Here is a 72,089-nt window from a genome sequence, read left to right as displayed (position 1 = left end):
ACCATTCTATGTGATCAGAAAGGCCTAGTCTGGCAGCAATATGTTTATGATTCTTAATCATCAACCCTCAAGCTTTGGTTGTTTTAGTTTTGTTTATGTATCTTCTGTCTTTTGTCTTACTCCAGAAAGTGACTTTAGGCAGCTTCCTTTCTTTCTAACTATCCTTGATTTCCGTTCATTTTATATTTTAGAATTGTCTCTAAAATAGACTCAGGTCTTCACATCTGCTTCAAAATCTTTTCAATTTGTCCTCTGTGTTACTCATGTTTACTGTGAATTTGACTTCCACTTGTCCCCGCTATTCATAAAGACCAAGGAAATGTTAGCACCTGACATTTACTGAATTCCTACTATCAAGAAGATCTTTCTACTCTGTCTCAAAATGAATCCACAAAGAAGTAAAACAGTTTAAATTCAGCGCTTGTGTACTTATCCAAACTAGCTTGTGGCTATCTCTCTACATACACAGCAGCATTTACTGGGACATATGTCTATGCCATTCAAAACTGTATCAGGGAAATAAAATGGCTTCGCTGAGATGCAGAATATAATTAAGAAACATGACTTTATCAGTCATGGCAAGCACTATCTTAAAATGAGAAAAAAAAGAAAAGGAGTTCCCATTGTGGCTCAGTGGTTAATGAATCCGACTAGCAACCATGAGGTTGCAGGTTCGATCCCTGGCCTTGCTCAGTAGGTTAAGGATCCGGCGTTGCCATGAGCTGTGGTGTAGGTTGCAGACGTGGCTTGGATCCCATGTTGCTGTGGCTCTGGCCATAGGCTGGCAGCTACAGCTCTGATTTGACCCCTAGCCGTATTCAACTTCCATATGCTGCCAGTGTGGCCCAAGAAATGGCAAAAAAGACAAAACAAACAAACAAACAAACAAAAACCAAACAAACAAAAAACAAGAGGGAAGTCATCAACTGTGATAAAAATAGATGATTTCAGATATAAGGAGTGCTATTTAGAAATAACAGTTGATACAGAAAGCAGATGTCAAACACTTAAAGAGATCTGTCTCCATTTATAATCCAATGGGATACTAATTTACATATCATAATGTTGGCAAAATTTGTAAGCTACCAAGGATAAATCCAAGGGACTTTTTAATAGATTTAACATAGCCATAAGAATCAGTTTAAGCTGCAGTTTCCTTCAGAAATTTCCAATAGCAAACTGGGTAAAAAATCTTTAAATGGCCCTAGTCTTGTTTAAAAAATCAGAGTTGTAGAGTTCTCTCATGGTGCAGCCAGTTAAGGATCTGGCACTGTCACTGCAGTGGCTCAGGTTGCTGCTGTGGCACAGGTTTGATCCCTGGCCTGGGAACTCCCACATATCACAGATGTGGCAAAAAACAAACAAGCAAACAAACAAAAAAAAACAGAGTTATGTTAGTATATGTGAAGAGAATTCAGTAATAATTTTAAGAAAACATAACTGGCAGCCAGACTTGTTAACTTTTGTATGGCATCAAAGATGTCTTTCTAAATTTTGTTTTTTGAAATCATTCTCAAAGATGTGACCTTGGAAATTGAGACTATGTCAGTGGACATGGTTTATTTTCATAAAATATATTGCTATTTTGACTTTTAAAATTCAAACTCTTTTACAAATTAGCAATCCAAGAGAAAAAAAATGGAAAAAGGGTTTAAAATGGCAATTCAAAAAGAAATCTGAAGCATAAAACGAGAGGCAAACTTCACCAGTAATACAATTTAAATCAACACTGAAATACCACTTTACACCCATCACTTTGTTAAATAATTTTTTTAAATTATTGCCAAGGTTTTAGAAAACAACTCTCTTAGAATACTAGAAGGAGTGTAAATAGGTATATCTCATTGGAAAGAATTAGGAAAAATCCAGTGATATGAAAAAGATAAAAATCCTATGACCCAGCAGCAATTATCTGCCTAGGTTTAAGGGGTTTATTAAAAATAAGGTCAAAATATTCAATGCAGAAATGTTTGTACTAGTAAAAAAAAAGGAAAATATTGTATATATTCTCTGTATGTATATTTACAATAAAATGCTGCACAGCAGCCAAAATGAATGAGCAAGAACTCCGATTATATTAACATTGTTAAATATCAAACATTGAATGAAAAAAAGCAAGGTACAGAAAAATATATAATGCTTTTTTTTTTTTTTTTTTTTCTTTTTACAGTCCTACTTGCAGTATATGGAACTACCCAGTCTAGGGGTCGAATCAGAGCTGTAGCTGCTGGCCTACATCATAGCCATGGCAATGGCAGATCTGAGCCACACCTGTGACCTACACCGTAGCCCATGGCAATGCTGGATCCTTAACCCACTGAGCAAGGCCAGAGATTGACTGTGCGTCCTCACAGAGACAACATTGGATTCTTAACCCGCTGAGCCCCAGTGGGAACTCCTCTAATGCCATTTATATAAATTTTAAAGTGTAAGAAGAAATGCATTGATTAGTGAACCTATATGATAATAAAGTCATCCTTAAAAGTAATAAACGTTAAATATAGAGTAAGGATTACCTTGGAGTCGGGGGTAGAGAACCTGTAATGGGGGAGGGTGCACAGAGGGTTAAAACTGTTTTTTAAGTGGCTCGTCACATTACTCTCAGTACTTTTTTATGTACATATATAAAATAAACCATAAAGAATGTTCAATCCAGTGTTTGATTACACTTGTGTTAGGATTAGCTTAATAGAGCTGAATAAAAATGTCACATCGGTTTCCATATTTCCATTAAGATACAAATTCTGTCACCATATGTCACTTGATACTGGTTGATGTTTTGCTTTTTCTTTTCCTACAGATGAATGCCTAAGTGGAGATTAATCCAAATGTCAGAAAATAAAATAAAAGGAATAATTGAGAAGAGCTTAAGCAAAGCATGAGCATCCTTCAGCAAATCTCTCAATACTAATTTAAGATGTGCAAATATCCATCTCAACCGTCAACCTCTTCTCTCTGTAAAATGATAGTCTTTGGCTCAGGGTTGAGTCAACGTCTTAGTGGTGGCTCTGTATCATCTTGTTTCACCTTCAGCATATTTCTTTTATGCTCTGTGCTTGTAAAGATCACACACAGCTACTGCATTTTCTAAGTCTCAATATAAATGTTTAATAGCTTTTTATCCTACATGAAAGTCAACCTGTGCCCTTGTTGCTTGTTCCTCGCTTGTACTTCTGTCTTTGTACAGATACAAAGGCACAAGACAAAAGATATCCAGCACAAGAGAGCTGCAAATTCAGATGTCACATAGGCTAGAAAAATAACTTAAATAAATGATGCAGGCCAGAGGAAAAGGGGAAAAAATGTCCCTTCTTTTAGGGACAGATACTAGCCAGGTCTAAAATGCTTTGGGGAAGTAAAAACACAGGTTCCGTATTACCAGATCCTCCAATTGTTAAAAATATACAAAAAACAAAAACAAACAAACAAAACTAGATACGTATGTTAAATCTCTTGAAATTTAAAAGCTGGCAATTAATTTAACATGTAATTTTAACTGTTTGGGTTAAACCAAACAGATCTTTAGCCATAATTACCCCCTGGGCTGCCAGTTGGAGACTTCTGCTCTATACGCTATGGAAACTGCTGATGAAGAGAAAGTAACTTATCATGGGGATGGAAAAAATAGCAAAAAATCATCTCAACAATTAAAATAGTTTGTTTTCCTAAAACAGTAGGCAGAATTCAGTAGTTCCTCAGAAGTACACATGTGGAAGAGTGTTTACCAATGTCATTTTAGAACACAGGTCCTGGAAGCCACCAGATCCTTTACTTTAGGGCTGTGTCCTGGACTTGATCCTTGTCACTCACTGGAATCAGAGGTGGGATGACCCTAGACCAAAGGGCCACAGAGGTAGTCCTAGGTGAGTGGCTGCCCTAGGTGACCCTTCCACCTCTGTTGTTAAATGCATATTTTTTTTGTTTTTAAATATTTTTACCTTTTTATTATTTATTTATTTATTTTTGTCATTTTAGATCTGCACCTGTGGCATATAGAGGTTCGCAGGCTAGGGCTGAATTGGTGTTGTACCTGCTGGCCTGAACCACAACCACAGCAATGCCAGATCCGAGCCTCATCTGTGACCTACACCACAGCCCACAGCACACTGGATCCTTAACCCACTGAGCAAGGCCAGGGATCGAACCTGCATCCTCATGGATACTAGTCAGATTCGTTTCCACTGAGTCATAATGGGAACTCCTTAAATATTTTTATTTTTAAAAATTCTTGAGCATTTAGAAATATTTATCACAATCCCTAAAACAACTTATTTGGAAACAATTTATCTAAAAGTAGGAAAATAGGTAAGTAAATTGTTGCATACATCAAATGGAATTGATACAGGTATTAAATCAATCTTTAGAAAATCTATACTCAAGGTGGAAAGTATTAAGAGTGTTAAAAGAAAAGAAGTAGAGTATTTATATTATGATTACAACTATGTAAACTGTATAAAACATCATCTCATTATTATCATAATTGTTTTAAAGTAGTGGGATTAATGGTCATTTTTTTCTCTCCTAAATTCTCCACTATGTAGTAGTATTACTTACATAACTAAAATTATTTTTAAATCAAAGTTTAAAATTAAATCCTTTTTTTCCAGAACTATGTTTATAACCAGAAGGATTATTACTTTCCTCCCCTTTGCCCCCCAAACCCATGGATGTTATAGTAAATCTCTCCGCAGTAGAAGACAGAAGAGTTTGCAATTATCTGTATTTCTGTATTCTCACATCACAGTTCACCAGAAATTTATCAAGGAAGGTTTCATGGTTGAGAGTTCCCTAGAAGAATTTCTGTAATGTTATGGTTTCAGATCCCTTCTCTGTTTTCATCCAAACTTTCTTTGGAGTCGGATAATCCATACTTGCATCAAACACCAACGTTGTGCATTGGAGTTGGGGGGTGGGCGGTGGAAGACTGGCTTGCTTTAATACTTTTGTGAGTTTCCTTGCTTTCTGTTTCTAAGTGAAAGAAGCAAAATTGGTGGCAATTGTGAGTTGCTGTGTTCCTGAGACAACTTAATCCCAATAGACACAAGACCCAAAGGGAGCTCAACAAAGTAAGTTCCTTATTTGTGATCTTTGCTTCACCTGCTTCAAACACTAAAATTCACCCTTTTTATCAACAAAAGGATTCTCTAAAATAAAAGCTAAATGATTTGCTAGCCTTCTGTTACTCACAACACTGGTTTGAAGAAAAATTCACATGCATAGGGAAGGCAAAGTTAGATGAATACATTATTTTGAAGTATAAATGTTTCCATGTGGTATTTGAATTAGTTGAATAAAGTCTAGGATGTATTCTGAGTATTGGTTCTAAATTAAGTAGTATTCATGGAAAATAATTGGAAGGGAGAGGAGCGAATTCTTATTGTGTATCTGCTGTGTCCTAAGATCTTTACATATTACTTCCTCCAGAATTTAGAACAGTGCCACTTAGAACAGTTAGACCATCACCTTAATTTTACAAAAGAGGACATAAGATCAGGGAAGTCAAATAACCTGCCCAAAGACAAATAGCAAATGGAAGGCATAAACAAGATACGATCCCAGGTCCATCTGATTAAAAAACCCATACGTGTTTCATTCTATTAGGCTCTTTGACTGCGATCTATTGAAAATCTGTTGTAACTTAAGAAACCTTTGTTCAGAGCTACATGTAGGATCAATTTCTGAAGCCTTTTTCGCATGTATAACATGAATATTTTGGAAAGGATAGCATGCTGGGTTGTTTTTCCTTAAGTGCTGTGCTTTGGTGAATAGACAATAAAAATGGAATGCCTCCTCATCTACTGCTTTAAGTAGTAGTTTCCCAAACGAATGTTCTCAAAGTGCTCTTGGTATAGGGCAGGAAAAACTTCCTCTGTCCTCTGAGGTTCTGCGGCTGGGCCTCAGAATTAACCTGACATTTTCCCATTTTATGTTCTTGCCTCCTTTGTCAAAGATTAATTGACCATATGTGTCTGGGTTTATTTCTGGGTTCTCTATTCTGTATGTCTGTTTTGGTACCAGTACCACACTGTCTTGACGACTGTGGCTTTGTAATATTGCCTGAAGTCTGGGAGAGTTATGCTTCCTGCTTGGTTTTTGTTCCTCAGAATTGCTGTGGCAATTCTGGGTCTTTTATGGTTCCATAAAAATTTTTGGATTATTTGTTCTAGTTCTGTGAAAAATGTCATGGGAAATTTGATAGGGATTGCATTGAATCTGTAGATTGCTTTGGGTAGTATGGCCTTTTTTACAATATTAATTTTTCCAACCCAGGAGCATGGAATATCTTTTCATTTCTTTACATCTTCTTTAATTTCCTTGATTAATGTTTTATAGTTCTCAGCATATAAGTCCTTTACCTCCTTGGTCAGGTGTATTACAAGGTATTTGATTTTTTGGGGTGCAATTTTAAAAGGTATTGAATTTTTGTATTCCTTTTCTAATATTTCATTTTTAGTGTACAGTAATGTGACTGATTTCTGAATGGTAATCTTATATCTTGCTACTTTGCTGAATTTGCTGATCAGTTCAATAATTTTTGGGTTGAGTCCTTAGGGTTTTCTAGATATAGTATCATGTCATCTGCAAACAGTGAGTTTTACCTCTTCTCTTTCAATTTGGATACCTTTTATTTCTTATGTTTGTCTGATTGCTGTGGCTAGGACTTCCAATACTATGTTGAATAACAGTGGTGAGAGTAGGCATCCCTGTCTTATTCCAGATTTTAGTGGGAAGGCTTTCAGCTTTTCTCAATTGAGTATTATATTTGCTATGGGATTGTCATAAATGGCCTTAATTACATTAAGGAATGTTCCCTCTATACCACTTTGGTAAGAGTTTTTATCATGAAGGGATGTTGGACTCTGTCAAATGCTTTTTCTGCATCTATTGAGATGATAATGTGGTTTTTGACATTTCTTTTGTTAATGTGGTATATGAAGTTGGTTGATTTGCATATGTTGAACCATCCTTGTGAACCTGGGATGAGTCTTACCTGGTTGTGGTGTACGATCTTTTTTGATATGCTGTTGGATTTGGTTAGCTAAAATTTTGTTGAGAATTTTTGCATCTATATTCATCAAAGATATTGGCATAAAATGGGAAAAAGACAGTCTTTTCAGCAGGAATTGCTGGGAAACCTGGACAGTTGCATGCAAATCAGTGAAACTAGGACACACCCTCACACCATGCATGAAAATAAACTTAAAATGGCTGAAAGATTAAATATAGGACAAGACACTATCAAACTCCCAGAAGAGAACAAACGCAAAACATTCTCTGACATCAACCTTACAAATGTTTTCTCAGGTCAGTCTCCTAAAATGGCAGAAATAAAAGCAAAATAAACCAACGGGAACTAATCGAACTGAAAAGCTTTTGCACAAAAAGCAAAGGAAACCAAAAAGAAAACAAAAAGACAACTTACAGAATGGGAGAAAATAATTTCAAATGATGCAGTGGACAAGGGTTTAATCTCTAGAATATACAAGCAACTTATACAACTCAACAGCAAAAAAGACAACAACCCAATTGAAAAATGGGCAAAAGACCTGAATAGACATTTTCCAAGGAAGATGTACAGATGGCCAGCAAGCACATGAAAAAATGCTCCACATCCCTGATTATTAGAGAAATGTAAATCAAAACTACCACAAGATACCACCTCACACCAGTCAGAATGGCCAGCATTAATAAATCCACAAATAACAAACGCTGGAGGGGGTGTGGAGAGACGGGAACCCTCTTCCACTGTTGGTGGGAATGTAAACTGGTACAGCCACTATGGAGAACAGTTTGGAGACACCTTAGAAATCTATGCATAGAACTTCCATATGACCCCGCAATCCCACTCTTGGGCGTATATCTGGACAAAACTTTCCTTACAAAAGACACATGCACCCGCATGTTCATTCACAATAGCCAAGACATGGAAACAACCCAAATGTCCATCGAGAGATGATTGGATTAGGAAGACGTGGTAGATATACACAATGGAATACTACTCATCCATAAAAAAGAACAAAATAATGACATTTGTAGTAACATGAATGGAACTAGAGACTCTCATCCTGAGTGAAGTAAGTCAGAAAGAGACAGACAAATACCATGTGATATCACTTATATCTGGAATCTAATAAATGGCACAAATGAACCTTTCCACAGAAAAGAAAATCATGAACTTGGAGAAGAGACTTGTGGTTGCCAAGGGGGAAGGGGAGGGAGTGGGGTGGTTGGGGAGCTTGGGGTTAATGGATGCAAACTATTGCCTTTGGAATGGATTAGCAATGAGATCCTGCTGTGTAGCACTGGGAACTATGTCTAGTCACTTATGATGGAGCATGATAATGTGAGAAAATGGGATGTATACATGTATGTGTAACTGAGTCACCATGCTGTACCGTAGAAAAAAAAATGTATTGGGGAAATAATTTTTAAAAAAAGAATTAAACTGACATAAAACAATGAACAGAAAAGAGGCAAACACATTTATCTGATGTTTTTATGTGTGTACAAGAGTCCTCGGAAAGAAAATGAAGACCTGAAGAAATCACAATGTTCAAAAGCACATATACATACTTTTTACACAGATAATGATACATTGTGCAATTGTAACAAGACAAAGGGACTTGGGTGAGGGCATATAACTAGGAAGTATATGAAGAAACTAATATAAAATAAGGATATTTTAGTAGATTTGTTTGGACAGGTCCATTTCAGTCAACTCCCAGGCTTTGGTGATAAAAATGTTCTTTGCTTTCTGGTACAGGGAGAACTCTTTTTTCATGGGAAATTTTAGGACCAACCTTCTAAAAGGTAAAAACTTCAAAGGTAAAAAGGGGGAGGTCAGAGAGCCCTTCCTGCGTCTATTAAGTGTCTCCAGCTCAAAATAATATGCCAAAGCAGCATATTTTGGAATGGCTTCTTTGGATCTCCTTCACTGACTTTTTGTTTTGCTTTTTTTGAGGCTGTGCTAGCAGGAAACAATAGTTTGGCCATTTGTATTTGATTGCAAACCAAGTAAGATGATGTTCAACTCAGGGTTTCAGAAGAGTATTTTAAAAGCCAAGCAAATAGAGGAAGCTAGTCTCTTAGCTTTGCCTGATGTTTTTCCTTTCTTTTTTTTTTTATTTTTTGTGTTTTTACAAGAAGTTAATATGGTAATACCCCTGGAAGAATAGACAAAATCCCTACGATTGAAATCTATGCTCAAAATCATTATGAAACACAGATGTGATCATATTTCCCAGAGCCTGGTTCTGGTTGAAATGCTCTACTCCCCTACAGAGAGGTCTCAGAAAAATGCATATCTGGCCAAACCAAAAATTTCTCCCAAGTTATCTTGAGTAGTTATACACTATAGCAGCCTTTTAAAAATCTAAAAAAAAAAAAAACTGCTAGAATATACAGAAATGATATAGTTTTAGGCACATATGTGGATAGATATAGAGATACAGATACTAAGGCAAGTGTAGAGTTAGACAGACATACACACACACACACAGAAAGAGAGAGAGAGAGATAGAGATGGGTCCAACAATTTAGAACTTATCTCTTGTTTTCAAAGACAACAATGCTTGTGTATCTAAAGTAGCCAAGGTGTGCACCTGCTTTAAGATGGTAAAGGGTGATTCCGTAATGGTCTATAAAAATGACCTCTGGATCACATATGGGATGGAATGGTGCCAGCATAAGGATCTTTGACCTCAGCAAGATAATGAGTCCAACAAATGTTACCTATATGCCAATTACTTTGTTGACAAATACAGTGATGATAGTGTACAACTAAGTATTTGACAATTGTTTTTCATCCAGTAACTGAGAAATCAATCGTCCTGTTCCCACAATTGGCAGATTGCCAGTGCTGGTGGTTTCCAGCACCTTGCTAGATAAACATGTAATAGCAGGCACGTAACGCTGAAAAAAAACTTTACCTAAATAGCTATAAAAGCTGGTCATCAGTAAGAAGAATGAAAGATTACTTGTTGACCATATCTAGGACCTGACTTCATCCAACATAGGATGAAAACAGACTCCACCCAGCCCCAGCATCTTGGACAAGCATTGTATCATTGCAATTTTTTCTCATTATGTAGATTAACAGATTTTCCAATATTAAACATTGTAAAGCAGTTTTTACCTTTCAATTATGTGAAGGCTTGTGAGCTCTGTCTGTGATCATCCCTGTGGTCCTCAGAATCCTGTCTGCAGCCTTGGGACAGGGTTCCTGAGATATCCTCAAAAGGTACATACGGTTCAGATTATCACACCATGAACCATAGCAAATCATGGTTCAAGGAGTATTTCTGGCAATCATTACAAAATTCTTTAAGAATAATTTTCACAGTTTAGTGAAAATTCTGGAGTTGAGACTCCTAAATAAACGATATCTTATTGAAATAGGTTATTGGACATCTGATATTTTTAAATGCAAGGAAATCATAAGCATTTGAATCTTGCTTCCCCAGCTCTTGGGATTTATAGCTCTCTGAACATGCCTTAAAGCCTAAATCAAGGCTCATTTTTTACTGGTTATTTCAACCTGCATGGACTTTGTAATTGTCTTAATCCCACAGCAATTACCATTAGTGTCGTTTCTTTAGATAACTTAATCATGGACTGCTTTCTGTGAACACTTTACAAGTATGATTTAAGTTTTCCTAAGATTGCAATTTCCTTGAGGTCAGCTCCCATGACTTATACTCTTTTATACTAGTTTGTCACCAAACACAATCATACTTTCACAGTATATGCTTGGTAAATAGCTATAAAAAAGCTATTTGGGGTGGGAAAAAGACAAATGCTAAATCCTAACTTCTCTTCTAGTCACTTGGGATAACAGAAAAAAAAAATGTGTAGCAATGTGTGTTCAGAGGAGCTTTTCCTATTGCTTTGAAGTTAGCTCTAGAGCAGGGACTAGGAAACTTTCTGTAAATGGCCACCTAGATAATATTTTAGGCTTTGTTATTGATTTTTTTTCACAACTCCTTAAAAACTGTTCTTGGCTCACAAACCATACAAAAACAAATCACAAACCATATTCATACAATGGCCATAGTTTGTGCTTTCTCTAAAGCACACCAAGAAAACAACATGTGCTCAGTCCCCTCATCAAAAGTGTCACCAACAATGCGGCTCAGACTAATTAACTTATCTATTTATCTATTATCTATAAACAGATCATCTATCTCTGCAGCACTTATCTATCATTTATCATCTATAACAGAGCAAAACTCAATTATTTCAGAGATTAATTTATACCTTCTCTGAAGCCTGAGTGGTGCCTAGGCATGGAGAATCCAAGAGAATCTCTCACAGTAACTGGAAGATGCCTTCACGAAGGGACCTTGCCTCTGATTTTACACTTAGGTATCTGCTTAGGCAGTGAATTTGCTGTCCTACCATGAGCTTATGTGAACAGTAAAGGAGAATTAGGAATATTAAAAAAGGATAAAATTCTCATGGGTGGGGTTGAGCTGGTATGAGCCAGAACTCTACCTGGGATCTAGGGGCAAAATCTGTGAAGTGTAATTCTGGGGGCAGGAAACGAAGTAGAAAAGCAGGTAGCAGTAAATCCAGCTTTCCCATGGAGAGCTATGCAGTTGGAAGCCTTGCAATGACCTCCAAGGGACTCACTCTTGTGCCATGAAAGCCAGCGTGACCTGCTGATGCCATGTTCCTAATACCTGGTTGGGGTTAGTAGGAGAAGAGTAGCTACCAACAGAATGAGGACCCCCAATAAGAGTGCGATAAGTTTGGAAACACTCACTATTTTCTCTCATGCTCCTCCCAAGAGCATCAATACAAAGAAAGTCTAAACTTTGTAGAAGAGGTTGGAAGACATAGTTTAGAAACATCCCTGGGCACAAACACTTACACTCCCCAAGCAGTCATCTCCCAGTTAAAGCCTGCTCTAAAGGTAGGGGAAGAGAAGCATTTTAAATCAAGCTTGAGATTCATTTTTCAACTAGACTGACCATTGATAACTGTCCAAGAAGTTATTAAGGAAAAAGGAAACGGATTTGACAGAGCACAGATGAAAGCAGCAAATGGAAAAAAAAAAATGATGATTCATGTCTGTACCCCACAGAGTAGAACTACACACATTTTCTTTCTTTCTCTTCCTTCTTTCTTTCCTTCCTCCCTTTTTTTTTCTTATCTTCTGATAGGTGTGTTTATAAACATTCAACTTTAAGTTTTTTCATGAAAGCTATTTGTCATTGCTAAGACCTGAAATCTGTTAGAGGAAGCAGAAGACAGATTATCTCAGATTGGCTCCTCAGAGGCAAACCTGAGAGAATGATTCCAGCTTAAGTGAATTATTAACAAAGTGTTTCCAGAGGAAGCCAGTCTGGGAGCAGGAAAAGAGTGGGGAAAGCAGGAAGAAAGAGGAGAAGCCAAGCAAGGAAGTGATCTTAGGCAAAGTCTTCCAGAGGCTACCTTCATCTTGATCCTACAGAAAACTGTAGACTGTAATGCAATAATATATGAAATACCTAGCAAAACTGCAGGGCATAATAGGTGTCAGTTCCCTGTCCTTTTATTGGATACACAAATACTCTTCTTTTTTTTTTTTTTGGACTTTTTAGGGCCTCACCCATGGCATGTGGAGGTTCCCAGGCTAGGGGTCTAATTGAAGATGTAGCTGCCGGCCTAACCCACAGCCACGGCAACGCCAGATCCAAGCTGCATCCGTGACCTACACCACAGTCATGGCAATGCCAGATCTTTAGCCCACTGAGCGAGGCCAGGGATCGAACCCTCAACCTCATGGTTCCTAGTCGCATTTGTTTCTGCTGCGCCACAATGATAGCTCTATAAATACTATTCTTACATGAAGGAAAGTGGTTGTACAACCTCAGTGTGAATGCCTTCAGATTCACCCTTTCATTCAATCTCTTTTGCATACATACAAAGAGAAGCCTATTTAGTCTATGACTTTGAGGAGATGACAATAGAGACTCTTCCATCTCCATTACGTTTCAGTGTTAGAATGTGCTCCCTTAAATTAAACTGAAATTTCCATTCATCTCATTTCAACCCTATTTGCTCCTGGAGCAATATGAACTTGAACTATTCTTGAGTTAATTCAGTTGGCCAATAGAACTGAAAACTTTCCCTTAAATTAAAACCATACTACCAGAGACTAAGTGCTCATGGGTTCAGTAACACAGTAGGTGGAATATTTCCTGTGCCTTGACTAAAGCAAGGCTTTGATGCAAAGGAAACCAAAGTATTCACAAAGCATTCCAAACTGTTATGTTCTTTTCAGCTTCTGGCTGGTTGATCCCCAGACCTCATTTGTTGGTGTTCCAAACAGAGTTTGGATTTCATTAACTTGATTGAGTTGAGGTTGGGTTGGACAATCACATAGTCCTTTCAAAAAAATTGTTTAACCTGGGGGGAAGGTTGTTGCTTAGAGTATGGACATAAATTAAGTCATTTTTAAAACTCTCGATTGCATTAAGAGCTTAGAACAAATCATTACACAGGGAGAAAGTTCAGGGTGTCTCTATTTGAATTGCACCAGCAGCTCCATGAAAAGAGGTTGCCATATGTCATGTTAACAGCTTTGAGCAATGGCGTGACAGGCAGGAGAGTGAAGGTATGCTCCCTGGTTCACTCCTAGCATCCGGAAGACCCACATTCACTGTAGCACTATTCCTAACAACCAACATGTGGAAACAAGTTGATGTTATCAAAAAAAAAAAAAAAAAAAAAAAGTTCCCATTGTGGCTCAGCGAAAATGAATCTGACTACATCCATGAAGATGCAGGTTTGATCCTGGCCTCTCTCATCGGGTTAAGGATCTGGCTTTGCCATGAGCTGTGGTGTAGGTCACAGATGCAGCTCAGATCTGGCATTGCTGTGACTGTGGCATAGGCCAGTGGCTACAGCTCCAATTTGACACCTAGCCTGGGAACCTCCATATACCACAGGTGCAGCCCTAAAAAGATTTTAAAAAAATGGACAAAGAAAATGTGTTATATACATATATTTATCCAGCCTTAAAAAAGAAGGAAATCTTGTAGTATGGAACAACACTGATATGAGGTATCTAAAATAGATAACACATAGAGCAAACAAAGGCAACAAAAGAAAAAGCAGACAACAGAATTACATCAAACTAAAAAGACTCAATAGCAAAGGAGACCATCAGTGAAATGAAAAGGCAGCTGATGAAATGGTAGAAGATATTTACAAACCACATATCTGATAAAATTAAATCCAAAATATACAAGGAACTCAGATAATTCAATAGCACCGCCCCAAATAACTCAATTTAAAAATGGGCAAAGGACCTGAACAGACATTTTTCCAAAAAAGATATATAAATGTCCATCAGGTACATGAAAATGTGCTCAACATCACTAAGCAACAGGAAAATGCAAACCCAAATCCCAATGAGATATCAACTCACACCTGTTAGGGTGGCTGTTATCAAAAAAGAGAAGAGGTAACAAGTGTCAATGAGGATATTGATAAAATATCCTCTTGTGCACCCTTGGTGGGAATGTAAACTGGTGCAGCCACTAAGGAAACAGTACGAGGTGCCTCAAACAATTAAAGTAGAACTACCATACGATCCAACAATCCCACTCCTGGGTGTATGTCCAAAGGAAACAAAACCATGATCTCAAAAAGGTATCTGTACTCCCATGTTCGCAGCAGCATTATTCACAATAATGAAGGCATGGAAACAAGCTAAGTGTTTGTTGACAGAAAAATGGATAAAGAAAGTGTCACATGTATATACAATGGGATATTATTCAACCTTGAAAAAGAAGGAAATCCTGTCATTTGCAACAACATGGATGAATCTGGAGGGCATTATGCTAAGGGAAATAAGCCAGATCAAGGAAAATAAATAATACATGGTATCATTTATATGTAGAATCTTAAAAAAAAAAGTTTAACTCATGAAAACAGAGTAGAGAAGTGGTTGCCAGTGGATGCAAATAGATGAAATAGAGAGAGGTTGGTAAAAGGGGACAAACTTTTAGTTATAAGGTGAATAAAGAATGTGCACTTTATGTAAACATGGTGGCTAGAGTTGATAACACCACTGCATAACTGAAATTTGCTAAAAGACTAGAACTTAAACATCCCCACTGCAAAAAATATATATAAAAAAGTACATGTGTGAGACGATGGATGTGTTAATTAATTTGATGAGGGGAATCCTTTACAATGTATAGCTATGTAAATCATCACATTGTATACTTTGATATCTAACAATTTGATTTTTCAGTTACAGGTCAGTAAAGCTGAAAAATACAAGAGGGAGGATAGAAGGAGGGGTGATTTTCAAAGAGAATAGTTGTTAACCATTCTTTATGAAAATTATGAATCAAACGTTGTCCATTTACAAGCTATGAGTCCTGGCCCCCACTGATAAGGTGTACCAGGGTAAATGTGGGATACAGTGTTTGAACCAGACTGGTAAGTGGCATAAGTATAAGGCAGCACAAAACAGCACCCAGCCTTGAACTGAGCATGTCCTGCTGTACATGTGCCCAGCATCTGGCCATGGAGTGGGCTCTGGAGAAAGGCAAGGACCCTTTCTCCTAAGAACATACTTTCCATGGCAGATCAATAGAGCACACCAGATAAACAGGATATAGTCAATGAGGGCTCACATGGTCTATTCTGAGGTCCGTGACAGCCACCAATCTAGCTCTTGGCCTGTGAGACAATGCACTTGAAGAAGGCATAAGAAGTAAGGCAGTGATGAGGGGTAAGGGGCACTTCTGGCCTGGAAAAAGGTAAGAAAACACATAGAAATGATAATCGGCTGGTTTCGAAAGTCCCTGAGAGGCCTCCTGGTGTGCACAGTAGAATGTGGAAAGGGGCCAAAGCAGGTAAGTTGGGCGAGGGACTCTAAGAGCTGCTGATAAGCTTTGGGATGGTCCAAGAGGAAGGAGAGACTTTAAAGGAATTGTCTCAGTGGGAATCTTCCAGCAGCAAGTGCCCTTAAACCTGGCCTCAAATGAATACACACACTGGCTTCCAGAGCTGAAAATGTTCTGAAAGAGAAAATTGGAGAAGAGAATAAACCTGCTCCCCTCCAAAAAACCCTAACTCAGAACAGAGATTAGAAAGGTTGTTGCCAGGGGCTAGTGGGAGTGGGAGGTTGGGAATTGCTAATCAGTGGGTGTAAAGTTCCAGTTACACAAGATGAGTAAGTCCTAGAGACGTGCTGTGCAGCATTGTGCCAATAGTTAACAATACTGTATTGTTCACTCAAAAATGTGTTGAGAGGGTAGATTTCATGTTAAATGTTCCTAGTACGATTTAAAAATAATAGAGGAAAGAAATTTCTATGGAAACCTTAATGAGGAGTTTCAGAGGAGATCCCAGGAAAGCCACCAGCAGAGACCTTTGCTCTACACCCGTTATTTCCTTCCTTCAGACTCATTAAATAATCTGTCCTCCATCCACCCTCTCAACTCCTGGTTCAGTCACACACCAACATCTAAAGCTGTATCATAGGTTAAAGATAGTCACCTATGTTGATTCTCTATCTTTTCCCCAACATTGACCAATATCTCCATTTTTATCTCCATAATAAGAACCAGAAGTGAATGAGGTGACATCTTAAAATTCCAAGGTAGCCTTTTCCAAATAACAACAAAACACACACCAAAAAACCCCCTCCTAAGTAGAAACTGATTCTACCCTATAGCAAAGTGTCTCTGTGCAGCCTCAAACTGCTTCATCAAAACAGCAGCCTCAAAATTATTTCTTGCTTCCATCATTAAAGTGCAATCTTAGTCTGAACAGGAATAAATAAATCTTTCTGTCTCCAGGTAATTTTTGTAACTGTGTTGCTGCGACCATTTGTCTTTGTTTTTGTTTTTTCCTTAAAATCTCCTTGCCGGAGTTCCCATTGTGGCGCAGTGGTTAACGAATCTGACTAGGAACCATGAGGTTGCGGGTTCGATCCCTGGCCTTGCTCAGTGGGTTAAGCACCTGGCATTGCCGTGAGCTGTGGTGTGGGTTGCAGACGCGGCTCAGATCCTGAGTTGCTGTGGCTCTGGTGAGGCTGGCAGCTACAGCTCCGTTTAGACCCCTAGCCTGGGAACCTCCATATGCCGCAGGAGCAGCCCAAGAAATGGCAAAAAGACCAAAATAAAATAAAATAAAATAAAATAAAATAAAATCTCCTTGCCAACTGTTTTAAGGCAAGTAAGGGTATCATAGACAAATAGGTGTTAAAAGAGTCCTGGAGACATTCTCATTCACAGACGCAGGAGGGTAAAGGCTTATCCTGACTCAGCCACACAATTATTAGCAACAGAGCTGCTTTGAGACACTGATGTCTTAGAACGTCCTCCACCCAGACAGAGCATTTGTTTTGGTGACTCTGGCTTAACTGGCCCTTTCCTTGCTGGCACATGTCTACAGTACTCCATGATGACCTGATGAACACTCTGGGTACAGAGCTTAAAGGTCCCTATTGTCCCCAGGCATCTAGCTCTCTCCCTTTCACCTTCACTTGTATCATAACTGATATGCCCAGAAATAACAGAAATAACAAATAACTGATACCCTCCAGAAACCACACAGCTATTCTACTGAGAAGCACCTCAGGCAACCCCTCAGTCTCTCTCCTACTTTTCTCCTGTCCTTTTGCCCTCCTCAAAACTGCTTCCACATGCCCTATCCCTTAATTTCTGTCTTTCTCAAAACTGGCATAGTGTTTCCTCCACATCATCACTGACTTTGAACACAAGCAAATAAATCCTTTCTGTGGTAAAAAGCAAGGAAGACAGAGATGTGAGAAAGTATTAAATTCCAGAACCATACTAAGTTCTCCCGAGGTGTATTTGGAAACCAGTTAAGTGGAAACCGTTCTAGTTCTTCTCTTTCATCCTGAAACTGGAGTTTCCTAAAAGCCATGATGATTTTTCCCCAATCTCTGCGTGATGAATAGGCATATGTACCCCTTCTTGCAGAATCATCCTGTCCCAATAGACAACACCAAATAAGCAACCCAGGTGCTCTCATTAACATTATTTCATTAATCTCCATGGGTATAGATGCTACGCCTTTAGATAATTTTTATTCCCCTCATTAAAGGAAACTGGCAGTACTTTTATATAATATTCTGACTTTTAAATGGGGAAAAAGCAGCCTATTATATTTCCTCTTTGAGATTCAAAGGATATATAAACATAGTCTAGGCTCTGAGAAGTTCTGCCACAAAGATACTTGCTTAACTTTGTTTAAACTATTATTTACAAAGTCTATCTAACTGACGCTGGAATTGAGGATGTTTATGCATATTAGCACCCTAAACCATAGAGTGTTTGAAACACTTGTCTAATGTAAAGGTAGCACTGACTCGCTATTAATGTTTCTTTACTACAATTCCACACACCTTACCTCTCCTTCAGAAAATAATTTACCCACCTGAAATGTTTGGTTTTAATTAAAGTATACAGTTAAGGTATATACTTAAAGTGTTATCTAATCCATATTTTCTACATCCCAGGCATTATGCTAAGCACTATTACTTCCACTGAACAAAGTTTAGATTAAACAATGTTTTAGTTAGGGAGTCTTTAGCTGTAAATAAGAGAAATCTCTATTCACAGTGGCCTAAGCAATTAAGGAAGTTTTCTTTTCTGGTTGAGCAAGAAATCTCGAGGCAGAATGACTCTAGGACTGATTAACTCATGGCTCAGTGACATCATCAACAACCTGAAATCTTCCTGTCTTTCTGTTTTCCCATTTTCAGCATTCCCATTTTGTCCAAGGTCACAAGTATGCCATGAAGATATGACAATGTACAGAAAAAGAGAGAGAGAGAGAAACAGAGAAAATAACGATTTCTCTGGCTTCTTTTCAAAAGTGGAGTTAGAAGTTTTTTCTATAAGTCCTATCATGAAAAAAATCAGACTCACTATAATCAACTATTACCATAGGTGGATACTTGGGGAAACAAGGTTAAAATCTCAACAAAATAATAGATTCGTAACATCTTCGTGGACCAACTGAAACCGTCTTTCACATTTACAATCACATTACTCAACTGTTACTTTTTAGGTTTTCTTAATTATCACTTTAAGGTCTGCCCTCATCTCTCCTGCCATGGACTTCTGCTTTCTCCTTCCTGAGGACCACCAAGCCCCTTCCCCACATTGGCCAAAAGGTCATTCTTAGAGGAGGTCGTCGCTTGTACCAGTGCATAAACCAAAGTCTATAATTTTGCTGTCTGAGAGAAGTAGGGCTTCATGGACATCCAGTTACTGGCTGGTTTAAAATTTCCCTTTCTCTTTCCCACAATAAATTCCTAGAAAACAATAAGGTCTGATTCTAAATTCTTAACTTGCGGTCTAATCTTCCACAATGTGGCTGAGTTCTTTTAATGTCTCTTTGCACAGACCTGCGTACCAGGACTGGGGTGATCCAATCACTGTTGAGAGGCATGCTCTCAGGGCTGGGCTTAGAATTGCCTAGAGAGCTGGGAATAAAGGCAGCTCTGCTGGCCTTTTCCGAGTACATGGTGGAGCATGAGCAGAACCTGGACGATATTAGCAAGAAAGAAAGAAGGAGTGACTGTTTGGAAGGTGTCCAATAATACTTGCTATGAATACCTTATTATTCAGTATCAAGTACATAAAGTAAGTTGGTTCCCTGGAGATGCATGGCCATACCCTCTCACCTATACTCTGTGCAACATCTTTTTTTTTTTTTATTATCAATGAGCATTTACTAGATATTCATCAGAAAATGAGACTTCCATTGTACAGAAGTAGTTTCCTTTTTTTTTTACATTTTTTATTACTCAAATGAATTTATCACATCTGTAGTTTTTTTTTTTTTTTTTTTATTACTCGAATGAATTTATCTATAGTTGTATAATGATCATCACAATCCAATTTCACAGGATTTCCATCCCACAACCCAAGCACATCCCTCCACTCTCAAAACTGTCTCCTCTGGAGACCATAAGTTTTTCAATGTCTGTGAATCAGCATCTGTTCTGCAAAGAAGTTCAGTCTGTCCTTTTTTCAGATTCCACATGCCAGTGAAAGCATTGGATGTTGGTGTCTCATTGTATGGCTGACTTCACTAACATGATATTTCTAGGTCCATCCATGTTGCTAAAAATGCTGGCATTTCATTCCTTTTGATGGCTGAGTAATATTCCATTGTGTATATGTACCACATATTCTGGATCCACTCCTCTGTTGATGGACATTCAGGTTGTTTCCATGTCTTGGCTATTGAAAAGAGTGCTGCAATGAACATCGGAGTACACGTGTCTTTGCGAGTCATGGTTTTCTCTGGATAGATGCCCAGGAGTGGGATTGCTGGGTCAAATGGGAGTTCTATTTTTAGTTTTCTGAGGAATCTCCATACTGCTTTCCACAGTGGTTGCACCAATTTACAATCCCACCAACAGTGTATAGGGTTCTTTTTCCCACACCCTCTCCAGCACTGATTGTTTGCAACTTTTTGATGATGGCCATTCTGGCTGGTATAAGGTGGTACCTCAGAGTGGTTTTGATTTGCATTTCTCTAAGAATGAGTGATGTTGAACCTCTTTTCATGTGTCTTTTGGCCATCTGTATGTCTTCTTTGGAGAACTGTCTGTTTAGATCTTCTGCCCATTTTTTGATGGGGTTGTTTGTTTTTTGGTATGGAGCTGCAGAAGGTGTTTATAAATTTTGGAGATGAATCTCTTGTCAGTTGATTCATTTGCAAAGATGTTCTCCCATTCTGTGGGTTGTCTTTTCATTTTGTTTAGGGTTTCCTCTGCTGTGCAGAAACTTTTCAGTTTGATTAGGTCCCATTTGTTTATTTTTGTTTTTATTGTCAATACTCTAAGAGGTGCATCTGAGAAGATGTTGCTGTCGTTTATGTCAGAGAGTGTTTGGCCTATGTTTTCCTCTAAGAGTTTTATAGTGTCTGGTCTTATATCTAGGTCTTTCATCCATCTGGAGTTGATTTTTGTGTATGGTGTTAGGGATTGTTCTCATTTCATTCTTTTCCATGTGGCTGTCCCGTTTTCCCAGCACCACTTATTGAACAAGCTGTCCTTTCTCCATTGTATAGTCTTGCCTCCTTTGTCATAGATTAGTTGGCTGTATGTGCATGGGTTGAATTCTGGGCTTTCTATCCTGTTCCACTGATCTATTCGTCTTTGTGCCAGTACCATACGGTTGTGATGACTTTGCTTTGTAGTCTAGTCTGAAGTCCGGGAGCCTGATTCCTCCAGCTCCATTTTTCTTTTTGAGGATGTTTTTGGCTATTCTGGGTCTTTTGTGCTTCCAAACAAACTTTAAAATATTTTGTTCGAGTTCTGTGAAAAATGTCCTTGGTAGTTTGATAGGGATTACATTGAATCTATAGATTGCCTTAGGTAGTATTGTCATTTTGATAATATTAACTCTTCCAATCCACGAGCATGGTATATCTTTCCATCTCTATGTGTCATCTTTGATTTCTTTCATCAGTGTTTTATAGTTTTGAGAGTACAGGTCTTTTGTCTCTTTAGGTAGGTTTACTCCTAGGTATTATATTCTTTTGGATGTGATGGTAAACAGGATTGCTTCCCTAATTTCTCTTCCTGATCTTTCATTGTTAGTGTATAGAAATGCCGTTGATTTCTATGTATTAATTTTATATCCTGCGACTTTGCCAAATTCGTGGATGAGCTCTAACAGTTTACTTGTAAAGTCTTTAGGATTCTCTAGTCATCTGCAAATAGTGATAGTTTTACTTCCTTTCCAGTTTGGATTCCTTTTATTTCTTTTACTTCTCTGATTGCCATGGCTAGGACTTCCAAAACTATGTTCAAGAGTAATGGCGAGAGTGGACATCCTTGTCTTGTTCCTGATCTCAGTGGGAATTCTTTCAGCTTTTCACCATCGAGAATGATGTTCGCTGTGGGTTTGTCATATATGGCCTTTATTATGTTGAGGTAGGTTCCCGCCTGTGCAACATCGTGAATTCAACTGAGTACTTGGGTATCAGAGTTGCCGTCTTACTCTTTTAGGGCTCAAGCAGCAAGATAAGCTCCAAGAGAACTGCTGACCATCAGAATTAGAGTCCTACTAAAATTACTAGTACCGACTTATATTTATTCCTTCAAGGTTGAAATTGCATCAGCCTTAATTGTGCAAGTATCAAATACAGTGCAACTATAATTACTTTAAGGAAGAACATTCCAATCTAAGTATTTGTAACTTAAAATGTGTATTTTAAAAAAGAAAAAAGTGATCCAGACATAGGCCGTTTTCCCCTGGTTCAATCCAACTGGCTTGAAATTTACTGGCATTTAAGATTTGAGTCTTAAAAGCATGAAAGCCCAGATGGTTTTACTGGCTCAGATATCTTTCTGTGATTGTATTTTGTTAGAGCAGTCACCTAAGAGCATGACTAACACTGATTTGAGTTCGTCCCTTCCAAAAGTGTCCAAAATGATTGAATCAAAGAATAATGCAATAACAAGTTGATATTTCATTATGAAATGTGAAATGATCCACACAGTTCAATAAAATTTCAGGGCCAGAAATAACTTGCATGGCAGTGGATTGCAGACACTGGCTTAACATGATCCAAAAATTTATTGGGTGAAAGATGGTTTATAGATGATCCAGACACTCACTAGCTTCTTAATACTTGCACTTAGAGAAATGGAAAATCAATATATGTTAGCCATTTCCCCAAGCCCACCTGGTCATCTAAAGTGAACAGTTTAAAAAACCAAAGGGGAGTGCTCATGATAGCAGGAAATTAGAATTTTTGTGGGTTTTACACTTTGTTTCAGAGACATCTGCTTATGGTCATCCTTATGGTCTCACTATTTTCATAATTTCAGAACAACTATTTTCAATTTTGTGGCCAAAGCATGTTTTCTTCCTTACTGCCAATCTGTATTTTTTGGAGAATTGGGCAAAGTGCTAGTATGAAATAGATCTCACCAATATAGGCAATCACACACCCCACAGTCAAAGCTGGAAAACAGGAATCATTTGCTTTCTTCAGAGTCCCCAGAAAATCTATTCTGTTGCTCTTCTCTATGATTTTTTTCATTCCTGGTTAGACAGTTTTGCCCCTTTGGCAAAACCTCTTATTGATTCCTCAAGAAGGGGAGAAACACAGATACGCACACATGCAATACAGACTCAGTATATATATTCAGTTACATCCATCATGTGTATGCTAGCTAGTCTTAATGGACATTTCATTTAAAATGTTTTTCTTTAAAAAAAATTTAAAAGCTTTGCATTCTTTGGAAAATAAGTGTAATCTAAATATCTCCGACTTTGACAGCTTTTGGATATAGAGCAAGTAACATTAACCAGTACAGATTTAACATGTCTTGTCCCCATCTGCTAAGGCACCTTAAATCTCCTGCAAATTCTTCTGTCCTGGGGGCATCTACCATCTTGTAGGAAGACAGGTGTAAAATATATAAAAATAATTGTACTAAAAGGACTAATATGTGGTAAGAGACAGGCAGTTTGTGGCACAGAAGAAGAAACAATTATTTGTGGCTGACTGGGCTGAAAAGACTTTAAAGACAGAAGTTTAGTAAACAAAAAGGGGAGCAGCAGCCCACGTAGAGTGGAGAGGACAGAGAGCACGAACCAGCAGCAGAAGTGGGGAGGCGCCGTGTGTGCAGGGCACACCAAGTCCTCTCATCTGAGGCCTGGGGTCACTGCAGGAAACACGACTGTGGCAGTCACACTCACTACATCATTGCAAAGCCCCTGGCTCATGGTTCAGATCCATAATCTTTAACAGAGAAAAACTGGTTTCATGTGTGCTTATTTATACTGGAAAGAATGTATGCACCAGGAGCTGCCCAGAACAGGAGCCGAGCGACATTTGAGGATGTTTGTGTTTTCATTTACTCTTTTGATAGAAATGAGAGTAGGATATAAGGAGTGCATGGCACAATGTTTTGTAAATGGTGGGTGTTCAATAAGTATTCGGAAAAGAAAGAAATTGTCATAAAAAGAAAAGATTTTGCTTATTTTGACCATGGTTTGCAAAACGGTTCCTCAAGCTGTGCTCTGCAGGGGATCTAAAGCCACAGAAGTGTCACTTAGAAAAGGCTTCCCCATCCCCCACCCCCACCACTGATATCCCTCAACTAGAAAAACCTTCACTTTAATATATCTTATATATAAGGTCTCTGAATAAACTTTTTTCTTTAAGGGAAATAAGAATTTCACGGCTTAAAACTCTTGAAAACTATATTTTTACAATAATTTAATTTGGTCCCTGAAAAGGGTCAAAGATCACTTTTAAAAGTCTGAGGAAATTGTGATTCCAGGAGATCGCTAACTTGATTACAAAATATTTAAAGTAATATTTTCAGGAAAGAGAGAACAAAGAAATATGATGAACAGTAAGAAGGATACATAAAGATGATTATGCAGGAGATCTGAAGTAACAGAAAATAAGAAATAGTCATTTTCTATAATTTTCATAAGCTACTTGCTACTTTTAAACAGTTACAAGTAAATTCCAGATACTAACAAGTGAATATCATCACATGTTGCACTGGCACTTTGTAGTATTCATTTTTGGGTAGAAGTGGAGAATGTGAGAGAATCATTTTTATACAGAAATATATCTATTAATGAGGGAATAATTACTAGTTATACATCAAATGTTATTCCCAAGAAAATCTCTGAATGTGAGAAAGGAGATTTATACACAGAACAGCTTATAAAAAGTGGATTATAAACAGTTGGCTAGGTAGAAGTCTTGATCAATGCTCTTTTGGGGGTTGTTGGAAGCAAAGTAACACAACAGTTGAGCAAGTAGGAGAAAGAAGTCTGGGAAGAGAATACATTCTATACTGGAAGCTGTTTAACATAGGTAAAAACCAGATGGAGATAATAATTAACCATATTAAGATTAGCTTGACCTATGGGGAAAAATTTGGAACAAAACATATAACCACAATGTAAATTGAGATCATAAATAAAAATGAATGTAGAACAGAAGAATTCTCTTGGTGAAGAGTTCACCAACCGGGGGATTGGCTAAGTGCCATTTATTTGGGGAATTTGAAAGAAATATTTTGAACAAACTGCTGTAGTTATATTTTGACCAATAATCATGATGATTTATAACACGGATAAGACAGTTAATGCAAGCTTTTGCAGATTAACTTGTTATTAATAATGAAATATGATTATGTTTTATCAATTAGAAATTTTTATTTGGAGCATGCTTATAGCTTCTCATCTTTCAAGCACTGTAATAAACCACGTAACCATTATGCTATTCTTATGGCTTGAGAAGGTAAGTGACTCTCATCTTCTCTATAAGAAGTAACAAACAAGGGCAAGTAAATGCCATTTCTGCAGGATGCGTGTCCTTAAGCATCTTTAGGCAACACTTACCATGAAAGTGGATTGAAAAAATGAATGATAAAATCAAGTCCACCCATAATTATGAACCAAGTGTTGAACATCAGGATGCACTGATGTTAAGAGATTTCCAAAGCCTTAAGCATTTGCCTACTGCTGTGAAAGACATTGGCATCCTCATGCTTGAGGACATAAATCATTTTGCCAAGAAGTTTTGCCAAGATAGAGGAGTGGAATACAGAGTTCTTTCATATGACATGGAAGAAAGAGTCTTTAGTACAAGGTAGATTGATTTCAGACAGAGCCATCCCTACCCACCACCCTTTCTATTTGATAGAAAAAATTCACTCACAGAACTTTTTTGTTTTTTGCATTTTTGGAGGGTGTCATATTGAAATGGCTTATCTGACAAATATTTTTGACAAAAGGAATAACATAAACCTTTCCATTAAGGGCCTAGAGTCAGCATTATACATATGGTTTTAAACATCTGAGGCATTTCAACCAAAGAGAGATTCTGGAACAAAAAACTCAGACAAACTGAAAACTTTCCTTTGCTAGAGGAAGTGGTTCTGTAAGCTGAAATCAAAAGTAACAAAGCTCTGTCATTTTTTAAGAAACCCCAAACCTACCAACACCTGAACATACCACAGAATTTTTTTAGAAGGTTACTTCTCAATGACCTGAAAATGAGGTGTGTGTTCATAACCTTTACAATCCTGAGTGGTCGGACTTATGAAAATTCACCTCCTTGGCTCGCGAGCCAAGGGTGTGGTACGATATAAATTCTACCTGAAGACTTGGAAATTCCACTGCTCCTTGAAACAAGCCTATTCCTATCCAGCAAATCCAGTAATAGGAGTTCCGGTTCTTTTTTTTTTTTTTTTTTTTTTTTTTTTTTTTTTAACTAGAGACATGTCTGTAGGTGTTTCCGGCATTTGTAGGTACAGAAAACTCAAAATTGATTGTCAAAGATGATTTTCACAGAGCCTTGTAAGTTCACTCTACAATATGTACTTCTTATCCAAGCCAAAAATAGCTGTCTTCTCATTGAAATTTAAAGCTAAGCATGGCTTACATTTTTAGTTTTATACACAATTTATATTCCTATAATTTTTCAAGCAATGAACATTTTTTACATTAAAGGTGAGAATAAGAGAATCCTTTCAAAAAGGTGTTTTATATTATGTCTCCATGAAAGAAATGAATATCCAATGCAATAAAAAAATGGTATGAAAGTGTGTGTGTGTGTGTGTGTGTGTGTGTGTTCCCCCCAAAATGTAATAGCTTCCATCAGATTCTCAAAGAGATTGATGATCCATAAAAGGTCAAGACTACTAATAAAAAGTTCACAATCATGTTCTTGGTTCTGTTCTATTGAACTCTATAATAAATATTAGGTTGAATCATATACAACTGCCCATGTGTGACCATTTTTGACACAAAAACAGTAATTTTACAAGGCTCAGCCTAATATCTTAGATGAACTGGTAGGAAATACAAAACACTAAGGAAGAATAATATATGAGACCCAGAATCACATTTCAAAAAAATCTGGGCACTCTGAGATATGGGGTAAAATTTATTACATTGATGGGAACAAATATAAATTTAAAATCCTATATTGAGCTGGATAAACAAAAATTTTCAACTAGCAGATGGCAGAGTTGTTTCGCCATGCAGGTAAAAGAAACTCCAAGGACTTAAACAATGACCAACTCAGTATGAGATAATGACAAGGCCGGTACCACTAATGAAGCTAAAGCAACCTTAGCAGTAGGAGAATTGGATTTTCACTGGGTACTCTCTTCATGCAAGACTTCGTTTTTGGATTTACTTTCTTACTTAATTCTCACAATAGCACTTTGAAATAAGTATTAATGGCTCCATTTTACAGATGAGAAACTAAGCTCAGAAAAGCTACATAACTTGTTCATAGCTAGTAAGTGTCAGTCCTGGAAAATATAATGATCATAATTATTAATAATAGTTATAAAATTTATTGAGCTCTTCCTGCAAACTAGGAACTATAATAAAGCATTTTCTTTCTTTCTTTCTTTCTTTCTTTCTTTCTTTCTTTCTTTCTTTCTTTCTTTCTTTCTTTCTTTCTTTCTTTCTTTCTTTTTTGCTGCTTTTTAGGGCCACACCTGCAGTAAACGGAGGTTCCTAGGATAGGGGTTGAATTGGAGCTACAGGTGTCAGCCTACACCACAGCCACAGCAACACAGGATCTGAGCCACATCTGTGACCTATACCACAGCTCATGTCAGTGCCAGATCCTTAACCCACTTAGCAAGGCCAGGGATCAAACCTGCATCCTCACGGATGCTCGTCAGATTTGTTAACTGCTGAACCACCACGGGAACTCCAATTACATTATTTCACTTAATACTAATGTTAATACTTCTAACAGCCCTATTAGGTATGTATTACTCCCATTTTACAAATGAGAAAATTGAGGGTCAGTGATTGCATCTAGCTTGATGAAAGTCTTCAAAATCCAGCATCAGACACAAACACAAGGAATTAACCAATTCCTACAATAAAGTTCAAATTTCCTATTTTACATATATCTCCGAATCATTCTGCTTCTTTGATAAAATTATGACTGATATATAATTATGTATGTATGACTGATACAAACATAATATAAATCTATCCAGGTTTAGGTTTATATAAAATTTGGAAAGATTTACACCAAAATGTTTACAGTGGTTATATCTGGGAAATAGAATTTGTAGTCATTTCTGACTTTTGTTTGCTCATCTGTGCGCTCTGAATTCTTAACAGTAAACATGTTACTTGATGCCTAAAATTTTTACAATGGAATAATTTTTAATTATTTTTATTAGTGAGTCCATTTATTAGATAAAATGAGCGTAACTGAGTTTGAATTCTATAGTGGTGTCACAGGTGCATGCAAGTTTCCCAATACTCATACAAGTCAACAAATACATGGTAAAGAGTGATAAAAGCTAAACTTTGTATTTAAAAAGCAAATTCATGGAGCCAGAATAGTCATCTGTCCTATAAATCTTCCAGTTCAGCTGTGCTATTTCTTTCTGCAAACACCTGCTGTCACCATGATGCATCAGGGAGCAGGAGTGCCTGGCACTGCTCTGCTGGGCCTGGTCACATCCTTAGAGGCTGGGTGTGCAGCCTGTGGGGTAGTTACCTGGAGAGGTTGGAGGCAAAGAGAAGTGAGAGGCAAGTTGTAGTGACACATTCATGATGATGAGCCCAAGTCAGTGCTGAGAAGCAAATGGTAAAGGAAGAAACAGGAATGAAAGAGAGAATCAGGTAAGATGTTCAGAGAGAAGTAGGAAGTTCAGTGAAGGCAAGAACCAGGGCTGAACCAGCAGACGGGGGCAACTGAGCAAGCTAGGGAAAGGCAAGAGAAATGGGAAGAAGGGGAGGAGAAGTGGCAAAGAAAAGCGCAGGAAACGGTATTCTACCTCTGCTTACATATCCTTTTCTGACTTGAGTGAAAAACCACCTCCATTTGGTGCTGCTCCCTTTCATCTTCTCCTTTCATCTCTCACCTTCCTCACCTCATTAGTTCCCATCCCTCTGCCGTTTTCTCTCTTGCTGTGTTGGACCAAATTAAAATCCCTTTTGTCCTGTAAAGTCTAAAAACTGATGTAAGTAGGGAAAGAGAGCAGCTGTAGAAAGAGAGAAAGGGGGAAGAAAGAGGTAAGGACATTATATCCACCACGTCGCCAATGAATTTTTCAAAAATTGCAACTGAAACTAAAGAAAGCTTATGCATAATACAGAGAAAATCAGGTAGGGCTTGGGGAACCCCTGAACACCAGTTTAATCCACTGCTTTGTTTGTCTTGGGTTCTGCTACAGATGTGAGAAGATTATAGTCTTTATCTGGGCTGATAGCTGGGCATATTTAAAAGAATTGTGCTTAGGGAAAACAGAAATGTAATTTAGGTGTGAATTTTCTAGAAAAAAATTAGAGTGTATAAATATATTTTATGTACAGTTTCCATATACATATTTGTGTATGTACATGGAATTTTTAATAAGATTATTAGTACAGGGGGTCAGCAAACTACAGCCCAAGGGTCAAATCCAAAATGTTCTGTTTTTGTACAGCCAGTGAGCCAGGAATAGTTTTATGTTTTTAAATGGCTAAAAGAAAAATCAAGACGAATTATATTTGGTGGAACATAAAAATATGCCACCAAATATAAAATTCACCTTCCAAAACTAAAGTTTTATTGGAAGAGAGTCACATCATTCATTTATTTACTGTCTCTGGTTTTTTCACTCTGCAGAGTCAGAGTTGAGGAGTGGACATATTTGCCATCTAGCCCATTACAGAAAAAAAGTGTCCCAAGCCCTGGTTTAGGGCATATTTTTTTTCTTTTTTTCTTTTTTAGGGCCGCACCCGTAGCACATGGAGGTTCCCAGGCTGGAGATCCAATCGGAGTTATAGCTGCCAGCCTATGCCACAGCCATAGCAACATTAGATTGGAGCCTCATCTGCGACATACACCACAGTTCACAGCAATGCCAGATCCTTAACCCACTGAGTGAGGCCAGGGATTGAACCCCACAATCTCATGGTTCCTATTCGGATTCGTTTCTGCTGTGCCACAATGGGAACTCCAGGGCATTTTTTTTTTCTTGAAAGGGAAACATTTGTTTTCCTGCACTGATTCTCATGGTTTGAGATTATAAATTTCCAAAGGGTAGGGATGTTATGCTTTCAGTGACCACCACCTTAGCCTCTCTGCTTTGGCTCCTATTCCAGAAAAAGAAATCTATGGGCATGTTAATCTGTTTACTTTTTAAAGTTTTTTTCCTGACCATAAACAACAGCACCCAGATTATCATTCTGGTGTTGCTGTCCTTGTTTGGTAAAGTTAATTCAATCAACAAATACTTGACTAATGAATGAATTTAAATGTCACGTACAGCCCCTTTTTGCTTTGCATATTTACTCATATTTCTGGAAGCTGATACATCAACAAACCAAAAGAAAAACAATCTTCTTCAGATAAACACACTGGGCACTAATAAAATTAAATCTTGATTATTCAGCTCATGATCTAAATTTTCTTGAATGACTAGATTTCCCTTCTGAATATTAAGTAAAACATTATGCTAAATAAAAATACATGCCAGCCCTCACAAGGACCTTCACAAGGTCCTTCGTGCTCAGCACAGCAGAAGGCACTACAGGTAAATCGGCTACAATTTCATCGCAGAGAGATAGTGTAGAATTTTCAAAAACAGAAGATAAATAACTGAAAAAATATAGTTTAATTACATGGTTTTCATATAGTTTACTAATGTAAGAAGGAGATTTCAGAAATCACAGAAATAATGGACTTTTAAGATGATAGCCTTTTCAGAAGCCTAACCCAACACTTCACTGAAACTCACTTTATAGTTACATAGGAAATCTTATTAGCTCAGCACATAAGTTCAACTAGAAAAATATATAAGTAATGTTCTTTTTTTTTAATAGTAAAGATTCAGTACTACAATTATAGAATCAAATTATATCACCAAAGGCACTTTTACAGCTTCCTTTGTAAAACTTCCCTTTTATTCAAACGTATGTGCAGATGAAACAATTGTTTTATAAACCCTCAAAATCAAAGCATGATATTGATACTAAAATGAAGGCCAAAGATAATTTTTTTCTCAATGCACTTTTTTTTTTATTTTAATGAATTGCTTTGTGGCAACCATCCTTTAGAACATTTAGATAAGTGAAACAGCAGATCTGTTAGGCAATACCAAAATAATCAGAATTATAAAAATCATAAGTGAAGCTAAAGTGGCAGGTTCAGACACTGTGGTTCAGCCATATAGTGTTAACCTGTAATCCTGCTAGAAGCTGAATCACCCCATTAACCATCAACCTTCCAATTAGAGCTTTGGGGTTAACCTTTTGTAATCAGTACAATATTTAAAAATAACCAGTAATTACATAATTTATAAAAGCTGCCACTCGTTATGACACAGCTACTCAGGGGAGACAGGAAATACATGTAATCTAATCTAACAGACTGATTGTATAAATGATTTGGCCACATCATTACCATTTGCAGAACAGTAACTAATGGTTCAGTTCAATCTAAAGCTCATTACTTACTGTGTGCTTACATCTTAGACTGCTGGTTCAGGTCTTTCTTTTTAAGACAACTAGTTTATAATGTCAGATGTGATATCCCTAGAATCAGTGTGAAACAAGTTTGTGCTTCAATCCATCAAAAAGAAGATTGCTTCCAAAATGGGGCTGGTACCCTGAATTAAGAGCAAATGGAAGTGGACAGAAAGGAAGCTGCTGTAATTTGAGAGCCCAGTGATAGGCTCCTCACTCAACTGTTGACTGTACACAGGGGGCTGGTGGAGATGATATTCTATTTTATGTAGAAAATCACATCCAGCTTCTTTGTTACTATTAGTCCAGCTATTCTCTTTACAAACCTTAGAATTGTGATGCATAGATTATGTGGATATTTTCAAATTTGGCACATAAACTTCTGTATTTAAAATTACATGTCTAAGTTTCATCAGAAATTGATGCTATTTATGATTGTTCCAACAACCTGGAGATGTTCACAATGATATAAAATAATTCCGAAAACTTAAATTGGGGAATAATTATCCCCTATCCTTTTGCAAACTGCCTTTTAAGACTACCTGATTTATATGTTAAGTATATTAAGTAGTTGAGTAAAAGACTACAAGGTATTGTTTTTATTGTCTTTATTATTATTATTTAGGTACGCTAAGCCTAACAGATCAAGAGACAATAGCCATTGAAAAGACAGCTTGTTGACTCCAGCTCCCAAGTGAAGATAGCAAGTAACATCATGGAGGGGCCCCATGAGCAAACACCAGGGTCAGTGTGGAGGCAGAGAGAGAGAGGGGGGCAAAATGTGAGCAATGGGTGAGGCAGGGTAAGCAGGTTTGGGGCTGGCTGGTTTGAATAACTTCAGTGGGCTCTGGGATGTAGGGGCTGTTCCTAGATGTCTCAAATCTTACTCCTTGGATGATTAGGGCAGGTGGATAGCGGCCCAGAGTATGAAAGCCAAAAGCTAAGCAGGTGGTTGGAGATGTGGGATCTGGTTTGTTTGAGTTGCATTTGGAAAGCACACTTACTGAAGAGTTATTTATCTAAGAATCAGCTGACCCTGGGAAAAGCAGTCCCTTCAGAGTCAGCAAGGGCAATAATGTTAGAGCATCAGAACACAGAAAATAAAAGACATGGTTTATATAAGCATTCAGCCATCTGTACTGCATAGTGTTAAATGTGTTTCATTTTATTATGAAAAATGTCTTTGATTCCTATTATTACTGATAAGATTGAGACAATTCAGTGTAAACATTTTCATATTACTTTTCTCTTCTGGAAACTCTTTCTATATCTTCCATCAACTTTATCTCATATCTTCTGACTCAGGAAGAACCAGCTCACACTAATTGTGAATATTGGTCTTCATCTTACTTCTGTTCATCCGGGAAGAAAGATGTGATCACTCAGCTGATCCACACTAGACTTGGTGTGTATCGCACTTATACCCTTTCTCTTCTTCTACTTATCTTATCATCCCATTAGATAATAACCAACTCAAAGTTAGAGACTTTGATTACCATATCTTTGTATTTTTTGGTCATTTCTTGGAATAATGGCTTGGACAGAGTAAGTGCTCATTAACTATCACTAAATAAATGGTCTTAAATTCCCTCAACAGGTGTCTAAATAATATACACTGTGATGAAATTTTCATGAGAAAATATTATGAGAAAAAAAACAAGAAGATTCTACAATCCATAAAATAGATGCCCAATCTTTGGACAATTGAGAACTGGTTAGGTATCTACAGAAGAAAAGAGAAACACGCTACTTATATGTATGTATGTATTGCATGATGGTGAAAAGCACATGCTCTGAAAATCACAGTACTTGGGTTTCATATACCACCTCTACTAATTAGTAATTGTGTAACCTTGGGCAAATAATCCTTAAAATGGGAATGATACTAAGAGCAACTACCACAAAGGATTCAGCCAAGATTAACTGAGCTAATACATGTAAAGCATTTACATATGTATGTATGTATTTATTTATTTATTTATTGCATTTTAGGGCTGCACCTGTGGCATACGGAAGTTCCTAGGCTAGGAGTCGAATTGGAGCTGTAGCTGTCAGACAACGCCACAGCCACAGCAACGTGGGATCTGAGCCATGTCTGTGACCTACACCACAGCTCAGAGCAATGCAGGATCCCTGACCCACTAAGTGAGGCCAGGGACTGAACCTGTATCCTCATGGCTACTAGTCAGATTCATTTCCACTGAGCCACAAAGGGAACTCCTTGTGTAAAGCATTTAAAATGTACTACACACTGGCATGTGCCTCAAGAATCTGTCACAGACCTCAATCACATGGGAGGAATTTGGTTGTCACTTTTCCACTTCACTTTCCACTCCCCCAAATCAGGCTCGGTGACCATGAGTGTTCTGCATAGAAGATATCTGGCAAGGTCAGATTCTAAACAGAAGAAGCAGTCATCACAGGGAAGCCACAAGATGGGGTAAGGAAGAAAACCATTAGAGGCAGAGAGAGGTGGATTCAAATCCACCATGGCCAAGTTAATCTGGCTCTCAGAACCTCAGTGTCCTTCCTCTCTTGCAGAATAGGATCATTGCAAGGATTTGAGAATGTGACCTGGCCTTTATGGCCCAGGGAAAACCCTCCTGGTCCTCCTCAGAGTCCTCAATAAAGTGAGATATTCTTTATCACAAACTAAGATTGATTCCATGATAACTTGATCAAAGTTCTCCCATACACCACAGAAATTCTATTGTTCGGAAAGCAAAACACTCGGAAATATAGATTCCTTGTCTATCTCTCCAAACAAGAAGACTTGCTATCTTATCAGAAGAGTCTCTTTACCTCTAGCGAAACTACTAATTATTTCATACTTTCAATTATCTTCCATATGCCTAGACAAATTCTCATGTAAAAAATGTTTTAATTAAAAATATTTACATTTATCTACTAACTTAGAAAAGCTTCCAGCAATTCTATTCATTTTGAAAAAACATAATATTGCTGTGGCATTTAGATATCAGTTCTAAAATGAAGAGAAATTGGAGCATATTTTTATAATGCCCCGTGACACTCAACAATGTGTTACTGTTTACACTTTCTCCGAGAGCCTATCCATAGTCAGTGGCTGCTTTTCTAAAACAAAAATCTCCAGGACCTCATTGTGACCCTTTATATCTATAAGGCAGATAAAATCCAAAAACTCAAGTAAGCAAAATATTAAATATATATAATAAACTAAACTGAGCTTCATAAACTAGGCAAAGCTGGAGTGACAGGAGTATGCTCTGACTTTCATAACAGTTACTTGACATTCTGGAGCAGGCACAGCACACTTTCAAAGCTCATCACTTCACAGAATTTAAAAAGGCCTGGAGTTAGATCTTCACACCCTCTATGGTACATGCTGAGTTCAGCTCTTTATTACAGCCATGGATATTGACTATGATTTTTCCATATTTTTAATGTCATCTTCATTTGGATACATGGGCTCTGGTGGGATGAAATTGATTAGGACTGATCCTAAGAAAAATTATCAAGACAGTGAAGTTTATTTTTATTGGCCTTCCCCTTTCTATTGGCACCCTTTCTTCCATGCCAGCTGCTCACTCCCCCTCCCCAGGTTTCACAGTGCCTTCATAATGTTTGGGACCTCCATTAATGCTGGCCCCTTCTCCCTGGAAAATTCTTCATGTTCTAGCCCAGTGAAATTTATCTGTTGAGTGTGGCCATCTCTCAGTCCTTGCTTAATGACAACTAACCACTATGACTTGCATCTATTCTGATGAGTTAGTGAGTACTTGGCTTCAGTCGCTATAACAAGGTGCCACAGACTAGGTGGCTTAAACAACATTTAGTTCTCACGGGTCTGGAGGCCAGGAAATTAAAGATCAAGGCACTCGCAGATCTGGGGTATGATGAGGGCACTTACTGGTTTTTGGTTGATTGTCTTCCTGTTGTATCTTCACATGGCATGGGAGAGAGAGAATTAGGGAAAGAGAGAAAGAGAGAGGGGAAGCTCCCCTGTGTCTTTTTTTTTTTTTTTTTTTTAATAAGGACAGCAATCCTATCATGAACGTTCCACTTTTGTGGCCTAATTACCTCCCAAAGGCTTTCCCTTCAAATACCATCATCTTGGAATTAGGTTTCGACATTTGCATTTGGAAGTAACACAAACATTCAGTCCAGGCAGTACTACTATCTTAATAAGCTATTGCTCCCTTTCCTAGAAAACTCTTCATTTCTCCGCTCCTTTGAAAAATTAAACTCACTCAACTCAAATATAATTTCTTTGAATCTTTTCTGACTCCTTCTGGGAATAGTTAGGTAGCCTTATTCCATGTACCCACAATATTTTGTACAGGTAGTCTAAGCTACAGCTGACGAGACTTTATTTTATTGTTTTATTATTTGGGGGGTTTGCATTGTCCTCCTTTTCCTGTTAAACACTGAGATATTCAAAGACTAGTATGTCACTTTATTTGTTTTTATGTTTCTATTGCTTAGCATGGAGTCTGGTGCTTAGTAATTATTCAATAAATACTTACTGAATAACCCTAACCCTAACCCTAACCCTAACCCTAACCCTAACCCTAACCCTTACTGAATAAGTCAATGACTATACTAATGTGAATTGAAAATCTTCTCAGATCTCTCAAGATATCAAGTCTTTCAGAGGTTAAAGAGTAAACAATCTGGCACCTATCGACATTAAAGGATGCTTTGAGTAGATTTTTTTTTTTCCTGAAAAACCAATCTGAGGACAACAACTTGCTCAGAGTCACAGCCAGCAATACCACACATATTTTATCAGTAAACCTTGGAAATGATGGAGCCCAGCACCACAGACCCCTTTGTTGTGAGGTTGTTTCCCTGACTAGACTGATTCTGTATCATTGCTCTCTTTTGTGCCAGAGAGAATTTAGTTGCACTGTGTTCCCATCCAAGAATTTGGTATTCCAAATTCCCTGTGAATAACCAATATATTCCTAGTCAAGTCAAAAGGAGATATTTTACCATAAAATCTATTCATTCACTGAGTCTCTTGTCCTTTTGGAGAACAACAGTCATTGGTGATTCCCACATACAGTCAGCCAGAGGGAAAGATATTTGGGGTGAGCAGGCTTTTCTTCAATGCCTTCCCCCAGTCACAACACAGCTGCAGCCAGCGATACCATCACACAATTTAGGCAATGACCAAAGACATTCCACAAGCTGAAGTTATGCTTCTAAACACAAATGAGAAGAATCCCTGTAAAATGACCTATTCTCACCATTCATACTGATGTGATTAGCCCTCAGTATAACAGGGAACAAAAGGATAATGCACTTCCATCCCTCATCATCAAAATTGCCTCACATAATGAGAAGAGCATGATGAAAGACATTTGGAGGGGTACTTTACTGGATGTTGTTTCCTACTGCAATAGAAAACTATGTTAAAGAGCCATTTTTGTTGTCATTTTTGAGGCCCAAAATATGTAATCATGAGTATACATTTCAGACTTTTGTGGGAACCTAGACAAAAGCTAAGTTAACCATGAAAAAGGGGCACGTTGATCTTTGAATCATTCGCGGATACATTTATATAGGTCCTAGATATTTCTAGAGACAAATATACATGTTGAAATGTGCAATGTTTGGGATTGTGGTTAAGAAAGACATAATATATGTCAAGCAAAGGAGAAAAAAAAAACATCTGGCCTTACCAAAACACTCCTTAGTTTATCTCAAACCTATCTTTTATGTCCTCTGCTTCTCTTATTTCTCTCCTGTTCCAGATGTCTTTCTTTAATTACTTTGTATGCTGAAAACTCAGCTAGCTTTCTTATCTGATTCCATATGCTTATAATCTTTTGTCTGAAATACCTCTGCTTGAATTCCTTACATTCCATTTTCTAAATGTCTTTAATTAATTCCTCCAGCTATATTCTTAATTTTATCTTCCCCTAATTTATCCAAGACCCTGCCATCGATTACTGTGAGATAATTACAATCTTTTTTTCTTCCCTGGAATCTTCTCCTTCCAAATAGGAAGATGATAGCATGAGTAGACAAATGATCCTATTAGCCCTGTATAGAATTTTATACAAGTTTGCTTAATTCTTTGAATCTCAGTTTTCTATTCAATTTCATCTGTTTGTTCACTATACCCCAGATAAAAAAAAAAAAAAAAAAAAAAACAGACTCACCAACAACTGATACAAAATAGTAGACCCTAGCCTGCTTGGTGGGAGCTTTATTCCCTATCAAATACCACTGAAATCCTTCAGCAGGTTTCTCTCTTTCTCTGTTAGCCCCCTGGAGGGCTGCTGAAAGTGGCATTTATGCCAGCGTTGCCCACTGTTGCCTTCCAGAGGCTGTAAGATTGCCGTTGTCCAAGTCTTAACAGTATCCATATCTGTAGCAAGGTTACTGTTTATCGAAGTGAAAGACAGAATATACTGACAAAAAAGATGCCTCTGTCCCGTCACCAATCTGCTATGGCCTGTACTACTGCTTCTCCTTCAAGGACCAGCAATTCTCAATGTAGTTAACAATTTGTAAGTCAGTGTCCTGTGGGGAGTTTGGAGAAATGACTCTTTTAATTTATATTAGCTCTGTTGTTGCAGAACCACCTAAGAGTTAAACCAGGAACCATCCGACAGATGCCAAGCTGTCCTCTGGATCATTCCTGTGTACTCTACACAAATCACATTTGGACTCTTTTCCCTTCGAAAGAGCTCCTCTCCTCACCCTGGCCCTTCCCCAGGTACATGGGCCTCTCTCCCCTCCTTCTTTTCCAGGTGTACTCACACACCCAATTCTCAAATAGAGTTTAGGCTCGAGCTGTGACTCTTGCTAAAACTTTCATTGAAAAAGATACAAGCAACCCTATGTTCATGGCAACACTATTCACAATAGCCAAGATGTGGAAAACAACTTTAATGTCCATCAACAGATGAATGGATTAAGAAGATGTGGTATATATACACAATGGAATACTACCCATCCATAAAAAAGACAAAACTAATGCCATTTGCAGCAACACGGTTGGATCTAGAGACTCATACTGAGTGAAGTAAGCCAGAAAGAAAAAGACAAATATATGACATCACTTACTTGTGGAATCTAAAATATGGAACGGATGATCCCATCTAAAAATAACAAACAAACAAATAAGCAACCAAAAAACGGAAACAGATTATGGCCAAGAAGAGCAGACTGGGGGGGAAGGGGAAGGAGTGGGATGGATAGGCACTTGGGGGGTGCAAACGGTTATATCTAGAATGGATGTACAATGGGGTCCCGCTGTACAGCACAGGGAAGTGTGTGTGATTGGGTCACTTTGCTGTACAAAAGGACTTGAAGAAACATTGTAAATCAACTATACTTTAATAATAATAAAATAAAATATTTTTAAAAATGTCATCCAGAACTAAAAAAAAAAAAAAATGCAGGTTACCAATAACAGGAGCGATCTTCTGCTACTATTTTGTGGACTAAAGTGTGTACATAATATGTGTAACATATCTGGAATGGCATCTGGGGAAGAGAAGAGGGTTTCAAGGGGAGAAGCCCTGGTGCACAACAGAAACTCCAGGATGGGTATGTGATACTCAAGAGGAAACCCCAGAGAGTTTGCTCCAAGAGGAAACGTCTGTTTGATACAACTCTACATGCCAGGCCACACCTGCCCCATGGATTCCCCCGCCTTAATATGATTTGAGAGGAGAGGGAAAGCTGTCAGGTTGAAAGGCTCCTTAAAGACGGGCCAGATCATCTCAGCGATGATCTGCCTGGACCCACCTGAACACAAAGTTGGAGGCTGCACATTCTAGGAGAGTAAAGTACAGGGTAAATCCCCCACTGACATCACATGTTCTCTTCCTTAGATGAATGAGAATTTGAAACAGAAATTAAACTGAGTTATGAACAACATATACCGTCCTCCCATAAAAGGAAAACAGTCTCAAAATAGTTTATCTCTGAATCTTCAGTTCCTTCAGTGCTTTACGATATCATATTATTTTCACTCCCATCAGTTTATTGAAACGACTGCCTCAAGGGTCAGTGATGACTGACAAATTGATGAAACCAGTGTTCTTTTCCTGTCTCTTTTTAGGCAACCTCTTTACAAAACATGATGTGGCTCTCTCTGAAGTCTTCACCACCTCACCTCCGTAAAACTTTTATCTTCCCATTACTACTTTCTCTACTCTCAAGAATCTTCCTTTTTAAACAGTTTTTTCAAACTCCGTAGTTTCTGCAAGACATTACCATTCTTGTCTATAACCTTGTTCATTTGGTAAAAATCTCTCCATGCTTTATGCTTTCTCCCAAATAATCTTCTCTACCACAAGGCTTTAGTTATCACCTTTACCCATGATTCTCAAAAATTTTAATGCATTAAAAATAACCCAAGAAAATTTTTAGAAAAGCAGACCCTGAGCTGCATCCATCAGAAAACTGACTGAATATATCTGTGATAAGAACCAAGAATTTGGTTTTTAGAAGCATTTCAAAGCAAGAATTGATGATGCAAATGTTCTTGGATCATCTCTTGATCAGTTCATGGCTTCCAAGTCCAAATCACCAGTGTCTTAATCTGTCTCTTCTTCCAGGCCCATATTTCTTTTTTTTTTTCTTTTTGGTTTTTAGGGCCACAGGTGCAGCATAGGGAAGTTTCCAGGCTAGGGGTCAAATTGGAGCTACAGCTGCGACCTACACCACAGCTCATGGCAGTGCCAGATCCTTAACCCACTGAGTGGGGCCAGGGAAGGAAGAACCCTTATCCTCATGGATACTGATCAGGTTTATTAACCACTGAACCACAAAACCCCGTATTTCTATCTAGTTACTTAATATTTCCATTACCTAAAATGTAATGCAATAGTTTGAGAAACAAATTTTGTTACTTTATCCCCCAAACACAATTTACTCCCTAGTTTGCATTTCCTGTCTTAAGTCAATAGCACTATCAACTCAGTCTAGAAACCAGAGTCTCTCTACTTATCATCCAATATGTCACCCAGTTCTTTTAATTTTTCTCTCCAAAGTCTCCCTGAAATATATCCCTTACTTCTGCCAAATTTAAACATCCGCTATTCTTACCTGTACAATTTGAATAGCCCCTTACCTGGCCTCTCTGCTTCCAGATCCTCTCACATCCAGACTTCTTCTGCTCCACACTGTCAGCACTTCGTTTTCAAAAAGGCAGATACAACTATGTCAGTACAATGAAAGAACAAAAATCTAAAAACGAAAACAGAAACAAAACAAATACTTGATGTTTTTTGGCTTACAGAATTTCTATACCCTAGTATAGCATTCAAGAATTTGTGCAATCTAAATCTAATCTCAATCAAACCCCTTCTCTTCAGCCTTCCCACCATACACAACGGCAAGCTCACAAGCTCCACTCATCCCTTTCATGCTGCCATACTTCAAGCATACTTCTCTGTTAAAAGAATGCCATTTATCCCATCTCAATATGCTGAAATCCTTTCTAAGCTTTCAAACCACACCTTTCACTGAAATATATCAAAGAAAGAATTCTAAGCTGTCTCAATAAATGTCCTCAAATGTGAAGATGTTTTCATTTATCTATTCATTAACCAAATATTTATTGAACATCTATGATATACTAGGTCCTGTGTTAGGCACTGAAACACTTCAACAATGAACAAAATAGATTTTTTTTTTGTGTGTGTGTGTGTATGTGTGTGTGTGCATGCACGCACGAGTGCACACATCCGTGTGTGTAATGAGAGAGACAAGGGAGACAAGAGTAGAGTAAGAGTACATTTGAAGGGAGAGGAGAGGAACCCTGTTTTGGAGGGTACTATGGACTGGTTTGCTCAACACTAAATGCAATCAACATTTCAACATCCTGAGGCTAAAAAGCTGAAATCCACATGTTATGACTTAGGGTAGGATGAGGCTATTATAACCAGAAGACCAAAGAGTAATCAAGTAAGTTAAAGAAGACTCAAGCGTCTTTTTTTTTTTTTTTCTCTCTCCTCACTCATGTAATCATCCAAAATGGTTAAATGGACTTTGCTCCACAAAGTCATCCAGAAATTTAGGGTATGATATAACCCTACATCCTCTGGCATTGTTGTCATCCACGTGGTTGAAACTGGATCAGATTTCAGCTAACAACAAGGAGAAAAAAATGTGGATGCGGAGTTCCTGTCATGGCGCAGTGGTTAACGAATCTGACTAGTAACCATGAGGTTGCGGGTTCAATCCCTGGCCTTGCTCAGTGGGTTAACGATCCGGCGGCGTTGCTGTGAGCTGTGATGTAGGTCACAGATGCAGCTTGGATCCCACGTTGCTGTGGCTCTGGCGTAGGCCGGTCACTACAGCTCCGATTTGACCCCTAGCCTGGGAACCTCCATATGCTGCGAGAGCAGCCCAAGAAAATGCCAAAAAGACAAAAAAAAAAAAAAAAATGTGGATGAGGTATGACCCTGGTCTTAAGGCATCTTTACTTCTGCTCAAATCTTCCGGGCAAGAACTTTGACACATAGCCATGTATAACTTCAGAGGAGACTGGAAAACAGAATGCAGCCATATACTCAGGAAGGAGAAGATTAATTATTTCAGTTTAGCAGTGTTTTTATAGAACACTTCCTAGATTCCCTTATAGTGAGATTCCAGATACGATCTTAGTTTGGACACTGTTTCATTTCGGGTGAGGAGCAGGGTGAAGAGCTTCCGTGTTGTTGGTGTAGATCATGGCAAAGGCACCCTGGTCCTGGAAGGGAAAACAACAGCAGTGACATCCTGATTCGACATGTAGTTTCCTTCTTTGGCATATTCCTGGCAAAGGCTGAGGTATTGTTCTGGAACCAGCAGCCATCATGACATATTTCTGATTCTGCAATAAAGTTTCTCATCATGACAGAGGCAGCACCTCCCCTGGCCCAGTTCCACTTCATGGATTTGGAAATCCTTTCTGGAATTCAATACAGTTTTTCTTCAGCCCTCCCAGTGGTTCTGTAATAATACCATGTAATAACTCCCAGGGTGCTTAGGTAGAGTAGATTCTATTCTTGAAAACTGACCTCGGAGCAATATACTTTTATGTCTCCAAAAGCCTGAAATCTCCTTGGAGATCTCTGGCTCACATTCTCATGATGTACGGACAATTTACATTGAATTCGAAAATGCATTTACTGAGAGGTATGCCAGCCTATGGATCCCCAAAGAGTATAGGAAACAGTATTCATTTCTCTAACATTTCTAAGATTCTATCCTCAAACCTCAGTACCCAACTGTCATATATTTTACAGATTCCAGAAGATCTGTTATGCTAGAGGCAGGGAGAAGAAATTTAAGATGCCTAGTGAGTTAAGTCACAACCAGAGCTCTTTCTTTAAATTTCAGTTATGACATTTGTTATGAGAAAGTGGACTGGGGTGTGAAATTTTACTTTGAAATGCAACAAGAAAATAAAGTGGAATGAGGAATGTATAGTAAACGGACAAAGGAATAGAGACATGTTAAAGCAAGTATAGTCAAATGTCAGGTAGAATCCAAGTAGTATATATATGGCAGCATAATGTAGAATTATTTCAACTTTGTTGGATGTTTGAAAGTTTTCATAATAAAATGCTGGAAAAATATTGTCCATTAAAAATAATATTATTCTTGCACATATGCAAACAGAGATACCACCTGAGAAAAGTAGTAATTTTCTCTCTTTCTTTGATTTATCGGCCAATTTGGATGTGTATATCCATATTTTCCTTTGCTACCACAAGCATACACATACATACTTTTTTTTAGGATTTTTTATGATTTTTATTTTTTCCATTATAGTTGATTGACAGTGTTCTGTCAATTTCTACTATACAGCAAAGTGACCCATATATTCTTTTTCTCACATTATTCTCCATCAGGTTCCATTGCAAGTGACTGGATATAGTCCCTAATGCTATATACATCAGGATCTCATTGCTTATCCACTCCAAATGCAATAGTCTGCATCTATCAACCCTAGACACCCAGTCCATCCCACTCCCTCCCCCTCCCCCTTGGCAACCACAAGTCTGTTCTCCATGTTCATCATTTTTGTTCCTGTGGAAAGGTTCATTTGTGCCGTATATTAGATTGTAGATATGTGCTATCTTATGGTATTTGTCTTTCTCTTTCTGGCTTACTTCACTTAGTATGAGAGTCTCTAGTTCTATGTTGCTGCAAATGACATTATTTTGTTCTTTTTTATGGCTGAGTCGTATCCCATTGTGTATATATACCATATCTTCTTAATCCAGTCATCTGTTGATGGACATTTAGGTTGTTTCCATGTCTTGGCTAGTGTGAATGGTGCTTCAATGAACATATGGGTGCATGTATCTTTTTCAAGGAAAGATTTGTCGGGATATACGCCCAAGAGTAGGATTTCTGGGTCATATGATAGTTCTATATTTAGTTTTCTGAGGTACCTCCATACTGTTTTCCATAGTGGTTGTACAAATTTACATTCCCATCAACAGTGAGGGAGGGTTCCCTTTTCTCCACACCCTCTCCAGCATTTGTTATTTGTGGACTTATTAAAGATGGCCATTCTGATTGGTATGAGGTGGTACCTCACTGTAGTTTTGATTTGAATTTCTCTAATAATCAGTGATGTTGAGCATTTTTTCTTGTGCTTATTGGCCATCTGTATATCTTTGAAGAAATATCTATTCAAGTCTTTTGTCCATTTTTCAATTGGGTTGTTGCCTTTTTTGCTGTTAAGTTGTTTGTATATTTTAGAGATTAAACCCTTGTCAGTTCAATAGTTTGAAACTAATTTCTCCCATTCCATAGGTTGTCTTTTTAATGGTTTCCTTTGCTGTGCAGAAGGTTGTCAGTTTGATTAGGTCTCATTGGTTTATTTTTGCTTTTATTTCTGTTGCCTTGGGAGACTGACCTATGAAAATATTTGTAAGGCTGATGCAGAGAATGTTTTGCCTATGTTCTCTTCCAGGAGTTTGATGGTGTCCTGTCTTATGTTTAAGTCTTTAAGCCATTTTGAGTTTATTTTTATGTATAATGTGAGGGTGAGTTCCAGTTTCATTGATTTACATGCAGCTATCCAGTTTTCCCATCACAACTTGCTGAAAAGATTTTCTTTTTCCCATTTTATATTATGCCTCCTTTGTCAAAGATTAATTGACTATGGGTGTCTGGGTTTATTTCTGGGTTCTCTATTCTGTTCCATTGGTGTGTCTGTCTGTTTTGGTACCAGGACCACACTGTCTTGATGACTGTGGCTTTGTAATAGTGCCTGAAGTCTAGGAGAGTTTTGCCTCCTGCTTGGTTTTTGTTCCTCAGGATTGCTTTGGCAATTCTGGGTCTTTTATGGTTCCATAAAAATTTCTGGATTTTTTGTTCTAGTTCTGTGAAAAATGTCATGGGAAATTTGATAGGGATTGCATTGAATCTGTAGATTGCTTTGTGTAATATGGCCATTTTTATGATGTTCTTCCAACCCAGGAGCATGGAATATCTTTCCATTTCTTTGAATTATCTTTAATTTCCTTGATTAACATTTTATAGTTCTCAGTATATAAGTCTTTCACCTCCTTGGTAAGGTTTATTCCTAGGTATTTGATTTTTTGGGGTGCAATTTTAAAAGGTATTCTATTTTTGAATTCCTTTTCTAATACTTCATTGTTAGTAAGGATTTAATATCAAATGAGATACCAGTATGTTGCATTTTATAAACTGCTTTTTTACTTTATAAATGCATAGTGTATATCTTTCCAAGTCAGTTCATATGGATCTCTGTCCTTTTTCATTTTTTTGTCTTTTTGCCTTTTCTAGGGCCGCTCCTGTGGCATATGGAGGTTCCCAGGCTAGGGGTCCAATCGGAGCTGTAGCTGTTGGCCTGCACCAGCCCACAGCAACGTGGGATCCGAGCTGCATCTGTAACCTACACCAACACTCATGGCAATGCCGGATCCCCAACCCACTGAGCAAGGCCAGGGACTGACTACAACCTCATGGTTCCTAGTCGGATTCATTAACCTCTGAGCCATGACAGGAACAACTCTCTGTCCTTTTTTAAAGGTCAGCATTATATCAGAGTATGAATTACCCAGTTTGTTCAATTATCATGTTATTGATCACTGTTCAGATTGTCTCTGGTTCTTGGTTGCCTAAAATCATGTGATAAATTTGTCATACATATACATATGTTTTTAAATATTTAAATATTTTTATATCTAGTAAATGGGTAATTGAAAGTGGAAGTACTGGTCAGGGAGACATATATATTTTATACTTTAATCATCTCTGCCAGATAACTATCTAAAACGGTTGTTTATAGTCCAACCAAGAGTCAGTAAGAATCTCTCTTTTCCCACAGCCTCATAAGCACTAATGATTATTAGTCATGGGCATTCTGATGGTGGTGTGATGTTTTAGGATTTTTTCCAGAGGAAACATGAAGAACAGAGATACGTCCAGAGTAAATGATTCACTAAGACCACATAGGTTACTAATACCAGAGGAGGAAAAGGATCTGTGGACTTCAAATTTGCCATGTCTCCTTCTTTCTAGTTTTGAACATGCCTAAAGACACTAAGTAAGAGTACTGATGGACATTTAGGTTGTTTCCACGTTTTGGCTATTGTAAATAGTGCTGCAATGAACATTGGAGTACATGTGTCTTTGAAATGTCCATTGACAGAGGAGCGGATCAAGAAGACGTGGTACATATACACAATGGAATATTAGCTTCCTCATATCTCAGTTCTGTGACCCTAATTGCAGTCAGTGGTCAAGTAGAGTAAAATGTAAGAGTTGCCTCAATGTTCTATCATGCAGAGAGTGACCGCAGTGTGACACAGCCCACTCATGCTGCTCCCAGAGAGGCATGGGCCAAAGTGTTGGCACTGAACGCAGAGAACAGGCATTAATATGCACCCTTAGCCTGGCCTAGAGCACCCACGCATACTTTGCAAACATAGGCAGATCTTCTCCATTCCGTCTCCACTTTCCTTACATGTGAAAGAAAGAGGGGCTTTTCACATACAAGGAAGCTTATTCTATGTTTTGAAACAAAAATGTTTGCCGAACTTCCAGATATGTAGTAAAACCTTATTTAAAATACTCTATCCTTCAAAGAAAATAAAATTAGAAGGAACAAAAACTTAGGAACAAGTCATATTACATAGAATATCTTAGTCTGATTCTGGAATATTTGAGTAATTATGTCGCATTACCCTGTATTATCTATTATCAAGGTATTTTTCTCTGTAGGAGGGAAGCAGCTATTCAAGAACCTCAGAGCAAAAGGTAGTTTAAGATGCATACTCTTCCCCCATAACAGAAGTGGTATACAACTGTTTCCCACTCACAGATTAAATCACTGAAAAGTGATATTTTTATAGAACAACTCCTTATGCTGAAGCTTAAAGGGACCTATACCACACTTCCTTTCTTCTCTTTATGGGCCAGTAGGTTTTTTAAGACGAGTGAGTTAAGATGTTTTCCCAAGGTCAGAGAAGCATAGAATCAACAGTAAAGAATGACAGGCCCTAAAATTTGCTATCACTACTCGTCAAAAGACAAAATAAGGATTGAAGACCTGGTATGAATGAAAGTGGGACAAGTCATTTCAAATTTTTCAGGTAAGTAGGGATTGTGCCTGCTCTAAATCTTAGGAAATATTCTCTTTTTGGGGGGAGGGCTGTATTTTCAAGTTTTCAGATACCCTGAAGTCTAGGGAGTATGCAAATTCTTCCAAACATCCCTCAAAGGAAGAACTATGATGTAGGCAGGGCCAACACACTAGGGGACAGACCTTTTTTAAAAAAATCACTAACAAAGTTAAAAACATGTCTATGTGGCGTTAACTCAGTGCATTTATGGATCTCTTTGAGATCATGACCATTTACTGCATTGCTTGTAATAAAATAGGAAGAGGTGGACTAGGGCTGCCTCTAGCTTGGAATCATTTCTTACACTCCCCCCAACAACCACACACACAAACACAGACATTTCAAGTACCATATCAAGATAGTAGCCTATGAAAACAGAACCAAAAGGACCATTTGTCATGCTTCTGGATGTTAGCTAAGGAGATGCGGTCGTCTCAGGATCTCCTTATTCAATCTCTCCCAGTAGTTCTTAACTGAGGGTGATTTGGCAATGTCTGGAGTCACTTTTGGCTATCACAGCTGAAGAGGAGGTGTGCCACTGGTATCTAATGGGTAGAGACAGGGATGCTGCCAAACATCCTGCAATGCAGAAGACACTCCCCTGCCTCAACAATGAATTATCCAGTCTAAATGTCAGTAGAAGTTGAAAATCTTCATCTAGCTCACAAGGGCTGGCATGTCACCAACAGGCTTAGGGCCAGTAACTTGCTCAATATCATTATCAGCATTCTCTCTCTGTCTCTCTCTCTCCCTCCCATCTTCCCTTCCTCCCTAGCTCCAAATATGAGAGACAGACTACTCAGTTACCAACTGGAAAGATTCAGATATTGTAATTACAGCTAAGTCCTTTTTAGAAATATGGCTACTATTGGCCATTTCTTAAATATCTTAGTATTCATATTTCTCTGGAGTTTAATGATTAATATAAGCGAATAATACCAGATTTAAAACCCATTTTGAACAATATTTGAGCTGGTCATGTTAGTATACAGCATAGCTCAATGTGATCTACTTAAGGGTGCTCACTTTTAGGTTATTTCAGGTCGAAAAATAATAATAATCAAGGAAGATATTCAAACCTATCATGGAAATGGACTTTAGTTTCTTTGTACACTCAGGCTCTGCACGGTATAACTCTATAAGGGCATTCATATTAGAGGCTGAGGGCATTGTACCCCCTGGAATTGTCTTACATTCAACATGCACACTCATATGTGCCAGCCCTAAACCTCAGTTGCACAAATGATATTCTTCTCTGTTTTAGCAGAGAGTCTTAATACATAGCTGCTACTTTTCTCATCCACCAAAATAGAGAGAAATGGATCAGTTCATCTTCAAAGTCAGTGACTCTTCTACCTTCCTCTTTGTGATCACTGAAGAGGGTGTTTTGCAAACTCTAATTCAAAGATCAGAAGAAAATTTCCGTGTATTTTTCTCATAAGTAGAAATATATTTCATGTTTTTTGAATATTTGAAGCATTGGTTTTATGAGATTTTGATGACAGTATACCCACTTATGGGTTTTGTTTTACCAAGGTGTACATATTATTCAAGGCAACACGAGGGACTATGAGAGACCTCCTGGGTAGGTCAGAGCGAATATCCCATGAGCACAGTGCCTTTAATGAAGTGATCTAAGAATTTATCCTTTCCTTCAATGGATAAGGAACTGACAACTGGTCTTCCAGAGGCCATATAGATATTGGAAGAGTAAACTAGATCCCAGATTTTCAGTACAATCAGAGTATAATATATGTGGTTAAGTCAGACCTATCCTGAGTGAAAAGTGATAAATGCTTCTGTCAGCATGAGAAAAATCAAAGTCTTCTGAATAACTGTAACTATGACTCAGATTTGACAGATAGCATGTCAGTGGTTACCAGCCATGAACTCATACCATCAGGATCACCCAGCTGATGGGGATGGATGCTTTTTGTCATTGCATTATATTAGCACCTTTGTTAAGATTCTTCATGTGTTGTCATGTAAACCCTTTCTCTTCAGGTATTTATAACAAGCTCATAAGCATTCAGTTCATATTCAGACATCTAAAGCATACAAACTCTGAGAAATAAAAAGAATTTAGAAGTATTTGCTAAAAATGGAAAACCACCTCAGGCACTTAGCAACATTTTATCAAACAGAAAAGAAAATGCTGACAACTCGTTTAAACAAATTATTTTTCAATACATTTAAGTCTAAAAATCATCACTGAATCTTGAAAGACACATTTTATTCTTTCTCCACATACAACAAGCTATCAGAATTATTGCCCTCCAAAGTGATGTCATTTTGTCATTGTCTTTTTGTTTTACTTGGAGTGAATATTCTTCTCCTACAGGATGAGGGAGGGCAGTTCTTATCACCAGAACCAGACTGTGTAAGTTCCTCTTTAGCAGCTCATATTTCCTACCACCTCTATAATACAGAACTTACTCTTTTCCTGTCGATTCATTATTTATTCTCCCCTTAAAGGGATTATAAGATTCTTTCTTCTAAAAAGTATTAAAACTGAATCTCTCATAAAGTTTGGCCATCAAATCAATAACAAATATTAATAGTCTGATCCCTCATTGTTCCAAAAAAGACATTCATGCTTTCTTATAAAGGCATAAGACAATATATTCATAACTTGGTGAGCTAATACTATTTTCATTATCAAAAAGCACTGACATGAACTAATATGTGGAATAGGAACAGTTTCTAAAACGATATATCATATATTTTCCATGTTAGTATAGGTTGTATTACTGGGCCCTACTCTTCATTTCTCCCAGTATCCATTCTTTTGGTCTTGTGATTTTGCAAGTCTGCCCTTTGACCTTGGATTTAACCATGTGATTTAACTTGCTTAACATGATCTGAGCAGAAATCATTCTAGTGCCTCTATTGTACATTTTCCATTGCCATGAGAAGAGCTTGTTAATAAATTATTCTTGTTTAAAGCCACAGCTTTTTTTTTTTTTTTTTTTTTTTTTTTGTATTTTCTAGGGCTGCACTTGGGGCATATGGAGGTTCCCAGGCTAGGGGTCTAAACAGAGCTGTAGCTGCCAGCCTTCACCAGAGCCACAGCAATGCCAGATCTGAGCCACGTCTGAGACCTATACCACAGCTCACAGCAATGCCGGATCCTTAACCCCCTGATCCTTGAACCCACAACCTCATGGTTCCTAGTCGGATTTGTTAACCACTGAGCCACGACGGGAACTCTAAGCCACTGAATCTTTAAGTAATTTCTTATTCAACAGTAACTGATCCATTGGGCTTTCATTGTCAAAACCAGGAACAAAACTAGCTGAAAATAACATACACGGGACTTCTGGAGTCCAAAATAAGACCAAAAGACACTCTGTGTTAAGTTATCATGTTTATCATCCTCAAACACATAAGAAAATGTTTCCATTTGGAAAACAGAATAGATTAAAACGGTCCACATCTGTTGAATGTGTTGAGAAAAATGTGGCTCCTCATTTTTCTGAAGAAGCAGTTTCCAAAGTTTGGATATTCTGGAAATGTTTCTGTATCTAGAGACTAGCAGTTCCTTGCCATTCTGAAAATACCCCACTTTAACTAATCTGTATCTCTCACTTAGAATCACATTGCTATTTCCCCAAAAATTAGGGAAATTTGTTTAATTCATATTTAGCATGATTTTGTAATCAGTGGACAACTACTATTCTTCCAACTTACTAAGTAATATATATATATATATATATATATATATTTTTATTTTCCACTGTACAGCAAGGGGATCAAGTTATCCTTACATGTATACATTACAATTACATTTTTTCCCCCACCCTTTCTTCTGTTGCAACATGAGTATCTAGACAAAGTTCTCAATGCTATTCAGCAGGATCTCCTTGTAAATCTATTCTAAGTTGTGTCTGATAAGCCCAAGCTCCCGATCCCTCCCACTCCCTCCCCCTCCCATCAGGCAGCCACAAGTCTTTTTAAAAATTCTGTTTTGTTTAATGTTGGACAGAGACTTTGAATTCTGAATAATACTTGAGAATGCTATAAACCTTTGACCCCAATGGTAAAGTAATTTTAACTGTACTAATATTTAAATAAATGAAAGAATAAAAATAAATAAGCTAGGACAATAGATTCTTATGTTTATTGGTTTCATAAAGCATTTCCTAACTAAAATATGGATGCTTTTCCACAAGCATAATCTCTTTAATGATTTAATTCAGGTCAGTCTTGGCCTGAGACTTGCTTTGAAAATGAACTCAGGATATTTACTCAGAAAAAAAAAAAGTATAAACAAATAGCTAATGAAGGTAGAGAAATTATAAATAATTTTAAATATTAAATTATCTGAAAATGGATTATGCACTTAGAAACAAATAACTATTTTTCATTTGCTTCCTGTACAGGAAGCGAAATGGCTTTAAAGGTTTAAAAAAATCAATGTTTCATTACCTGAAGACCTTGCTGAGGATTGAGAATATTTTTCTGCTGTTGACATCTCATTAAGATTATTTAACAACTAAGCCATACATTTGCCTCCGTGGTGCTAAAATTGATATATTTTTCAAAATACAGTCCAGAGTTTTCAGAGAAAACCCATAGATTTTGACCCAATGTCAATATCTATCACTGAAAAGTGTGGAATAAAATGAAACAATAAATGTGTGGAGTCAAAAGGACAGAAAATATATTAAGCAATAAATAAAGTCTTGCCTTAATGATGCCATTAAAAGTGGCAAAGACATAACATGCATATTCTTTTAAAATTAGATTATTTTTAAAATTGCAACTGTGCATTAATTGGACATTGACAACATATGAATTTTATTTTATAAGTATGCACTAGAAAGCATGAATATTTTGTTTGTTATCTATTTTCACACATAGAAGAGAGGCATTTTTCCAGATTCTTATAGAGGAACAGGATTTCCACCTTTGTTCATTTTTTATATAAATTCAGATTTACAGAAAGCTTGCAAGAATAGTACCCAGAATTAAAATTCTCATGTACCCTTCATCCAGATTTTGTAAATGTTCATATTCTACCATGTTCGCTTTATCACTTCAATTCCTAATATATACTAAAATTGCTTAAAGGTAAATGGCAGATGGTATCGTGTTTATGCCTAAATAGGTTGATGTGCATGTCTTAAAACAGTCATCTTATATAGTTACAGTAGAATTATTAATCAGGAAATTAACACTGATACTATAAGATAATTCAGTTTCACCAATTATCCCAAGTATGCTGTTTATAGCAAAAGAAAAATCTCAGTTTATATATTACATTCAGATGTAATAACTGTTCAGTCTCTTTTAATCTAAAAGTTTCTGAGAAAAATTTGATTTTCATTTCATGGATATTTTTGAAGAATACAGTTTTATGATTTTGCAGAACACCCCTCATATTGGATTTGTCTGATATTTTTTTAAGATTCTGCTTAACATATGCATCTTGGGCCAGAGATATCAAAGAAGTGATGCTTTGTTCTTCTCAGTGCGGCATATCAAGAGGCACATGCTGCCAATTTATCCCAGTGCTAGTGATGCTAACTTCGCTCACTTGTTTAAGGTGGTGTTATGTCAGGTCCCTACTGTGAAGTTAATACTTTACCCCTTTTAGTTAATTAATTATGGGGACAAAGTTTGAGGCTACGTAAATATCCTGGTAATTTCACCCTTTCACCTTCTAGTTAATACTAACTGATAATTTTTGCTTGATTAAAATATTATTATGAAGGTTGCTAAATGGTGATTTTGCTAATTCTATCATGTTTATCAGTTGGTTTTCCATTGTAGAGCTTTTCTTTCTTCTCCATTTATGTGTGTATGTACGTATTTCTTTTTTGCTCTTTAGGGCTGCACCCACAGCATATGGAGGTTCCCAGGTTAGGGGTCAAATCAGAATCAGAGCTACAGTTGCTGGACTACACCACAGCAACACCGGATCTGAGCCACATCTGCGACCTACACCACAGCTCATGGCAACGCCAGATCCTTAACCCACTCAGTGAGGCCAGGGATAGAACCTGCAACCTCATGGTTCCTAGTCAGATACGTTTCTGCTGCATCATGATGGGAACTCCTATGTATGTATTTCTTTATGGGAGTAATAGACTCTTATCTTCTTCAGTGGATTATAACCCTTCCTATCATTATTTATTATTGTGATGCTCAAATCATCCCAGATTTGGCCTTAGTGAACCACTTCATGCTGACTCCTGTGTCTTTTTGACATACCCTCATTCTTCTTTGAGAACTTTCTTTTTTTGGGGCGTGTGCACACATGCATGTGCATACACATGCACATACACAATGTACCTATCCCATCCCATCCCTGGAAGCAGAGATTTCACTAAAGAGTCCTAGTTGCTATTAGGAGAGTACTTAGAAAGGAAGATTTGGGCTCTAGGAGGGTCATTGTTTTAAGGCATTCTCAGCACACAGAGCTAAAGGATGGATTTACATGTGCAAGAGCACATGCACACCTACAACTATTTCCTGTCTACCTATCTATCTCAGGATTCCTCATTCTCAGCATTCTTGATATTTTGGATTAGGTAATTCTTTGCTGGGAGCTGTAGGGAACCCTGCCCTAAGCGTTATAGGATGTTTAGATGCTAGTGGCATACCCATCTCCCACATGAAAAACCCAAAAATGTCTCTGGACATTGCCAAATTTCCTCTGGAGGGCAAACTGGCTTTCATTAGCAACCACAAATCAATCTATTAAAAACTATGAATTCACATCAATACCTAAAACTGCCACCCCAAATTACAGAGTCCATTCTATCCTACTATCTTTCTATATTGTAACTTCCTTCTCTGACAATGAAAAACTTGGCTCCCAGCATCCACTATATATTTACCTAATTGTCTACTCCCTAAAATATTTTTGAAGTGGTTTTTTCACTACTAACCCAAGCTCCTACCAAAAAAAGTATAGAACTTTGTCAAGGGCTTTTTCAGCCTCCATAGGGATAATCATATCATTTTTCATACAATCAATATAATTTATTACATTAATAGATTTTTTAATATTGAATCAAATTGGCAATTCTGAAAGAAATCCCACTTACTCGTGGCTTAAACATTTTCTTGGTGTGCTGTTAAGGCCATTCACTAATATTTTGTTTGGAACCTTTTGCCCCAATATTTATAAACAATAGCATTCAGTAATTTCTTTTTAAATACTATCAATTTTTTATATCATATTATTCTTTCTTCATAATAAGTATTGGGTAAGTTTCTTTCATCTTTAATTCTCTGGAATAACTTCTGGAGCTTTGGAATTATAGTGAAACCATCTAGGCTTGATGTTTTTTGCATGTTAATTCCTTGATAACTTCCGCTAGGAAAATTGTTCTGTTTAACTCTTCTATCTTTAATGTGGTAAATTTTGGAAATTTTTTCCCTATAAAATTATCCACTTCATTTAATTTTTAAGCTTAATATTTTGCAAAGAGGTCTGCAAAACACTCTCATAATTTTTAAAAACTCTTCCCTATGTCAATAGTTATTTACTCCTTGTCATTTCTTCCTTTGTATATTTGTGCATCCTTACTTTTATTAAGTTAGCCAGTGGTCTATCTATTTTTTTAATTAAATATAAACCAGGATTTTATTCATTCACTAGATTTATTGTTTTACTTCTCTCTATCTTGTCATTTTATAATTTTATTTTTATCTTCCCTTTACTTTTATGTTTTTTTTCTAAATTTCTGTTCCCTGATATTAATTCATTTACTTCAGTTCTTTAACGTACATTGAAAAGGTGCTTAAGGCTAGAAAAATTTCAGTGACACATAGACTAATATGCAGTATCTTCATTATTGCTATTTTTTAGAAATTCTTTAATTTTGGTGTTTACTTTCACTCAAGTTATTTACCAAAAGGTTTTAATTTATAAATGGGAAAAAAAAGAAATCTTTCTTAAAAATGTGTTAATGTTTACAGTTTATTGCACTGTGGCTGAAGAATGACTTTTGGAATTTTTCTTCAACATAGAACCTTCTAGAGTTCTTTTTTCTGGTTATATGATTAATGTTTGTAAAAGCCCTCATGTGTGCTTAAGAAAAAAATGTATTCTTTATTACCAGTATGTAAAGTCATATGCATTCAAAAAGGTTTGCCTCATTGTTTAAATTTCCTAAATCCTTATTTATTTTTCATCTATTTGCCCTGTATTCTATTCAGTAGCGTGTAAATTTTCCCATTATTAGTGTGTTTCTATCTATGTGACTTTGCATGTCTTCTGCTTTTGCTTTATAAATGCGATTTCTTTGTGCATATGTAATTACAATTATGTTTACATATGTTTAAGTATTGTGGTTTTACTGTGAATGGTACTTTTAACATTAAAAGGCATCCTTCTTTGTCACTTTGCTATATGACTTGAATTCTATGTGTCTGATATCAATATCTTTGCTCTGGATTCTTCCTGTTTTTATTTGCCTGGTACACTTTTATCTTTTTCTCATGTATTTATTTACTTTTTGGCTTTAGGAATCATGTCTCTTGAACATATAGTTTTCTTTTTCTTTAAACAGGTGAGTTAAAAGGAGAGAGCACTGAGTGGAGAGGTTGTACCGCAATCAATTTTTTTTCCCTTTTTTAATTTGTTTTTCCCTTTACTTTGCAGGATCTAAACCCGCCCACTTCTCTTGCAGCTTTTTTCCCTTTGCTACATTGTTTCCTAAAAGCACTTCTCCCTCCATTATACTCTGTTCTCTCCCCAAGAGTATTCCTTTTCTAAGAACACTTTTCTAAGGCCTCATTACCTTCTGGGGGCAAAGTTAGGTACCTGTCCTGTAAGCAGTGTTTAGATCTACTGCATAACTTTTTAACTGAGGGGTTAACTTTCTCTTAATGGTGTTTAGAATAATCTTAGCCCAGGGGCAGCCTTCCCTCTAGTCTCTTCCATAGTTTTACCTAAACTGTCCTTGTTCTCTATGAAGACTATCAGCAGGAGTGCAGAAGTATAAGGAAAGCGCTAACTATGATTATATTTTTCTACTTAGAGTCAGTTTGAATTTCAAAATTTTTCTGTCTTCCAATTATACTGAAAGCATGAGTTTTGTTGGATATATTTTTTTTCCATTGATTTTTTCCCCCTTCGGAGGAAATGTAGGACAATCTGTATTTAAACCACTGCCATTGCCTGGGCTATTGGGAAATATTAGAATCCATGATTTCCTGTGTTCCCTGAGCAGTTGTGTCTTACCATATGTTAGGATACTTTTGCAACTGCAAGTAAGAGGAAACCCAATTCCTAGATAGGGAATTATGCTTCCCCTTAGAATACTGAAAAATATTAAGGAGCCACACAGCCAACGAGAAAAAATCTGGATAGCCTACGACCTCAGCTACTTTCAGTACTATCAGCTCTTCTATTTCCTGTAGCCTCTCTTGCTTTGCATACTGGCTTTCATTCTTATGCATAAAGCATTATGGCTGCAATATGACTGCTGTGGTCTCAAGTACAAGGTGGATGAGAAGAAGATGGATCCACTCTAGCAGCCTCTGTATCTTTTGTCAGGGGAAAAAAAAAAAAAAATTTTTTTTAAATGGCCTCCACTAACGTCTTATTGGACAGAAGTGTCCCATGTGGCCTCTTCTGTCTGCAACAGAGGCTATAAGGCGAGGGAGTAGTTAGCTTTTTTCAGGTTCTGTGTTAGAAATTGGCAAGGGAAAAGTGAATTGAGAATGAATGTGTGCTGGGTTACCCAACACAGACTAACTGCAGCATTTATTTTCTTTTATATACCTCACAGCACTTAGAGGATTTCAGGTCCCATGAGTTGACTTGAATTGACATTTTGGCATGACCTATTTAATAATATGTATATGTAGAATACATGTGTACATAGCATTACGCTTATATCTACTGGTTCCAGGAAAATCAATGATTGTTCTCATTTAGTGGGATGCCAGTATCCCCATTTAGGAGTCCCGTAGGAATGTGGCAGTGTCATTCTCAGAAAGAACAAAGGCCCAAAATACCCAAATTTACAGACAACACAATACAGAAATTTAGGCTATAAATACATAATTAAAAGCTGACACTTGGACTAGAGAACACTGCATTGTCTCCAGCCGGGTAGCCAATGTATTTATAAACCTACCCCTTATTTAGCAATTACAATGTTTTTCTCTTAGGATTATTGTAGAAATCTAATGATTTATATAAAACTTCTTACACAGTGCTCAATAAATGCCAGTTATATGACTATTACTCTCTCTCTCTCTTTTTTTTTTTTTTTTGCTTTTTAGGTGCACACCTGCAGCATTTGGAAGTTACTGGGCTAGGGGTTGAATTGGAACTGCAGCTGCCAGCCTACACCACAGCCATGTAGGATTCCAGCTGCATCTGCTACCTATACCACAGCTCATGGCAATACTGGATCCTTAACCCACCGAGCGAAGCCAGGGATTGAACCCCCATCCTCATGGATACTAGTCAGGTTGATTTCCGCTGAGCCACAAATGGAAACTCCCTGTGACTACTACTCTTAATAGTGATACAGTGTTTTGCCAAGCACAGTAATAACTGCTTTTCATATGTGTATAATAGTACTTATACAGTAATGTAAATAATATATATTTATGTATTCCTTGTGACAATTTTACGAAGTAGGCATTATCACTATTTTGCATGTAAGGAAATGAAAGCTTATTGACATTTACTAAGTTGTCCAAAATAGCACAGATGATACATGGAGAGACTGGGACTCCAGTCAATATCAATCTGATTCTAAAGCCTATACTTTTAATCCTTCCTTCCAACAGTACCTAATAATCACCATCTAAGTTCTGTATTATTAGAGGAGCAGCCACAAAGGTAATAGTTCCATTGTCACTCCCCTCTTTGTTACTCACTTCCATATCATTCCTGTTCTATTACTTCCCAAAGCAGGAACATTAAAATTAGCACATCCTCACAAAAGATCTAGATTAGGTCACATTTTTCCTTTTAGTCCTTGGTATAACATTCATCGCACTTTACTGTAATTATTTTCTTGTCTGTCTCTCTCAAAAAATAGGAAATTCAGGTATGTATAGATTAAATTTGTCCTGATCACCATGGTGATTAAAATACTTGTCAATTTGAAAGAATTTTTAGAGGAATTTAGCTCTTTGTCTGTCATATGCCTGTTATTTTTTTTTTTTCTATTTGAATTTGCTTTACGAACATCATTTTTTTTTTTCCCCTGGCTAGACTGTCAGATTATTTCGACAGATGCAGACTATGTATCTGACAAACTCCGTATTCATTCATGATAGAAATGAAAAAAAGAAAAACCTCTCAGTGAACTAAAGGGAAGACCTCCCTTTCCCTGATAAGAGGCATTTGGAAAAACCCACAGCTAACATCAGACTTAAGGATGAAAGACTAAGTTATTTTTCCTTAAGACCAAAGACGAAGCAAGAATTTACTCTCTCAATTTCCTTTATTATAGTCAGCATTATTTGGAGGTCCTAGCCTGTGCAACAAGTCAAGAAAAAGAAATAAATAGCATTCAGATAAAATTGTCGGAGTTCCCTAAATGGCTCAGTGGTTAACGAATCTGACTAGGAACCATGAGGTTGCAGGTTCGATCCCTGGCCTCGCTCGGTGGGTTAAGGGTCTGGCGTTGCTGTGAGCTGTGGAGTAGGTCACAGACACAGCTTGAATCCCGCATTGCTGTGGCTATGGTATAGGCCAGCGGCTACAGCTCTGTTTGGACCCCTAGCCTGGGAACCTCCATATGCCCCACATGGGGCCCTAGAAAAGACCAAAAAAAAAAAAAAAAAAAAAAGAAATAAAATTGTCTTTATTACATACGACATGGTTATCTACTTAGAAAATCCCAAAGAATTTACCAAAAAATTTACTAAAATTCATCTGTGAGTCCATTAAGAGTGCATGATACAAGGCATAACACAATATTTTAAAAAATCAATTGTATTTATACTTACTGACTAGGAATAATTGGAAATTGAAATCAGACAAATAGTGCCACTAACATTTAAAATAAGAAAAAAAACATGAAACACTTAGGGGCAGATCTAACAAATTGTGTGCAGGGCCTACATACTCAAAACTAACTTTTCTGAGATAGAGTAAGAAAATTAATTTGAGGGAGAGATGTACTTTGTTCAAGAATCAGATAATTTTATGATATCAATTCTACTCATATTAATCTATAGATTCAAAGTAATATCAATCAGGAGCTCCCGTCATGGCACAGCAGAAATGGATCTGACTAGAAACCCATCCTCATGAGGTTTCAGGTTCGATCCCCGGCCTGGCTCAGTGGGTTAAGCATCTGGCATTGCTGTGGCTGTGGAGTAGGCCAGCATCTACAGCTCCAATTAGATCCCTAGCTTGGGAACCTCCATATGCTGCAGGTGCTGCCCTGAAAAGACAGGGAAAAAAAAAAAAAAAAAAGACAAAGTAATACCAATCAAAATTCCAGGGCCCTGTTTTTTTTTTTTTTTTTTTTTAGTAATTTGCAAACTGATTCCAAAATTCATGTGGAAATGCAAAGAAGCTAGGGTAACCAAAGCACTGTGAAAACTAAAGATAGAGAACTCTTTCTGTCTGATTTCAAGAGATATATAAAAATGCAATATCAAGACGATATGCACTATTGACGTAAGGATAGTATCAATGGAGAACAGAGTCCAAAAGTAGACCCATGCATATATGGCCAATTGATTTTCAACAAGAGTCAAGGTAATTCAAAAGCAAAGGACCCGGAGTTCCCGTCGTGGCGCAGTGGTTAACGAATCCGACTGGGAACCATGAGGTTGCGGGTTCGGTCCCTGCCCTTGCTCAGTGGGTTAACGATCCGGCGTTGCTGTGAGCTGGGGTGTAGGTCGCAGACGCGGCTCAGGTCCCGCGTTGCTGTGGCTCTGGCGTAGGCCGGTGGCTCCAGCTCCGATTCAACCCCTAGCCTGGGAACTTCCATGTGCCGCGGGAGCGGCCCAAGAAATAGCAAAAAGACAAAAAAAAAAAAAAAAAAAAAGCAAAGGACCCTTTTTTCAACAAATATTAGATAACTGAACATCCGTATTTAAAACTGATACAAAATCAAACAGAATCTCAAACTTCACTCCATTATGTTGAGCCATATAAAATTAGCTAAAAACTTCTAAAAGTTCTGAGAAAAATCAAAAGAAATAAACTTTGTAAGCTTGGGTTAGGTAAATAGTTCTTGGATATGACACAAAAAGCACAAACCATAAAAAGAAAATATTGGTAAATTGTACCTTGACAAAATTAACAATTTCTGTTCTTTGAAAGACACTAAGAAAATGAAAAAATAAAATAAACACAGATGGAAATAAATACTTGCAAGATGTAGCTTATAAAGGACTTAGAATATGTATCTGAAATCTCTTACAACTTCAATAAGAAACAATCCAATTAAAAATGGCCAAATGATTTAAATAGACATTTCACCAAAAAAGATGTACTAATTGAAAATGATTACAAATAAGTACATGGGAGGGGGAAATGTTCAACATCATTATTTATTAGGAAAATGCAAATTAAAATCCAATGAGATGATAATACTTATCTACTGGAATGACTAAAATGATAAAGGCTGAAAATGTGAAGTGTTAGTGAGGATGCAGAGCTACAAAGCAACTGGAACCCTCATGTGCTGCTGGTAGAAATACAAAATGGTACAACTATTTTAGAAGAGTTGACATTTTCTTATAAAATTAAACCCATGCTCATTATTTTGTGGTAGTCTTGTTGAAGGCAGGATTGATCTCCCTTTCCAAAAACTGGTTCATATGTCAAGATAATTGATGCTACATATGAATCAAGAGAATATGAAAAAAAAAACATTCCTCACATAATGAGGCTTTCTGGAGAGAGCAGGGCAAGTACCTAAGACAGTTCAAAATGACTTAAGCAAAGGAAGGAGTGATGATTTTGTTTTTTATTGTGGTTAGGACCTAGGTAAGCGTTACAGAATAGTTTGAAATTTTCTGCTGGCACCAAAGGAGGGAGCACATTGGCTTTTTTATGGCTTTCCCAGAGGTCGAAAAGGTGGAAAGGAAGAGAAGTGGGGCTTGAAATTTATCTGTGGTCAAACATCAAAAATTGAGTTAGACACTTTATCACACTTGCCATACAATCCATCAGTCCTACTTCTAGATATCTACCCACGAGAAATAATGTATATCTACAAAAACCTCTGTGCAAATGTTTATCACTCCAAACTGGAAACAACTCAAAAAGTCCATCAATTGGTGAATCAGTAAATAAACTGCAGTACCTGGATGTAATGGAATACTACTACGCAATAAAAATTTATAGGTACATGTAACAGCACAAAAAAAGCATTACACTCAAAAGCTTTGCACTGACCAGAAGCCAGATACAAAAGGCGACATACTCTATAGTTACATTTACATGACAATCTGAAGAAGACAAAACTATAAAGACAGAAATCAGATAAGCGGCTGCCAGGGGCTGGAGATTGGGAGAAAGAGAACTGATTTCAAAGAACAAGAGAACTTTTTGAGATTTATCTTAATTACATGGGACTACATTTCTTAAAACTTAACAGACTGTACTTCTGGAGGGTGAAATTTTGGGTATGAAAATTATACAACCATATTATTAGAGATAAAAATAAACCTTTGGAAGGCAGAGCTAATATTACTGCATAATTTCTAGATAAGTAAACTGAGGCTAAAAAAGTTCAAATGGCCTGCTAAAAACTACCCAGGGGAAAAGCAGTAGAGGCAGGGCTTAAATCCATATCACTGATCCCTCATCTCTAGATTGTTCATGGTGTTACTTTTTGTCCTTTACCTAATACAAGCACTTTTATGACTTTTCTCATCAAAGACGTAACAGAAAGGGGATTTAGATTTGTATTGTGTCATTCCAAGGATTAATACAGACCAATAGGTAAAAACTATTGCAAATCAGATTTTTAGCTCAACATTAAAAAAAAATTACTCAAACAATGAGGCCTTCCTGAAAATGGGCTGCTTGTTGATAGCGTCCAGATAAAAGCCAATAGGTCAGGGAACACAGAGCAGGGAAGGTGTTCGAGTAATTTAAAGAAAAGTATACTACTGCAGTTGGTGGTCTCTAAAAAGGTGGAAGCTCTGTGAAGAGGTGGAAGACATGCATTGCACCTGATAATGTGAAGTAAGTCATAAGGCCTGTGAGTGTGAAAAAGATGAAAAAAATAACTGCTAACCAGAAGATGCATATAGTAAAATATCAATTTATATCTACAGAAGGGGATTGCATATATGATACATTCTAAAAGCAAATACACAGCATAATAGAGTTAAATATACCTCTTTATAAATCCCGTCTAAGGGAAAATAAAGATCATTATCTTCTCAGCATAAAACACTTTATCCAAATTGTGATGAACTTAAGAAAAATCTTCAGATAATGTCTACTGATTAAAATTAAGGTAATTTAATTAATCAGAGATGGAATTTTTTTTTAAATTCTTTTTCTTACTATTTATGGGTTTAAACTCAAACCATTGTGTTAGGGTGGCGGGTTAGGTGATTTGAGCCTATTTGGTATGACTGTAAAGTATTTTAATTCTAAAGCCTTGAGGATAAAGAAATGCAGCTAATTGCTGTGTGCACAAGAATAGTGCAAACATCTACTCGGCTGGGACTCATTTAGAGCCCTTGAACTCAAGGGCAGAATTTAGCCCAGATCATTTGAAAATAACATCATCCTCCCTTATAATTACGAGATCAATGACTGTCAAGATAACTAGTATATCTGGTAATCAAGGTAACAGCTTTTGCAGATCTAATTAGAGTATATTTTGTTACTTGAATACATGCCAAAGGTGTTAAACTAATCTTTTGTACTTAAAGATGATGGCTGAATCTTAGGAAACTAATATGTATAAGCTGCATTCCTCACTTCATAAACAGTAGAAGGCGATAAATAAATCAATACTAATTATAAGTATAATTTTAGAGCACAGTTAGGACAAAGCAGCTATCTTTTCAGGAAGAACATCGTTTGAGTTCCTAAAAGTCAATCAACTGTCTGTCAATCAATTTAACTTTTAGATGAGTATTAGAGACAGGCACAGGATATGTATGTTAATCTGTCACCAACCAAAATGTCTATTTGTGGCAGCATGGTCTCAAAATCACATAAGCCTGGGTGATTTTCCTTCAAAGGGGTGTCGGGGCGGGGGTAAGAAACATGGAATGAAAGGAAGGAAGGAAGGGAGAAAGGAAGGAAAAGGAAATAAAAGCTGGATATTAACAATTAAATTCTGTGTTTCTTTTCTCTCTAAAAATAATTTGATAAATAGGGATGGAGAGCAAACAATGAACCATATTTTTAAAAATTATAATACTTTAGAAAAAGAAGGACAATGACAGGAAAAAGCAATATACCGGGAAGTGGTAAATGCAGACTGGCTTGTCTCCTAACTCAACCCATCCAAATAACTACGTACTAGGCAGGAACCACTGTGATGGTGTTTTGAGTGTCAATGGTAGTGTTTTGGTAGTGCCTAAGTTTTTGTATTTGCATTTATAATTCAAATTATAAGTCACACATCTTCTCCACATTTATGCCTGAAATTAGTTCCCTTTGAGTTTTTCTCCAGCTATCTACTAGAGGTTTCAAGGCACTGTCTATCTTTCCTCTCATCCTCATATTTTTCCATCCAGCCTTCTTAACTTGCGACCTCCTTCCACAGGTGACTCTCTAGTGAGCTCCATGCTACTTAATGGGCATAACTAGTGGGTAATGCTGAAAGCAGATAAAAGACCATGGTACAATCTTATAATCAACTTCTCCAAATTAGGAGTCTCTAAGACCTTTTCTAAAATGCCCTCAGCATAGGAAAGACTGGGCTATACCTTTCAACAAGACCTTACGGAAGGGTCAAGGATCACCTAAAGCTTTGATAGCGCTCAGATCCATTCTAGAGACTCTTTCTGGAAAGCTTTTCCTTTGCTTGAAATATGATATCATGTGCTAAAGAGCAGCTGACACCTTCCATCATCCCCACCCTCAGCCTCCAACAGCAGAAATGTTCCAGGCATCTTAGAGCTTCAGATCTGGACTAATATGTCTCCAAGCCTCCAAGAGAAGATAAATGATTTCTCTCTCCTCAATGCAAGGCCAACATGGAGGTCTTTATTTCCTGATCCCAAACTAACAACCATTTTCTTCATGGAAAAATACTCTACCCTCATATGTGTGGGGTTTGACCTATGGCTCAAATAACACAATTAGATAGTAGTCTGAAATCAGAACATTTCCATTTGTTCATGCTACGGTTTTTTTTTTTAAAAAAAACTACATGATACAAATTTTGATCCATGTAAGGCTGCAACAAGCTTGCTTGAAAGCTACAAATGTATATTTTGTCCAAAGGTAAAAATATTAATTTCCTCAAGTGAATAACCTGTATTTAATAGAGTATGCCAACTCAGTGGTACCTAACCCAGGGGCCCTGAACCTTAAGATAGAACATGACCTTTTCGAGATTCATGTATGGATGAATGAATACATGAGCATACCTAACAGTAAGGTAAACATATGTGGAAATAACAAATTCATGGTAACATGCAGTCCCAGTACATGATAAACCTTCTAGCTACTTGTTTCAGAACAAGAAGTTTGGTTTACTGAAACTCATCTCCTAAAGATGTTACTGAAGATTATTAACAACAAATCTTAAGTGTTAACTGCACTAGACACGCAAATAACCATTACCTAAAGAGAAAAATCTGAGAAATTACATGAAATGGGCCAATTCCTTGGAAGATATGGCCTTGCAAAACTCACACAAGAAGATACAGGCAATGTGAACATGTATTAAAGAATGGATATGTGTATGTGTATGACTGAATCACTTTGTTGTACAGCAGAAATTATCACAACCTTGTAAATCAACCATACATCAATAAAACAAAAAAAAAATTAAGAGGAAAAAAAAATACAAAAAAAAAAAACCCCAAAACTGAATCAATAATAAGCTTCTAGAACAGAAAGTGACAGGCCAAAATGGGTTCACAGGTGAATTCTACCAAACATTTAAAGAAGAAACTATACCAATTCTCTTGAAATATATACAATCTCTTGAAATGATAGAAGCAGAACTGATACTTCCTAACTCATCCTATGGGACCAGAATTACATTAATACCAAAACCAGATAAAGAAATTACAAGAAAAGAAAACTACAGACCAATATCTCTCATGAAAATTCTCAACAAAATATTAGCAAATCGAATCCAACAATGTATAAAAAGACTAAGTGAAGTTAATAATGCAGGTTGTTACAATGTTTGAAAATCAAACATTAAATCAACAGGCAAAAACAAAAAGTCAAATGATCATGTCAATATGTGCATAAAAAGTATTTTTATAAAATCTAATCCCTGTAATTATAAAAAAACTCAGCATACTAGGAGGAAAACTTCCTCAAATGATAAAAAAAAAAAATTACAAAAAACCTAAAGCTAACATCATGCTTAATAGTGAGAATTCAGAAGTTTTCTTTCTGAGACCTGGAAGAAGGCAAGGATATTTTCTCACACTGCTCTCTATTAACATTGTATTGGAAGCCCTAGCTAATGAAATACAAGACAGGAAAATAAAAGGTATATGGAATGCGAGGGAAGAAATGAAACTCTTTATTTACAGATGACATGACTGTCTGAGTAGAAAAATCCAAAAGAATCATTACCATCACTATCAACAACAGAAACCTCCCAGGTCAAATTAAGAAAAGCTGCAGGATACAAAGTTAACATACAAATGCCAATTGCTTTTCCTATATACCAGCACTGAACAAGTGGAATTTAAAACTTAAAACACACTATCATTCACTATAGCCTACCAAATATAAAACACAAAGCTATAAATCTCCTAGAAGATAATGGGTAGAGAACAGAGGATTTTTAGGGCAATAAATATACTCCATATGATACTATAATGATGAATACATATTGTTACATGTTTATTCAAATCCATAAAACATATTGCACCAAGAGTGGATCCTAATTTAAATTCTGAACTTTGAGTGATAATAATGTATTAATGAGGGTTCATCAATTAAAACAAATGTACCATCCTGATTAGGGATGTTGATAATGGGAGAGGCTTTCTACGTGTGGAGGCAGGGTATGCATGAGAACTCAGTACTTTCTGCTCAATTTTGCTATTAACTTCAACTGCTCTACAAAGTAAGGTTTTTGTCTTTGTTTTTGTTTTGCTTTTTAGGGCTGGACCTGCAGCATATGGAAGTTCCCAGGCATGGGGTGAAATCGGAGCTGCAGCTGCCAGTTTACACCCCAGCCACAGCAACATAGGATCCAAGCCCTGTCTGCAACCTACACCACAGCTCATGGCAACAGTAGATCCTTAACCCACTGAGTGATGCCAGGGATCAAATCATGAATCCTAGTCGAATTCATTACCACTGAGCCACAACGGGAACTCCCAAGTTCTATTTTTTGAACACACTTAGAATGCATTTAATTAAAAATTTCTAAAAAAAAAATTTTTTTTCTGCAATCCTTGAAGTTTTCATATGCTTCACAGAGACCTTACTTTTTTTTCTTTAAAACAAAGAAGTTTATTTAAACAAGATGCTTGACTTGAAGGGAAAGCTATCTAGGATTCATGTCTTTTAGAATAATTTATCCCTACTCAAAGACAGATTGCCCTACATGCAACAGCGATGTACAAAAAAATTTATAAAATTGTCCTTGGTTTTAAAATGATAAGTGAAAAACATTGAAATTCTCCAATCGAACAAGATATGCAAGGATTTTTATGTTGTTCTTTTTGTTGTTGTTGTTAAACAGTGAGAGCAAAATAAATTACTGTAATATAAAGAGAAGAAATGAATGAGCATGCCACTAATGGAGAAAGGGGGTATATTTTCACAGAACCAGTATTTCTCCCCATCCCATCTCCATTTGATGTCAATTAAAACATACCACTGGCCATTTAGTTTAAAGAAAATGCAGTATGCTTGTGCACATACACCAGTTACTTTATGTACAATGAAAGGGAAAATGAAAGAATAGAGAGAAAACTACTGTAGTCGTCAGGATGTGGTAGAACCAAATTGCGGTTTTCTAATTGAGAATGTCTTCTTGGTCTGGAGGAACAGAATTCTGGAGTCAAGCAGCAGGTCCCCTTTTTAGTAGACACCTCCTGCCTGCTGTTGAAATACATCAATTGTAGCTTCATTCTCCATTTCTAACTGTGCAGGTGCGTCTGTTTCATTGATTGGCTGCCCGTCAAATCGGAATCTGATCTGCCTCATTAAGAAACCTGAACGGAACAAGCACACAAGCAGCACAGCACCAGGAGTGGCACAAGACAGAGGCAGCATTGGTGGAGGAGGGAGAGGACATGCGCACGTCGTGCGCTCCCTTCCCCCACCCTGCGTGCCCGACCTTACTTTTTTTCAGCTTTTTTTTTTTTTTTCTTTTGGATTTTGAGCGTTATTTTGGTAATAGTGGGTAAAGAATAAACGTTCACATAAAAGACTTCAGAAATTACTATATAATTACAATATTTCATAAATCCAGTACAAAAAAAAAAATCCTTCTGACATGAGAAAGATTGCTTCTTCACCACAATCCTCATATTCCACTTATTCCAAGTAAGACATTCACAGTCCTAACCCATGACACTCCTACATGTATACACAGATACGCAAACACACAAGCTCAACTTGCCAGTGCCTAGTCAGTTTTTACCATATTTTCCCACTAAATCAATCCTGGAGGAGACAAGCCACTGACCAAGATGAAAAATCCCTGCCTTGGCTCAGTAGCAACAAACCCAGCTAGAAAATGTCCATGAGGATGTGGGTTTGATCCCTGGCCTCACTCAGTGGGCTAAGGATATGGCATTGCCCTGAGCTGTGATCTGTCTCAAATGCAGCTCGGATCCTGCATTGTTGTGACCGTGGTGTAGGGCAGCAGCTGCAGCTCCGATTTGACCTCTAGCCTGGGAACCTCCATATGCCCCAGGTGTGGCCCCTATAAAAAAAAAAAAAAAAAGATTGACAAAGATGAGAAGATACTTCACTGAGATGATTTCACCATTATGAGATGGCTTTGCAGTGTCAAGTAACACTGACATTGAATAAGTGCTACTTGCCATGAATAAAAGTTACTTTCTTGACCCATGATGTTTCGCATCTAGAAATACAATCAATTTTTGGTCTGTAATTTTATTTACTTGTTATGTCTTTGTCATTAAAATTATGGTATCAAGTCTACACTGGTTTCATAAAACAAGTTAAAAATTATTCCCCCCTCCAATAGTTTGTGAAAGGATTTGGGTAAAATTTGTATTATTTCTTCCTTAAATGTTTGATAGGATTCTTGGAAGGCATCTAGACCTGGAATTTGTTTTGGGAGCAGGTTTTTAGTTGTATATCCAATTTCTTTAGTAAATTGATACATTTTCTAATTTTTTGTGTCAGTTATGTAAGTTGTGGTTTTCAAGGAATTTAACCATTGCATAAAGTTGTTCATAATATTTCATTATTAAGCTTTATATTCTTATAGGACCTCTCATTTTCTAATATTAATTTGTCTCTTGTCCTCTTTCTTCCTCTTCTCTCCTCTTCCCCAGGCCTCTTTCTCTCTTGCTCACCTATCCCTTTAGTAAGGATTTGTCAATTTCATTATTCTATTTAAATAATTAACCCAGCTTTATCGTTTTTTCTTTTCTTTTCTTTTTTTTTTCTTTTTCTTTTTTTTTTTTTTAGGGCAAGATGCAGCACATGAAAGTTCCCAGGCTGGCAAACAAATCTGAGCAGCAGCTGCCAGCCTACACCACAGACACAGACACACAGACACAGCAACATAGGATCTGAGCCGCATCTGCAATCTACACCACAGCTCAGGGCTACGCTGGATACTTAACCCACTGAGTGAGGCCAGGGATTGAACCCACATCCTCATGGATACTAGTTGGGTTTGTTACCACTGAGCCACCAGGGAAACTCCCTGTTCTTTTCTTTCCTTGACTTCCCAGTTATTATCTTTCTTTTTTTTTCCTACTTATTTGGGTTTAATTTACTCTTTTTATTAGCTTCTTAACTTGAACTTTTCTTCTTTTCTAATATAAGCATTTAAAGGTCCCTCAGGAGTTCCTGTCGTGGCGCAATGGTTAACGAATCTGACTAGGAACCATGAGGTTGCCGGTTCGATCTCTGGCCTTGCTCAGTGGGTTAAGGATCCGGCGTTGCTGTGACCTGTGGTGTAGGTTGCAGATGTGGCTCGGATCCCGTGTTGCTGTGGCTCTGGCGTAGGCCAGCGGCTATAGCTCCAATTCAACCCCTAGCCTGGGAACCTCCACATGCCTCAGGAGCGGCCCTAGAAAAGGCAAAAGACAAAGAAAATAAAAGTAATAAAATAAAATAAAGGTCCCTCAAAGCTTTGCTATAAATTCATCTGACATATTTTGATATTTTGTGCTTTTGTTAACATGCAGTTGAAAATATTTTCTAATTTCACTTGTGATTTCTAATTTCACTTGTGATTCATGATTATTTCACAGTTATGTCAGGTATTTCACAGGGGGCTACTTGTGTCTTTATACTTAAGGTGTAGAATATGGTTAGGTTTTGCTTTTAATTCTGATAATATGTACCTTTTAAGTTGTTAAACCATTTACAAAGAATACAATTATTAAGTTTTAAATTATTTATTCTTAATTATAATATCTTAAAGTTGTTAAGACTACTATTATATTTGTTTTCTATACATTCTGTCTGTTCTCTGTTTCTTTTCCTCTGCCTATCTTTTGCTTCTTCTGGATCTACTTTTCATTAATCAGTTTTATCACTTCTACTGACTCCTTAGCTATATCTCATTGTTTTAATGTTTTAATGGATATTCTCATGATGACACTATGCACCCTTAGTTCATAATAACCTAATTTTATTTAACATTATATTGCTTCAAGTATAATGTGAGAAACCAGAGTTCCCATCATGGTGTAGCAGAAACGAACCTGGCTAGTATTCATGAGGTTGCAGGTTCAATCCCTGGCCTCACTCAGTGGATCAGGGATCTGGCATTGCTGTGAGCTGTGGTATAAGCCACAGACATGGCTCAGATCCCATGTTGCTGTGGTTGTGGCTGTGGCTGTGGTGGAGGCCAGCAGCCAGCTCCAATTTGACCCCTAGCCTGGGAATTTCCATATGCCGCGGGTGCGGCCCTAAAAGACCAAAAAAAAAGAAGCGAGAAACCTGTAATAGTATACTTCAATTTACCTCTTTCCTGTCTTTTGTGTTGTTATAATCATATACAGTATTTGTACATTAATTATATAACCCAAAATTAACTGTAATTATTTCTGCTTTAAATAAATTGCCCATTAAAGATTTTTTTTTATTGAAACTTTTGTATATTTACCATTTTCATCACTCTCTGTTCCTTCCTACAGATGTAAGTTTACAGGATCCTTTAGCCTGAAGAACTTCCTTTAGCATGTCTACTGTGTTGGTCTATTGCCAGCAAGTCTCTCAACTTCTGCTTATCTGAAAACATGCCTTCATATTTGAATGATTATTTCAGCTATGCACATAATTATCATGACAGTTCCTCTTCATTAAGTGCTGCAGAAATGGCATTCCATTATCTTCTGGTTTCCATTGCTTTTGATGACGAATCAGGCAAAATTTGTATCACTGCTCCCCTGTATGTAATGTGTGCCTATTCTCTTGCTGCTTTCAGTGTTTCTCTTTTGTTACTACATGATGGTAACTTTTTAGAAGTCCACTCACAGAAACTGAATTTCGATCCTAAAATATAAAAATCTGGTTCTTGGGGGAAAATTGATGCTTGTTAGTACATAGGTATTTTGCCCAGGTATCTCAGAACTATCAATTCAGCATCTATCTTCATTTATATTAAACAATCTTCTTTAGCAAAATTGTTTTATAAGATCCTTATTGAAAACTCAGGAGTATGAAAAGTCATTTTTTAAAAAAGTTTGGAAATTGTGTTTTAATATCAAACTGTAGCATATAAAAAATGATATGAAAAATAACCGTGCTATTCAGAGCCTTGTTTCACACTTCTCTGTTCATTTAACACTGTTCTCAACCTGCCACCAAGACAGCTTAGTGATTATGGACAAGGACAAGAGAAACATTTGGGAATCCAGCAGGTATAGGTATAAATTTACCATTTATTATTATGACCCGAGTAAATAACGACTATGATTCTCGATTTTTTCATCTAAGAAGAACTTGCAGAACCATTATGAGGTTTATTTAATGAAGTCCAGAGTTTATCACTGTTCTGACCCAAATTGTAGTGCTTATCTTTGAAATCTAATTGTTTTGACCTCTCAGCTTATTCCATATTGTGCCAAAGAACTCCTCAATTGTACTTACTAAAATCTTGCTCTTGATGTCATCATTTAATCAGAACCCTGTTTCTTTTTTGTCCATGGTTCTTCACTCATCATTAAGGAATCAATACTACTAAGGTCACCAGTCTGAGTGAGTAAAGGACACTCGCTATAATAAAGCCTTAGTAACATAAAGTAGGTCTGAAAAAGTATTTTAACTCAAGCACCTAGTTGTTAATGGGGGATACTGAGCATTTTCAGCAGGGGGTTATATTAGTCCAGATCAGAGGGACCACATTATATTAATAATTTTTCTGTATTTCAGTTGCTATAACCACTTTATGCCAAATTTTGTTCAATAGTGATCACTGTTATAATGAAATGATAGTGGTCATTGTCCAGGCTTTGCAAGGTCTAACAAATGGGTTTTTTCGTTGTTTTCACACATGGAAACCATACTCATCAAGCTATACTTTATGAGTCTGTACTAGACCATTCAGTATTTAATAAATTTAAAGCAAGACTCTATTAGTTATTCTAAATGTGACAGCACAGCTTTAGAGCTGGGCAGCCTCCACACAAGTAATCTGCTGATTAGGGCGAGTATGCATATCAGAAGCCAGCAAACTCCAATTTGCATTGAATGCCAGCTGCATAACAACTTATCAGAGAGGACCAGATATGA

The sequence above is a fragment of the Sus scrofa genome, chromosome 15 (assembly GCF_000003025.6).
Source record: "Sus scrofa isolate TJ Tabasco breed Duroc chromosome 15, Sscrofa11.1, whole genome shotgun sequence".
NCBI lineage: Eukaryota > Metazoa > Chordata > Mammalia > Artiodactyla > Suidae > Sus > Sus scrofa.
This window is presented reverse-complemented; position numbering follows the sequence as displayed.